Below are 72,089 nucleotides of genomic sequence, written 5' to 3' on the forward strand. Positions count from 1 at the left end.
TATCTCTGCTACATATTTCTCTTTTTTTTCCAACTAGAAAAACAAACAAACAAACAAACAAACAAACAAAAAATCTAACACAGCCATTTGGCCCGACTGAAGGGTTCAACAATACACCTTGTTAGAGTATCGTGAGCTTGTGCTCTCACATGCCGGTGAAAAACGACCACATTCACTCCACTCAGTTGCTCATTACAGCGTCAAAAAACCATGTATTACAAAAATTAAACACAGTATCACATTTTCACATCAGTGCAATTAAACCCTGACCCGTTGGCTCTACCAACAAAAGCATGCAACTCAATTAGTCTATGAATCAGTCGTGTATATACAATAGATCTGCTTGCTTTCAGTGCTGGCATATTCACATACCTCGGCCTAATGAAATGAAAAGAGTTGCTGTTAATTTCACGATATGACCAATTAGATAGTATTCACATATTGATATGGAAGCCACCGAGTTCTGCGTGTGTATTTCTGCTGGAGCGCAAGTGGATTACATTGACTGTGTGTGGCGAGGCATTTTTAATATAATAATGTGGCACATATAGTCAGTCTGGACATCCCTGTGTGTGTTTATTGCTCCTTTCTAATCCAGTGCTTCAACATCTGTCTGTTATCTTGCCGCGTCTGTCCTTTGCTTGCCTGAATGTCAACTATAAACCTGCCTCTCCCTCTCTCTCTCTCTCTCTCACACACAGGCACTGAGCACAACACATACACACACACACACAACACACACACACACACACACACACACACACACACACACAGCATCACACACACACACACGCACTCCACACACAGGTTCTTGTTTCAGGCTCCGGAGCCTCCTGCTGGTTCCCCGTTCCCTGGATTTAATGTATTCATCAGAAACAGACACTGAGTGAGGGGAGGGAGCAGATTAAAGTCCTACAGTACATGATAAGGGACTGCAGCATTTTCTGCTGCAAGACAACCTTAAAACAGCCTTTCTGTGAACAAGCAGCTTTTACTGTCGGCCAAGATTCTAATAGAGGATGGGGCAGAGAACAAAAATGCAGGCTACTTCTCAGAATCTAAAATTAAACACCACCTAACCATATCTATCTATGTACTTTTTGAGATAACTGGCGCAGAAAATGAGCGCTCTCACTTTTTATCGTTTCCATCTTTTTGCCTGTCGGTCTCATGCACAAATCCCAATAAATCCAGTGATGTTAGATGTGAGCTTCTGCTTTTGACCTTACACAGTGTGGCAAATTCAAAAGGAAGACTGGATGATATTGCTGCCTGTCCGCTTTGACTCTCACAAACACAGCTTCTGCCCTGTCAGGCCCAGCGACAGACCTTTCATATTGGGAAGCGCAGCCTGAAATGTTGACCTGTGATGTGAGAAACATATCTGTGCTATGCTTTTTGTATTGTTTGTCACCTGCTTTCTTTTTCCCATTTCCTTCCTTGTTTCTACACAGTTGACTAGGAAGTGGTTGGATGACCATGTGTGTAATTTGAGTGTCTTTTACAGCGCACGAATCTAATAAACCTCATTAAGAAAAATCAGCTCAGTAAAGCAGGAGGCCACGGGGTTATTTTTCCCAGCCATTTTGATAGAAAGTCCTTCTCTCTGCTGCCGCTCCACTCCTGAGTTGGCAGGGGTGGAGGGAGCTCTGAGGGTCACATGATGGTGCAGCGATTCCTCTGTAGCGCCCCCTGCAAACGAATGGAGGTGTGGTTCTGGCGCATCCCCCGTGCCACAGCAATCCCCAGCAGCTCCTTGAAGAGCAGGACTACGTGCCAGTTAAACTTGGCAGAGCACTCCACATAACCGCACTTCCATGTCTTCTTCACCAGAACCGACACGGCCCTGCGAGGCATGAAGCGCTGACGCTGCAGATCTCTCTTGTTACCCACCACCAGGATTGGCACCTCGCTGCTGCTACCTTCCCTGCAGGAGTATGAGAAAAGAAGGTTGTGTTATTTATTTTTATTTTTTTAAACCCAGCAAAGCCATCGTGTTGGTGTTTGTCACAGCTGTTGTCTCTGCATAGTTTTCCCTTCCTTCTGAGGTGTGTGGGGGTGGACTGGAGGATTAAAACTCACAGGCTCAAGGGGCCTCCCACCGCATGCTGCAGTGAGGGCTTTACAGCATTATTGAGTGGGAAAATGTACGGCAAGCCGGAGGGATGTGTTATAAAATTCTAACTCAGAAGCAAAATCAGAATACTTTATTAATCCCAATGGAATTTATGTGGTCACAGTTGAGCGAAGGCAGTAACGAACAAGTTAAATTCCAATAATAAATAATAAAATATATTACAAAACTAATCTAATATATAAATACCCCCAATATGTTACACTAACAACCTAGGCGCCCCTCTCGTCATACTGACAGTTTTCTTCTCTGTAGAGGACGTGCAGATTATTAAAGGTAAGACCTGCAAATATAAAGATTAGTCCTGCAGCACTAATGAAAAACATACAGCACCTCTTCAAGTCGACCACAATTAACCGTGATTAGTGATGGTTTAGAAGTGTTTAAATGAAAAGAAGTTTAGTGCAGCAGTGTGGGAAATTAAGCTGCAGGAGTTTAGAGTAAAATGAAATGTTGATGATAACAATAATATTAATTTTGCTGCTTATTTAGGAGGCAAGGTCATTGGGTTAATGATTTGTAATAATAATTTTTAAAAAAGCCTTAGAATATAAACTATTTAGGAAAAGCTGTAACAACCGATGTTGAACTCAGAACATCTAGAAAAGACAAGTGTATAAACTGTTTAAACAGCTGCCTTAACAACTTAGCTCTTTCTCTCAGAACGAATGATGGCTTATTTTGTATGACAAAGACTTTTGCATACTTTTGCATATTTGCACGTCTGCCTCGACAGATGGATAAAATGGCTCACCGAAGAGAAGGCGATGCAGCCTGAGAGAGATGAGCGGTGCAATTTTCAAGCCCCGAGGCAAAGTTCTCAAAACTTGGGAGCTGAACAACCACACGGCAGCAATCATCTCACTTTTCTCCTTTTCACAGGTTGCGCTCACATAACAGCCTTAAAAATATCTCCTTGCATATCTGCTCGGGCTTGACTACTTGTGCACAATGAGGTGTACTGAATGTGGGAGGCGGTGTGCGTGCATCCCTTCATGAGAATGGGGGGGCAGGAATGATGGAAGGACACAACACTGTCACAAGCCTCACTGAACTGAAGGTAGGCTCCTCGCTAGTGCGAACCAGAATAATAAAAGATTTCTGAGGAACATTTCAACAATAGACTTTTTTTTTTTCGACAGCTGACACACAGAGTAAAAAAACTCCTCCAAAACTCGATTATTAATGATTCCTCTTACAGTATCTGCCCCCTTCTCCTCCCCTTCCTTTCCTTTCCTTCTCCAGTCTGATGTTAGACTCTCCATGATTGCACATTTTCCCCCTATTGTCTATTCCTCTCACATTCACCATTTCTTCCATAGTTGCTGGGGATAATGGGTTTCTGTCTTAGATCATAAACATTCGTGGTTACACGTTCAGAGCTGCGAGAAAGTGGGCATCAACTGTGGAGAGGCAGTTTGGTGTTGTACAACATGGCAAACAAATGAAGCCACCCAATGCACCTTTCTATATGTAAATATATGCATGCAGCTGACGACTGGAGAGCGAGGGATTTCTGGCCCCATACGCAGCAGGTGCAAAGCAAATCCAGGAAGCATTTACTGTATGTTATCTGTGGGCCTTCTGTACACTAAATGTACGACTGTCCCAAGAATAGCCTTTAAATTACTAGTGTGGGTTAAGCATCACACAAGAATCAAATGTCATCAGACAGTGAACTGTCATCACGACGAGCGCGCACGCTAAATTGAAAGATACCACCACAAGAAGCCTAAAAATCACTGTCACCATCATGTAATTGTACAGCTTTGTGACAGGCTGTGAAATTGTGTGGTGTCTTCAGACGGGTGACGGGATGATTTCATTACAAATCATCAGTGAAGGATAACAAGCTGTGTGTCAGCGGTTTAACAAAAAAATGTAGGATTGTTGTATTACATTTAGTTAAAAATGAAATGCAAATCATTCAAACTTATATTCAAATGAAAACAGCACAAAAACAACACATGAATTGTTGAAATAATTTTTTTAATTGAATTTGATTTCAGCAACATATTTTTTAAAAGGTTGAGACAGGAGCATGTTTAATACTTTGTTGCCTCTATCTTTCTATGCAGCCATGTTGCCGTAATACAATTGAAATTGGTTTCGCACTCTTTATGAAATAAACAAGGCCTTTCCTGAGAAACACCCCCTCTGGATGGCAGCACACGTTGCTCCAAAACGTGCATACGGAGCCTTCAAAGGTGTAAGTTACTTATGGCATGTGCACTAATGATCTTCTATACGATTACAGTATGGATGTTGGCTTTTTAAGCTGTGCACTGATAACAATCTGAATAGTCCAATCCTATGCATGACTCGACTACACTAGAATTTCTGTGAAAAACTAAACATCATTACTGTTTCCACTGGAAATAAGATGGTAAGAAACAGCCAGGTGCTGCTAGTCAAATGTAGCTGTTTGTTAAGACAATGTCACAGTCTTTCCAGGAGTGTATGTCCGACCAATTTCACTCCAAGGTCAGACTGTGCAATGCTCAGGGAAACCTTGACAAATTCTAGTTAGTACAACCGTCAAGTGACACCTTGGGCTTGTTTTACCTTGCAATCAATGACTCAGTATTCAGTAGAAAAGTATTCTAAATGCCGTCTTCCAACAGCTAAAGCTTGCCTGGAATTGGGCCATGCAACAGGACAACGATCCCAAGCAAAGCAGCAAATTTACAACAGAATGTCTGAAAAAGAACAGAAACAAAGTTCTGCAATGTTCCAGGCAAAGCGTAGACCTCAACCTGATTGAACTGCTGTGGTGCACTCTTGACAGAGCTAATGCTAACAAACCTCAATGAACTGAAGCAAAGTTGTAAAGAAGAGTGGAGCTAAAGTAAAAAAAAAAAAAGTCAAAGTGAGAGCCTGCTGGGCTCTGTATAAAAATCCCACAGAAAACTATTACTTTACGTTATTGCTGCTAAAGGTGGCTCTACAAGCTAAAACTTTCTTTTACACATTTTCACATGCTGGGCCTTTATTTTTTGGTATTTTGTACTTTGATGATAAAATCCCCCAAACGTGTTGTAATTTTTATGTTCTAAACATTATTCTTATGCATTTATTTGTTTTAAAAAAAAGGGTGGTAAACCCACCGTCCTCTTAAGTCTCAGTTCTGAAAGGCTCAGCCTCTGTGGGATGCTCTTTTATGTTACTGACCTGTTGCTAATTAACCTAATTAGCTCTGAGATGTTCCAACAGCTTTTTTTTTCAGCATTACGTAATATTTCTGGTCTTTTGTTGTCCCTGTCCTAGATTTTTTTTTTTTTTTAATTAGAAAACAGTAATGCCTGTGAGTCTTGACAGCGTCATTGTGGTTCAGTTTTCAATTAAATATAGGGTTTAAAGCACGGGTGTCAAACACAAGGCCCAGGACGAAGAATTTCCAATGGAAAAAAATCCCCCCCTCCTCCCCCCCCAATAGATAAATGCTTAATTTACAGGAAAATCTCTGTTTTGTAATTTTACAAAAGCTTAATATTTTAAAATAACACAAAACTTTAACAAAACTTTAATATTTTAAAATAAAATAAAAAATCGAAGGAGTGTCTGGTAAATTAACTACCACTAAACATTTTTCTGTAATTTCATACATTTATCATGTAGTTTCACTGGTCTGGCCCACTTAAGATCAAAGCAGGCTGTATGTATGTGATGCATGATGTCCAATGAGTTTGACAGTCCTGGTTTGAAGCTTTTGGACCGTATGTTGAACATCTGCGTTTTCAGCAGAGAGTGTTTGTGACCATACCTGTTCTCTACTATCTGCTGTCGGATCATTTTGACGTATTCAAAGCTCTCCACGCAGCAGATGTCATACACCAGGATGTATGCGTTGGCATTACGAACACCTCTGCAGCGCAAATCCAGCCATTCCTGAAAGGACAGATATGTAGAGAAACACATAAATATGCAAACATATGAGTACGTCCAAGACCCGTTTTAGTCAAGCTTAAGAACTGACATGGTCTCTCGGGTATGCTGACGTATTAGATGGAAGACTTTGCAGATGTGTAAGGTTCCCAGGCAGTGTGTCCTAATGGCTTTGTCAAAGTCTGACATTTCCTCAAATGCCACGATGAGGTTATTTGTGGTTCTGAGTGAAATGGCTCATCGGCTCATGAATACGTTCTTGTGAAATTGGGTGCGGACATTAATTTCCCCTTCAGGACAAACTGATGACTTTGCCACCAGCGTCATCATCAAAGAGAAATTTCAATCCAATACTTTGATTCATGACAGATTAAAAGACTAACGATAATCCCATCAGCCTCGGTTAATTTTTTTTCACTCTTTATGTAACAGAACTTTGCTCTGTAACAGTTTGCTTCCCTTTGCAGTTACAAAGTGCAGTGTATGAATTCCTCGAGCAGACATGGTTCTGGGAATCTTACAGCTTTGAACAAAGTCATAAAACACGATGACCCCGCAGTAAAACACTGCACGCTGTTCAAGGACAAAGACGGAGGCTGGGGAAAAGAAAACGCACAACCTTCTGTCAGGAGAGGAAAAAAGGGAACGAGGTGCTCTGATGTGGCAAAAAAGCAACATTTTGTTCATGCTAATGGTTTTCAAAGCATAATTCAAAATGTAATCAAAGCACACAGTGCACATGGGTCTATTTGCACCTTACTGAGGGCCATTAGTTTTAATAGAAACGTGAGGAACCATCCTTCTATCCAAATGTGTATCACTGGGCTCACCACTGCCGACCTGCTGCCTGTAACAGCATGAAATTAATGTATAAACATTTGATCTGATAAAAGAGGGAGAGGCAAATAGAGGAAGTTCAGGGGCTGGGGGAAAAAGATATACTGAGGGAAGGAAATGAGAACACAAACGCAGGCCTGGGAGAATGTTGAAAAGATGAAAAAGGCAACAGCGGATCAAGGGATGAGCAGACATAACCTCTGGTGTTCCCACACACTGCTAATGAAGGGCCTAGACTCTGTGAGACCGCCTCAGTTCAGCTCAGTGAAACATAATTCAATCCAATTTAATATAATTTAACAGACAAACATTGGAAATTAACTTTGCAATAAACAGGGTTGTTCTTATTAGATGCAGACTGCTGTAATGCACAAACGGCATTGCACTTTAGACAACGGTGTGATGAGGATCTTTCAAATGTATAGTCTAACATCTGGGGAAATACAGTTTAGTAGCTGGGGATGAGAATGACTAATAATGACTATGAAGCTGGAACTAGAAACTGCTTAGCTTGGCTTAACATGAATGCTGGAAGCGTGGAAAGCTGGGCTCTGTATAAAAACCCAAATCTGTTTTCTGCCACATTTGGAGCTCACCGGTCAACACATTACATTCAGGTTTATTATATTCCTTTAAATGAAATGAAAAGCGGCACAGGTTGTGATCTTAAAAGGGGCTTGTGTGGCCCCAGACCTCTTTTCTTGTGATCACTTTGAAGTTTCTGGTGTTGTGCCAAAAGATGGTCACCCACATTTAAGCTGTTGTAAATGACTTGTCGGCCTATAATCTGTGAAGCACATGTCAAACCAATGTCATCAAATCATTCTGAGCCACAAATAACGTTCCTGTCACAAGGTAGAAAGTGAGTTTTATATATCCTTTATTTATCCAGATAAAAAGTGTCATTGATGTTAAAAATATATAACTTTTAAAGAGTGATATGAAGTTGGTAAAATAATGTCATAAAGATAATTTTATATATAATCCTTTAATAAATTCTGTTGACTAAAGTCTATTTACCAATATAAGCAAAGATATACATTTGGAAAAATGAATATAAACATCAGAAATCAGTTTTGGCACATTCACCAGCAAAGATTTTCAGGAAGTTGGACTTGTCTCGTGCTTGGAAAGTACCGGCATATTTCCCAAAGCTCAAAAGTGTCATCAGGTAGTGCAGTGATATCAGCTTCCGGCTATTTGGATTATTGGTGTCATCTTTGAACAACAACTGAATTTTAAAACTCTAAGCTCATCCAACCTTGTTTCCTTCACCTCAGAAATGTGGCAAAAGTCAAACCTTTACGGATGCTCTGATATCGTCGTGTTGGTGTCGTTGCAAGTGACCAATCACATTGTTGTGACGTTATTCTTTGGCGCGCCAAGCCATTCGTGCATTTATGAAATTCCAATGTTGCAAGGACAATATCAATTCTGCTTAGCGTTTATTAAAGGGTTAGGGTCAGGGTCCGTTGATCAGCGGACAGAGGCGGTTTCTCGCAGCTTAAGTACAGTTTTTTGTTTTACGCCGGTTTTCCCCGAAGTCGCAAAAGTATGACGCCACAACATTCTGATTGGTCACTTGCAATGTTGATCCTGGAACAACATTTACTATGTTGATCTGGGAACAACACCAACACGACGATAACAGATCGTGCAACCTTTACTGTCATTCAGTCCTCTGGATCTTTTACTACACAGTTTACTTTTCTAACCCACTTTTCACTCTTCCCTGCATCTGACCTGCTCTGACCTCTGGCATCGACAAGAGATTTTCACCCAGAGACCTGCAGCTTATTGGGTAGTTTCTCTTTTTTGACCATTCTCTGTAAACCCCAGAGATCCCAGTAGATCCGCATTTTCTGACATACCCAGACTACCCTGACAGCAACAACCATGCCACGTTCAAAGTCACTTCAATCAGCTTTCTTCCCCATCCGACGCTCGGTTTGAACATGTTTTCATACATAGACACACTTCCATGTGATTGGCCGATAGAGATTTGAGAGCGCTTGAAAAGGTATACCTAATGAAATGGCCAGTGAGTTTATATTATGTTGTTAAGATCACTGATTTAACCTTGGAACATTTCCACAGACTCAGTGTGGATTTACTTCACACAGTGGCTGCTGTTCCATTTGCTCCTCCTGAGCTCTTTTTTAAAACAGTTTTTTTTAAATCCCTGTGAACACATTTTTAAAAGAATTTACATACAAATCAATTTCCCCATGTGATCACTGCCTCTCCTGAAGCTGTTTATTATGTTATGCTGCAATGATTTTCAGTGAAATTCCGCTCTGATGTATTTGATGCTTTTTGACTGACGCACCTGAACCTCGGGGCTCTGGTGATGATTTGGCTGCTTTGGAGCCGTGCTTGTTGTGCCCATATTGCTTTGAAAGCTCACATATCAAAGTGCTGATTGTCAGGCCCCATTTTAATTTGCATGCTTATAATTAGCATGCAATCTAATGTGACCCCGTAGTGGAGCAGTGCAATGTTGATGGATTTGCTACAGTATTTTGTACAGCGTTAAGTCATTTTTCCCATGTGGTGTTTACTCTACACTTTTTCCAGCACTTACACAGCTTGTGTAACCTTAAATAGAAACGTGAATAGAAAAAAAAATTAATTACACTGCTGTCAAGGTTTAGGGGGGGGGGGAATTTGCATCCAAATTAAACATGCTGTACAGCTAATCTGTACAATGAAGATGAACTGATAATTTGTGACAGGTGAGGCTGAGGGAACAGGCGAGGATCAGCCTAACTTGTAATGATAAAACGCAGTGAGGGACGCTTTGCCTCTATTCATTTTGGAGGGGGTGTTTGTGTCAAGGAGCAGAAACAGCCTCACAGATCAGCAGGAAGATAATGAAGCCAATCAGGCGCAGAGATGGCAATAAGATCACTGCCATCAAAAGTAAAAAGCGTAAGTGGGACGATGTGTTGTGAAAACTGGTGTAAAGTGCAGTTTTCTCTGGTCTTTCACAGTGTTTTCAGCAAGAGTGGTTTTTTTTCCTTTATGATTTCTAATTTCTTCCATCAATTCATTTTCTTCCTGGAGTCTATCCTAAAGTGTCCAGTACAGCTCCAGTCCAAGATTTGTTGTGTTTCCCGAACAAACCAGAGATGTTCGCTGTCATCACAGCTCATGATAACTGAGGCAGCTGACGACGCAAGGCGAGCACGGTGGCTTGTGGTTGCAGCCTCACATCCCGCGGGGCTAAAAATAGCAGCTTGTGTTTTCATCTCGTATCTCTTTGTCGTCCAAGTCCTGTTTTTAAATGTGGAGGAGGAGCCGGCACAGAAGCAGCAATACTACTTCTCCAAACCCCAAACACGAGGCCCAGGCCAAAACAGAGCAGTAAAGAAAAGGCAGTGCACTGATACGCGGTAACCAAATGAATGCAAACGGCATGTGTGGGCATGTTTATTTGTGTGTGCTCGCCGGGATGTGAGAATGTGCTTGCGGGAGCGTGACTGTGAAGTGTGGTGCCACTGTCTGTGTCCTCCAGTCGGTCGCCTTACCACAGCGTGGAAAAAGAGCAGCTCGTCCTTTGCTCCTCAAGACCCAAACAGAGCGTGTTTCCCTGACAACTGCAGGGCCGTGGTCAGTTTTCAGCAGGCTATGGCAAAGCCGCCATGACTCTGATATTAGTGGAGGCAGCTTGAACGTAATGAGTGGTTGCGATGGATCAATACTCCATCCAGTGCAGGAGGGCGGCCGGTGTAACCTGGCTGGGGCCAATGCTGAGCTATTACAGATATGTCAAACACAGGTCACGCTGGTTGAGTTGGAATTAAAATCCATTACATCCCTTAGGGATGGAAGTCCCCTTTTCAAAGTAATGACCTGGACCAGCAAAACCATTTATTGCCCTTTGTTGTAAGTCTCCAGTGTTCAGGTGACAAGGAGACTCTGGCTGATGCTGGCGAGGGGTCAAAAATGGAAATTCTCAAGAATTAGACTGGATTGGGAAACTGAGAGATATGTAACGTTGCTCTATGTCTTTCTTGTCCTTACAGATATCCTTGCAGATATCCTTGCATGCTGCCAGAGAGTTAGATGAGAAGATTGCCTACTTTGTTAAATACTAATAAGATAAAGCCAGGAGCTGGAAGCTTAACATCAAGACCAATTGCTGGGTCTGACCCGAGGCACAACCTCCATGGCTGAAAAATGAAACCAGTTGAAGTGCACCTTGAAGTGCAGTTACTCGAAGGCCCACTGAGGCGGCCTCGAGAAGCAAGTTAATCTGCTTAGACTCACAATTTAAAGGCCTAACTGTACAATGGAAATATGAATACAATTTTAAATAAAATGGTTTACAGTCTCAGTAGCTGATGTTTCACATCCTTTGGGGTGACTGTGTCTCAGGAGGTGGAGCAGGTTATCTACTAATCAAGAGGTCAGTGGTTGGATTTCCTCACGCATCGGAGAGCAACTCAGCTCCAGCTACTTGCCCAATGATTCTTAGGCATGCAGCCAGGTATGGAGTCACCAACCTTTCCAAATCTTCCAGAGCTACAAACACCACCACCACCACCGCCACCACCCCTAGTGTGAATGTTTAACTAGCTCTCATTGCACTTGCATGAATGAGGCTTGTAGTAAGAAAGCGCTTTGAGCGAAAAAGTGCTACATTAGTACAGGTTCATAACAAGTGCACCAGAGGTGATTTTTAATATAACTCACCAACTGTGTTGTTATTACCACTTGAACTTTGCATTTTTAGAGGAATAGTTGAATGAGAGGGGGAAACACCAACTGGTTGTTAGCTAGCTGTCTAGTATGCTAGGCTACTTCTAATTCAAATCACTGATCTAGAACAAATAACATGGCTTGCGAGTACTTAACAATTAATTAAATCTAACTGTACTAAGAGCTCATTCAAGGAATCTTTGCTTCAGCTTTGTTGAGTGAAATGTCAGCATTTTATTCAGATTTGACTTGGCAGTAATTAGCACTGAGGATGAGGGTGTGTTTTGCTGATCACGCTTGTTAGAGTCATCTCTACAAGGCTTGTCTGGTCCATATTTTGTTGGGCACGGTTTTACACTACTGTACACAACCATAATGGATTTAATTTTATTCTTATATAAGTGCAAATACAAGGGTTGCTAACTTGTTTAATTCTTTGCAGCCTGAAGTCTGGAACCCATAGACATCAGGTAATGCTATCTTTCTTTGCTTGAGATGCAGGGCCTTTTTTACAGCTGCCTTTGGCTGCTGCTTGTGCGTGAGTATCTCTGCTCTGAGTTTTGTATTTAATACCTGAAAAGCTGGCCTGAGATCAGGTGAAGACTTGCCATTCAAGGATATCTCATTTCTTTGCTTTGACAAACTCTCGGTTGCTTTTACAGTTTGCTTTGGGTCATTTTCCGTTTGTGCTGTGAAACTCTGCCCGATGGGTTTTGTAGCATCTGTCTGAATCTGAGCAGAGAGTGTAGCCCCGTACACTTCACAGTAAATCCTGCAGCTTCACTCAGCAATTACATCACCAACAAAGTGTCCTGGTTCCCCTGCCAGGCATATGTTTCTACGTGGTATTCTTTGGATCATGACCTTTTCTCTAATGCTCAATACTTTTGTCTTCTATTAGTAAGTAAAGTTACATTTTATTTATATAGCACCTTTTCAGATTAAATCACAAAGTGCTTCACAGAGGCTCAAAATATACATCATCCAATGTCAACCAAAACCAATTTTAAAAAGATAAGTCTTTAACTGCTTCTTAAAAGAAATGACTGAGTCCACAGATCTCAAACTCAATGGCAGAGAGTTCCAGAGTCTGGGAGCCACAGATACAAACGCTCTGTCACCTTTAGTTTTTAACCTTGTATGCTGGACAGCCAGCAGGCCTTGGTCACAAGACCTCAAGACCTTTTTTCTTCTATTATGTTAGTACAGGTTAATCTTGGTTTCATCTTTTATCATCTAGATGTTTTCTGTCAAACTCTAATCCGGCCTTCCTGTTCCTCAGTGTAACTGTGTGAACCTTATTGTAAATTCTCTGTATTTCCATTCATGAAGGTGTTTCTTGATTGTAGTCCTCGATAACAATACTCCTACCTCCTTAAGAGTATCCTTAATTTTGTTAGGTGCTATAAAATTGTTTCTTTAGCCATGGAAATAATTCTGCAATCATCCTCTGTGTTTTTTCTGAGCATTTATTCTTTTTTAACGGCATAAAAGATTGCTGATTTAGCCGATCCTGAAGTTTTGCTCTCTCTCTGAGAGGATAATTTTGCTGTTTCAGTGACGATGTCTTTCACTTGCACCGACATCTATTTGAGACTCGTATTTAAAATTTCGGTGAAAAGCTACGAAATACAAATTCAACACTTCAGATATTCTATCTGCTTCATTTATTATGAAATAACAAGTGAACGTGCCTCACCCGGCCATGAAACCGCTCGTCAATCGAATGTAGAACTAACTGTGAGACACTGAAAATGAGGGACTGTGTATAAACCGTAACTGCTGAACTGTTAATGCAACATTTTTGTTAAACCCTTTGAATTAAGGCTAAAAGTCTGCACTTCTATCACCTCTGGATGTTTCATTTAAAATCAACTGTGAAGGTGTGCACAGGGAAAACTACAAAAACTGTGCCTTTGCAGATAGTATAATGATATTTGTGTATATATCAGCAAAAACAGATTAAATGCAATTCAAAATGAATGATCCACTATGATTATTATACATTTGTGCTCAGTTTCACTTCCAGATCCTGTCAGCACTTAACGCTTCACCGATATGTACACTTCACAGACGCACACATCTTTCTTGCTGCATCTGCAAGCGTGAAATACGATAGTTTCCTCGCTGTTATATATGAAAGTATTGACAGAGATAGCTGAGAAAAATGCCCAAAGAGAGCAGGAGACGGAGCATTTTGTGTGGGAGGAAGTCATGGAGATACATTATGGCAAGAACAAAAAGGGAAAAGAAGAGAAAGTGAAAAGAAAAGAAAAGAACAAGAAAAAATCATGCTGAATCTTCTGTCACGCTTAAATCCATCTGTCATCACATCGTATTGACACACCAGGACAGATGCTCTCTCAATGCAATACTCTCAGAAACAGACACACACGCCACAAAGCAAACAAATCCTTACACCGACCCAGCTTCACGGGAAAAATGATACAAATCTCGCCTCTTTCCAGCATTAAAAAAAGATTTTTTAATGTCTCTGTATGTTGTTGAAATGAGGTCACAAGTCGCCTGCTAGAACGCCACTGCTGTTCTTATAAAATAATCTGAACTGATGAGAAATTGCCGGGCTACATCAGCGCGGAGGCGTACTGACTCACTCTATTCTGCAGCTTATTCATCACAAATTTTATAGGACAATATAAAACCTCATTTGGTCACCCCGGCTTCAACGGTGTCCATTAAACTTTCTAATTGACCAAAACAAATTCCCGCTCTCTCCCTCCCCTCTCTGCTTTGTTCCTCTCTTATTCCCCGACTGTATTCTAACAGTGAAGTGTGCTTTTATTTAATTTGCTGTCTTCAGCAAGTAAAATTCAATCAGGATTCTTTGTGCTGGCTCAACGCACCCCTCATTACATCCAACTGCCCCTGATCCACGTTACATTTCTGTGGTCGCAGGGTTAAACGCAGATGAGGGCAGTGACTCGAAAATGCCCCGTGTCTCTCGCTGTGAATAGAGGATGAAGCACCAGAGGAAGCAAGAACGAGCGAGACAAAGCACAGCGGGCCTTCCAGGTGTTGTTCCTTAGCAAATGAGTAACCGTAAATCTGTCAGATGGAAATGTTGTGGCAGCACTCAGCTAATGGATTTCTCTGCTGGTATACCTTCGACAAAGAGCCTGCACCACCACTCTGACATTAGCATGAAATGTTTAACCAAAGACAATCAAATGAGGAGGAAACCCCTCAAATGTAACTCAACCTTTGAGACACTTGAACTCATCAGATGCACCTCGTCCCCTGTTCCTGCAGCTGCTCCTGCTTATTGCTTAATGGGAGTTCAAAGCACTTTAGCTGGAAAAAAGGAAACTCAGTGCCTTCCCAGCAGGAATCTGTAGCGTAAGCAGTCTGCAGAACTCTTAACACCTTCCAATAAAATGTTAAATCTAGTAGGGAAGCTTTGTATAACTCCGACAAGATGATTGCTCTGCCCTGTCAGATGTTTTCTGTGTTAACGCCGCAGCTTTGTGAGCGCACAGAAAACCAGCACTTTGGGAGGTCTCTCTTTCTCGTTGTGCTTTTGTTGTCTCCTGCTTGGCTTGATCTCATTTTCTCAGTGGCACTTTCGCCGGCGGTAGATAACCGCAGCTGTTCTTGGGAGGCCTATCTGTGACACCGACAGGGAGGGAAGGAGAGAAACAGTCAGCAGCAGCAAATCAATGGCTTTGCTGTGGTGACCTTGGAGATTTCGGTCTTTCCAATGAGGTCACAGTGGACAGGAGTCAAACACGTGCCTCGCGTCAGCAGAGACTTGCAGTGGGATGCGCCGTTTCAAGCACCGCACACATGCATACGAAGAGAGGGACGCATTATATTCAGCAACTTAATGGGCTGGGAAAAATGACAAAGAGGACTTTAACAAGGGGATCATTTGTCTCGAGGGATAGAGTCACATTTTTAAGGCGATATTAAAGCAGTTCTCACATGCTCATGTGTAGATTGGAAGGATTTCAGCTGCTGTAACAGATCCTACTCTCCACATTTGGCCACTAAGAGGGAAAGGAAAGCGGAGAGCTGATGTCTTTCCAATAAAGAGAGGATTTAATGCGATTTCACTCTAAGTGTCAAGGGCCAAAATACGCACTTCTCATTCCATGTAAAAAAATAACTAAAACAATGCTTAATACGTCTGATTCACACAAGGTAAGCGGAATAATAACACAAAGAGGATTTAAAAGATTATCCCCTAGACTGATTCAGACAGTTGAAGCCTCACAAAAATGTATTTTTTACACAAAATCAGGGCTGTAGAGTTCGTCACCCATCACTTAGTTTGGCACTGCATGATAAGCACCTCTGTGTTTTCTTGAGCTCCCCTCTACTCTCATCTCTTCTTGTTCACATGATACTACTGGACAGAGGCAGCCCTGCCCGTGTTTAGAGGAGGCTGAAGAAGCAGGTGAAGCAGCTCTCCCACATCCTTGGTTCTGGTTTTTTGTTCTTATTTTTTACTGGCTGTGTTTTTGAAAACAGAGGTTCAGAAGTCTGTGGTGTTTTGAAGCCTCTGTGGGTCTCCTCCTTGGTTGTGACTGTTTAATAAAGGATCTGTAAGGCGGGAAGGTGAAAAAAGTTAGAGGATCTAATAATGCTTTCAGTATGGCCACATGAGGACTGTTTCAAGAACCTCTGATTCTTGTCAAGAAATAAAGAAAAACAAAAATCTGCTCCAAAAAAGTGACTGCAAAGCCGCAGCATTCACAGTGCTTTTTCATCTTGCTATGATCCTGCGACCAGATGTGCCTCCATCTAATGAGGGGTGGCATCTGACCTGTGGTCAGGAATAAAAGGGCAGTCTACTCTATTTTTAAAAAGGGAGTTTTAACCAGGTGCTGTGGCCATGCCGGAAGCACAATGCTGCAGAATCAACACAAATATCAGCAGCAGCACTGCTGTTTCTTAGAAGTGTGTAGAAGACATGTTATGATTAACACATAACAATATGCAAGTTTGCATATTGCAAGTTTGCATATTGTCTTCATAAACGGGCTGAAAGACAGAGACAAAGAGAGTTTAAAAACGCCAAAGCTCTTAGGCTTTAAGTCAGCCAGGTCTCCATAGCAACTAGTAGACTAGGGACATCTGATACTGAAAGAGGAATAAATAAAATTGGTGTTTTTGCCTTTGAGGGATGTTAGCGGCTGTGAACAGACGGGCACTTGTAAGATTAAGCAGTGATTAAATAAATGAGAAGCGGGTTCAATCAGAGAATGGACCCCCTCCTCTCTAAGCTTGTCTAAATCCTCCTCTGATAAAGTTCCCGAGACAGAGACGTGATACCTGACTGGAGCTTGATGGAAAAGAAGAGATCGGCGGGACGTCCAAAATCTTCAGCTCGTACATGTTCCCGTTCAGTATGACGGAGGGTCTGTACACATATCTGGTCCTGGTCGGCGTGTACACCTCCGAGAAGTCGTTATAGATGAACTGGCGGATTATAGAAGTTTTCCCCACTCCGGGAGCACCGATCACTGCGATACTCAGCGTCTCCACCATTCCTGGAGCCCGAGTTCAGCACCATGGACAGCGGCGACAACAACGGCAGATGTGGTAGTCCAGAAACACAGCTGGCCGCCGCTTTTTAAAAAATAAATCTTTATTTTGTCTTTTTTCTTTTCTTTTTTTTCTTGCTGTTTCTCTGGTGGAATTCAACCCACCCGCCGCCGCTGCCCCTTTAACCAGCACCCACTAAATCACCTTAACTGGCTTCAGCTGCGTTCAATAGAAGAGTCGGTGGGAGAATAGAGCACCCACCCGTCGAGCAGAGCGGGGAAACTTTTATCTCCAAGACACGCAGATAGTCAAAAATACAGCTCAGCCACCAATAGATGGGCTCTTCGCCGCCTCTGTGAGCCAACGCAAGGAGAGAAACTCTTGGTTTTCAAGGGACACCCCAGGCAACCTCGTCCCCGGAGAGGAAGCATAAAAGTCCGCCCTTGCCGCCTCCACATGGACATAATCCTGCCAAGGCTGGGCTCCGATGACCTTGTCCAAACGCACAGCTCTCAGTGTCTTCGTTGATTATCTCCTCCGCACCTCTCACTCATCCCCAGCGATGCACCACCGCGCTCCCCCATCACAATGAGGACGGGCGCGCAGCCGCTCGTCTCATAAGCTTTCCACGTGTTCCCGCATAATACGCGATCCCCATAATCTTCTGGTTTTCGATAACACAACGATCGATTTAAGACAGGAGAGGCAACTCGCACAGAAAACAGCGGCGCGTATTCTGTAAAGGCATCTGGAGTCTTAAGGAGCGCTGCGTGTCTGCCGTTGGAAAGACGGGAGCTCTCCACCTCCTCCCCTCTCTCTCCCCCTCTCTCTCCATCATCATTTGCAATATCCACTGCCCCGCTCGTCCAATAGGATCACGTAGTGCACAAGGCGTGCGAAAGCTTTGAGCTCCCATACGCCGCAAACAAATAGCTGTGGAAGAGGCCACACACTATACATCATCTCCGCGCCAGGGTCACGGAGAGGCGGCGCAGGACTGAACATCATACCTGTGAGGTGACTTATGACCGGACAGGGTCCCGGGGCACGCGAGGGGCGATGTGTTCGAATCAATCACGGCTGACAGCGGAGCACCACAGACAAAGCTGAGCAATAAACGCAATTCAGTTTATGGTTCCTCAGAATAACTGAGATGAGCTCCAGAGAAGTGTGAGACTGTTCTGTGAAAGGTTTGCATGTTTTATGTCTGTGAAGGTTCTCACTCATCCAGGTCATCGTAGTCTAAGGAGCTTGGAAAGAAAAGCGTCTGGACTTCTTCGAGTTGCTTGAAGACGTTTCACCTCTGCACCTCAAGTTTGCATGTTTTAGTTCACACCTCTGCAGATTAGTTCTTATTATTAACAAGTACAGCGTTTTAGATCCAGTTTTCCAAACCTATTGTTGGTGGGGTTTTTTTTTTTACTTACACATGTCTGAATGCAAATCAGTTGGAGCAAAATTTCTAGGGTTTTACTGGTGAAATGTGTAAAGGTACTAATAAGACAGACATATGGAAAATAGGCGAAGGCTCTTGAGGAAATGGGAGTAGTTAAAAAGAAATATCAAAAGTTAAAAGAACAGAAGCTTTTACTGCATACTCACTGGTAACAATGCCCCCGATGGTGAAAGTTTTAGTGGAAATTTGGAAAGGGTATTTACATAAAGGACCTTTAAAAATAACAAAGCAAGTGTCACATGCTGAAGTTGGTTAAATATCAGCCAAGGAGATGTTTGACAACTCGGCAGCCTAAAATATGTAGAAAGCATTTGAGTTACTTTAATGAACATAAAATAAAAGCTTTATTGGTCCTGAAAGCTGGAAATTGACCGTGTTACAGCAGCTAAAATATGAAAAACAACTTGGCTGAATAAAATAAATATATCACAGAACAAATGTCTTAAAAAAGGACACTAGGGAAGAACGTTATTTAAACAGAATATTTCAAAGAAAAAGCTCAATAAATCCACATTTAAATGTGTTACAAGGAGATTAAAGCTAAATTAAATTACAGTATGTTGTTACGGTGGTAAAGATATTTTTGTCTTTCCAAACATGTTTTATCAGAAAATCGATGATCAAACATCACAAATGAGGACTATAGACGTGCTGCCACCGAGTGATAAATGCCAAATCTGGAAAATGTCAAGATAAAGAGTAAGCCGAATGTATGAGATTACTCTCAGAACACATAAGAGCCGATGATGGGTGGCTGTAGATCAGGAGGTGGAGCAGGTCGCTGGCTACTCCATACTAAATATCCTTGGAAGGATACCAACCAAAGTTGCTGTCTGCTGTATGAATGCTAGATAGAAAGGACTTATATGGATGGGTGAGAATGAGATAAGTTGTATGAAGCACTGAGTGCTCAGAGTAGAAAAGCGCTACATAAGAACCAGCTGCCACATTGTTCAGCTCAGCTACATTTTGGAAAATGTGGAAAGTTCTAAAAAGCAGGACATACATTTTACACCTTTAACTGTCTCTTCATCCGTTTCAATCTTCTTACTGACAGATGTAACCCCATATGCCAAAGTAGTAGATAAACCATTAAGTGAATGGAGGTTTATTTTAGTTGTTGGTGTTAGTGTTTAATAACAGAAATGTTCCTTTTCCACCATCTTTAACACCATTTTCTGGTGGTGACAGTTGTTTTGTTTTTTTTTAACTTTAGGATAAAGACCTCTATTTCTTACAGTGTAATCCCAGGCAGTTTGATTTTCCACAGCAAGATTTCTTTATAAGATTGAAAAAATAAATAAATAAAGACCTGCTGCTTTAATTGCACTTCTTTATCTCTTAAGAGAGCTCAGAAATTAAACATGTATTTAAACTTTTTTACAATCAAACTAAGGTGAACAGTTTAGAGCAAATAGCTTCACTGAAACTGAGTCCACGACATTAAAATGAGTGTGACACTCCTGGACCGACCATAAATAGTGGAAGTGATCTGGATACATTTAAAAGAAAAAAGAAGAAGAAAAGAACTGAGTTTAAAAGAAGGGATTTCTCCTCCCAACACTTTAGAAAATCTATTTAAGAGATAAAATACTGTGATTTTGCTAGTAACACAACTTACATTTGTGATTTGGTAGTTAATGACTGTGCTCTCATAGAGAGGAGACGTTTACTAAAAGACAGTAAAGTAACAGGATCAATATTATGGATCATTCATTACAGCAGCAGAAGAAAGTCTGACACTGTTCACAGCTTCACTTTGCTCTGGTTAGTGATTTCTGTTGACCTTATGATTCACGCAATCAGAGATTCGAGCTGAGAAGTGCTTGTGACCACAATTGGATCATGCAGAGGAAATCTTGGTTAAGCTTTCCAAAGCAGGTTGGACTTTCAGGAAAAGGAGGGTGCACTGACGGATAAACCTCAGATTTCACTGCTGGATTGAGGCTGAGCACAACTGAGTCTGTTGACTTCTGTGTGCAAAGCTGCGGACACCGTTCGGTCAACAACACCAGAGCAGAGCTGTGGCGCCCAGAGAGAAAAGCGCTGAATGCTGCAAAGGTCATCAACGATTATGGTGTGTGTGTGAAAATGGTGCACATCGATTTCCAGGTCCTCGAGGGCGGGAGGGGGGCAAATAAAACTGAGATAATGTTTCACATCCTTTAACACTGGGACTTCAGCATCAACAGGAAAGGGGAAAAAAAATCTGCATTTTTAACACTGAATCTGTGACAATATACAACTGCTTAAAAAAAACAAAACAACCACACACACACACACGTGAATTAATCAAGACTTTTAATGGTTCTTCAAATGATGTACACACAATGAAAAAAACAAACATCTGATTAAACATCTGATTTTTTTGTACATCATGTCATAAGTATCAGCTGCATCACACACAAAGACACACACTCAGAATACACAGCCTCCGTGCTGATCCTGTAGAGCCGGTACAGTCTGTAACAGCTCGCTAAAAGGAATCCAATTAATCAGCGGAGCCTGCAGCTCAAACAGAGACGCCGCATGTTGATCCAGCTTTGTTTTAGCGAACGCTGCCTGCTACCTACATGTGCGCTTGTGACTCAGAAGTGTTACAAACTATGGCATCAGCTGTTTTGCTTTATTTTCCACCTGAGCCTTCATGTCAGGTAAGGCTTGGACCTCGAGAGAGCTGCAGCGTGGATACACGGAGAGCAAAGTGGCAGAGAGCCCGGGGTGGCCAGCGCTGCTGACGCAGAGAGCGCCGACACTTATAAAACTCTCGCCACCTGAGCCTCTCTCCCAGTTTGCAGCATGTGCGCTAAACAAGACTACGAACAAAAATTTAACCATGGAATGACCGAGTAAGAGAGTAGTCCGAGGACAACTGCTGCTAGTCTATAAAATGTTGCGATGTTGATGAAAAATTAAACACGCAGTAACACACAGTTTCCATGCACACGGAAACACACATTCTGCTTTCGGGGACAGATGACGAGCCCCCTGATAACCAGATACTAAAAGAAAACTATAAAAGACAAAAACAATAGTGTAATGGGTTTTTTTAGATGTAATTATGTGGCTCTATTAAGATCCAGAGAGAAGCTAAAATACAGTCAAAGCCTCTCCTGTCTGACATCTTAATTGAAATTAACCCCTAAATAAATATGGTGAAAGTGATGATTCACCTGCTGATCACAGGTGCTAAAAATAGACTCCAATATATATATATATATGGGCGAGAGAGAGAGCGAGAGAAAAAAAGCAGGGCTTGAAAATGATAAAGGAGCCTCATGCAGAGAAACATTCACGGCCGTCTGCCCCCCACCCCTAGAAACGAATAAAGATTGTTTAAGGATGGCTCGGACAGGGGAGAACAGGGGATGTGGGATGATTTCCTGAAACCGAAGAATGTGGTGTGAACAAAGATGGGGACAGGATAAGGGCAGCCAAGAGAGTGAACCACATCTCTCTGCAGCATTGGAGGGGAAAAAAGGAAGAAAGCAAGCAAGAAAGGAAGGGCCGATAGACCCATTAACCATCCTGATGAAATGGTTGGGTAACATGAGGACCGCAGTGTCCCGACCGAACGCAGCGGGAAGCGGCTCCCGGCACTGCGTGAGGCTGTGATGTGGTTCGTGGGTCAGGCGAGAGAGAATGAGAGAGAGATGGTAGTCTGCAAGGGCTGCGGCTGGGTGGATGCACGGGCTTGTTTGTTCAGTTCTTCAGCACCGCCTCGTAGCTCTGGAACACCCACTGGGAAACCTCTGCAGCTCTGCACTTCAGAGAGACCTGAGGGAGACAAGTTAGGGTGAGCATGATTTGATTTATAAAGCAGTCTGTTGGCAGGCAGTGCTTTGACTGACGCATGAACAAAAAGCAGGTTTTTAAAGGCCTGCTGCGGGTTATATAAAGCACCTCAGGAAAGGCGATAACTTATTGTTTGATCTTAAATCTTTGCTGTTCAGCTGATATCTTCATCGGGCAACTTCACATAACATTTCTCCAGATTCCTGGATTTATGGTGAATAAATGACCTCATCTTTTATACTTATAGAAGATTAAATTCCTAATTTCCCACCTTATAAGGAAAAAGGCCTCAGATGACACCCACTCCTACCCCCACCCACATTCAGTCTTATAAAGCACAGACAGACGTACACACAGAAACATATACACTCAGGAGAAAACAGAGAAGGCTTCTTCTCTCTTTGATGTCAGTCTCAGCTGGGAGGAGGTTTAGGATTAGATGGAGCTTCACAAAGTGCCCCCCCACCCTCCACCCCATCTTACTGCAATCACTCTGCAGATGTCACTTCCTCAGATCCAGAAATACACTATTTACAGGCAGCATAAGGCAGCTGCAGGACGGACACACACACACGCACACAAAGAAAATAGTGTAATAATTGCAAAAGACAGTGATTCTGAATAATCTAAAGTGTTTTGCTAATTAATTGGTGCGCAGTGAAAACCAGCCGCGCTTTCTCCTAAGACGAGTGGAACCCTTAATAACCCCCACGTCTCTGCGAAAAGGCATAGTGAAGAGAATAACCTGCATTCTTCTTGCCCTGACGGCGCTCACAAATCATCAGAGTGCGAGCCTTTTGGCTTTAATCACTGTCATTTCTTAGAATCACATTTGTTCCGCTAGAGTGGAGCTGGAATAGTCTGAAGGTCACATGGCGAGCACGCCTACAATAAGCGCCGACCCCAGGTGACTCTAGTTTCCAGCGACAAATACAAAACGGCACTCGAAGATAAGTAATTAAATCCTGGAGTGTTGTGTCCAGATTAATCCTGCATTTTAAAATTTTGCTTTTAAATCTGTACCTGAATACGAGTAATGGATCTGTGTGCTTTATTCTAAAAGGACAGGATGACCCGAGCTTCTCTAACATTTTATCATTTCACCGTTGTTTTTTCTTCGGTGCACCAACACTACACAGCAAACACTTTGACACTTGGCACCATTATTATAATTAAAACGATCAGTAATGAATTTGATGAGTGACTGATGGGAATTTCACACCAGGCCCCTTCTATGACTCTGAATATTAATATCAAAGGCAGGTGATGGAGTGTGGAATGCTTGCTGCAGTCAGCTGAAGCAGTAACAGTGCACAGCTCCTTCAGTGCTGCACTGGTACACTCAAGGCTCTTTATTAATGCATGCTGCTGCTGGCAACATTTAGACGCTCCTATCAGGAAGATGTGAAGAAACGCAGAAGCTCCAGCCACTGTGAACAAGCCGCTGGTTAGAGAGCAACTGCGAGAAACTGCAGTGTTCGAGTCTGCAGCCAAGAGCCTGCTGCTAAAATGTTTGTTTTATCGGATGAGGAAATGGAAGAAAAATACATCTTTGTGTCTATTATTGATGGACTGAGTGAGAGGGGGAGATCACTCTTCAAGACAATCTTAGGCTTTACATAACACTGCATAAATACCAGCAGGATGTGCTTTTTTTGGAGTAATTAATGAGTCTGAAAATGATGCAGATCTGCTGTAAAACCTGCATAAAGGAGACTTGGAGCCACTACACCGTGATGAAGCACAGCAGCACTGCAATAAGGCAAAGCAAAGACAGACTGATACAGTATGATAAAAACCCTGTCTTCATAAAGCATGTGGACTGTTGAACTATTTAAAATAACCGAGACTGTTTAAATGTTAGATACATTGTTAGCAACAGTTGTTAAAAGAACAGTAACATTCAACAAAAGGTTGGAAACATTCGTCAAGAGTTTCTGATCCATATTTACATGGCAGCGTCACACAGTTGCTGCAAATCCGTGACACAAATCTCCGATCCCACGACATCCCAAAGCTGCTCTACTGCACTGAGATCTGATGACTCTGGAGGCCGTTTGAAAATAACGCTCAGTTGGTACTCGACGTGTGCCGGGAAACTATCCTCCACATCAATGCACCGGCAGCAGCCTGAACTGTGGACCCACACTTTCATGTTGTTTCTACCAAATTCTGACTCCTACCATCTGAATGTTGCAGCAGAAATTGAGACTCAAACTAGGCAACATTTTTCCCCCATCAGTTATTGTGGAATTTTTCAGGAGCCTGTGCAAACCTGCTCAGTTTCCTGTTCTTAGCGAACAGGAGTGGCACCTTCTGCTGCTATAATCCATAGTAGGTTCAGAGATGCTCTTCTGCATACCTTGGTTGTAGCGAGTGGATATTTGAGTTACTGTTGCCCTCTAATCAGCTCCGAACAGTCTGGCAATTCTCCTCCGACATCAACAAGGTATTTCTGCCCAGAGAACTGTTGCTAACTGAATATTTTTCAGCCAAGTCTCAGAGATGCTTCTGTGGGAAAATCCCAGCAGACCAGCAGTTTCTGAAATATTCAAACCAGCCTGTCTGGCACCAACAACCATACCACATTCAGATCATCTTTCTTCTTCATTCTGATGCTAAGTTTGAACCTCAGAAGGTCGTCTTCACCACATCTATACTTCTAAATGCGTCAAGTCGCTGTCATGTGATTGGCTAATTGATATTCGCATTAATGGATAATTGAACCGATGTACCTAATGAATTGGCCAGCGAGTGTAAGAAAACGATTTTTACATGGAACACTAATCAAACTGTGCCATATCCGCTTCAATCAAAGGCAAGAACATTAAAGTAAAACTGTTGTTGTGTTGCAATTAAGTTTGAAATTCGTATGAAATGCTCACGTCTAAATACTTTGATATGAAAGAGCTGAAAAACAAAACAACTGGGCTTTAAACTCCAAGTTGTTGTACAGGGGTTTTGGTCAAAGGTTCAAAAAGCTCAGCAGAAGATTATTTCAAATTGATGTGTGGAAATTCTTACGTCTGCAAATGTCATCCATCCTCCATAGATAGATTTTTTATCAAAAAGCTGTAAGAGGAGGACTGTGAGTGAGACCAGAAGGCAGACCCAGACAGAACAGCAGCAGATTGGATATTTGCATAAGTGTGAATAAAACGGAGGAGAAAAAAAGGTTCTCTTTAGATATCAACAACAATGATCAGATACAACATAGCACACAGGCCAGAATCAGCAGGTAAGGTTACAGCATGGTGGAAGCCATTCATGAGCTCAAAGAAAATAGGGGAAAAAATGCACAGAAAGACAAACACTGTCTGAGGATTTTTGTTTTCCAAGATGTACCCATTTAATCTACATCAGTGCTGGTAGCAGGTTTGTGTGGGGAAAAGGCCGGAGATGAAAAATAAAAACCCAAACCAGACTGCACTGAGGGTTCAGGAGAGATGGGAATGTCTGAGGCTGTTTTTCTAATAGTGGAGTCGGTGAGCTGAGTATTTATTGACAAATTCACAGTCTGAAACAAGTAAAACAAAAACATTCAAAGCAAAAGCAGACCAGCAACCCGTGCCCCACTGACGCTCCGATGTAGATGAACTGAACGCATGTGCAGATGTGCCCAGCAGTTCTTTGCATTGGAAAAATAAAATAATGAAACTGTAGCTCATCTTTGAAATGTACGTCTACTTAACAAAAACACAGGGTGATTACTTTATGTAAAAATGTAGTTTGTTACTATTTTGGTTTATGTGCTGAAAACGGTTTTATTTGTGTATGTTCGATGTGTTAGACTTGTACATAGTTAAACATGTATGGATCAAATAAAATTGAATTCTGGATATGGATTAGTAAGCAATGAAATTTGAAATAAGGGGGTAGGAAGAGGAAAAGTGTAAACTTCATCCTACTCCTTTTCGAGCACACACATTCTGTAGACATAAATATACACATGAAAACTTGATGATTTTTAAGTTTTTTCCTCTTGTTATTTCAGTTATTTTTGCATGTTTGAAATAAAATTCTATCTAAATAATTTGATTTTAGATGCAATATTCATGTAAAATCTCCAAAATAATTCAGCAGTCTGTTGCATTGATTTATAATGCTACCCATAATGGTATCAAAGTGACATACACAAACCCTTCTATTAGAGATTCTGCAATTCTGATTATAGATTTTTAAGAAAACTCTTCATCCACGTTTATGTTGAGAAACTGCTCACGTGTTTCGTTTTCAGCAGACTTCTCTATTTACCAAAACCCCTCAGATTTACCAGCTAAAGTGGTGGGTAGAAGAAAAAATAAATAAATAAGTCAGCCCACAACACTGGTCACATTGTTGCCATGGGGACAGGACATGGCAGATGAGAAGACCATGCGTGATGTCAAAAAGATGAGCAGCATCCCTATTCGCCACTGTAAGTACGGTAAAGTGTACACGAGCCTAACTGAGAGAGTCAAATGAGAATGTCAGCTTGGTGTCGGATGAGAAACGCAGGTACAAACCTGTTTGCGATCTCAGTTCAGTTTTGAACTTGCACTGCCAACAAACACGGACCTAAATGCAGGAAGTGGACCAATCTACAACACTGCCAAACGTATGACACGGGACTTGGCGATGGAAAAACAAACAAGATGCAGCATGCAAAGATGCTGGTCATCAAATAAAAGCCACCTCGCATTATCAAAAATGGCTATAATTAGGCCACCATTACTGGTAACAGTGAGTGGAAATCTGAGTGAACGGGTGAGGGGGCGAGACACACTGTGCCAGAGAAAATGAAGCATGAGCTCTCAGATTTGTCTGATTCCCAGGCTAATGAAATCTGGGAGCGACAGACAATTTCCTAAATCCACAGCTGCCATAATGGCAAGATGGCAAAATACACTCTGAAAACAATTTGACAACACACAATAGACTGTGATGTTGCTCATATAAAGAATTAACACCTTAATGTGCTACCCTCAGCTCAAATGCTACATTTACAATGCTGCCAATTTGCAGGTAGATTTGCTTTAGTGCGCATAATCATTCCTAGGCTTGTGTAGGACACTTCAGCACTTCTTAGCACTGTTCCACTATGTAAAAAACACTGTTCCACACACACGGCTTCCAGTATGTACTCACTTTTCCATTGTTAGTGAAGCGTAGAATAAAACCGAGCAGGAAGCAGCATGGGATGTGGAATTGGGACACAGAGTCATAGAAGAGCTGAAGCTAATCAACTTTTAAGATAGGAGGAAAATAGGGCAGCTATGTTCAACCCTTAAAAACTGCATGTGTAAGCAGCAGCAAAACTCAAGCATGTCACCATACGTGTCTACTAATGTCAGTGAATTAGAACAGTTTCATGTCTCATCTTCAGACGTGCAATAGAACCCAGAAAACAGTGTTACGGCTTTGCTTCTTCGGGTCTAAAAATAGCTGCCGACAAAAGGCTTTGGCAGCTTGGCTTTAATGTTCTGTGCCAAGAGAGCGCGGGGCCTGTGCAGCAGGCAGTCGCTCCGAGGGACGAACGTCAGGATACATACTGTGCGTGTGGTTTACTTTAAAGTCTGGTCCTATCGTTGCTGAATATACGTTTGTTAAAAGCACTTACAGTCACACCGAGAAACCATGTGGAGATCAGAGGGTACAAGGTAGAAAACAAACCCGTTCTGCTTTCCCCGTTTCAGTCACATTTTGTCCTGTATCACATCAGGATGTGATCTGACCAAAGAGGCTTAACCGTGGTAGGTGTAAAACCACCTCAAAATTCTGAGACTTTAACGCAACTAACAAATTGCCTAGTCTAGACAGAAGAAAACAAAAAGACAGTTAATGCCACCTTATACATAAAACATGACCTGAAAGCAGACTGAGTGATGAGCAGGGAGGAGAGTCACACCAAGGTCATCGTTCTAGGCGAGTTATACAGAATTTCTAAGCCAAAAACAATCCATCAAGAGTGGCGACTGCAGCGTGCTGACAAAGCAAGACACATGCAACAACACAGCACACAAACAATTAACCCTACAACTGCACAACAACACATGTATGCGCACACAGATGAGTCACCACGGGTAAGTCATAGCCAGTGTTTTTCCACAGCCCTCCACGCACATCAGAGAAGTTTGCTTCCCTCAGACCAGTTCGTGTCGGTCAGACGTAGTTTTAAACGGTGTATTTTGCCCCAAACCAATCTTTTCCTGAACCCGCCCGAGCGGTTTTGTTACCTAACCTAAATCAAACTACAAGTGAAAAAAAAAGAAAAGCAAAAAAGAAAAAAAAGCTGTCTGACAGGAAGCCCGAAGGCAAACTTCTCCCACTACCACACATCGCCATCCAATCCCTGTCCCTAGTGCACATCGACTGCTCAGTACTTCACATTAATCCCCGTCACATCTCTGCTTGGTCAGATCTGATATTAATGTCATTTGTCTCCATCTGTAATATGCAGTGCCCACTATTATTTAACTCCATTGTACTGATTTAATTTTCTAACCGGGCTTTAATTTCTGCTAAAAGTGCAAATCGGAGGATTCACTCTTTACGGCGTTATTTATGACTGTGAGAATTCAGGATGTGGCTGATAGACAAGTCTGTCTGATTCATCAGTTATGAATATTTCAAAACATAACAAAATGGGAATTTTCAGTTATTATGGAGGGCATCAATTACAGCTGCCCAATAACATTAATGTGAATAAATGTAATAATAGAGCTTCTTTAGAAAATGGGACATTTACAGCACCATCAAATTTCCAACAAAGCTTAGAATATCTGGGGAATAGGACTATTTTTTAGTCAAATTAGCTTGCATAATACTGCCTTACTGTATATGAAACAAGCAGTTCTTTAAAATCTGGTTCATTTAAAAGAAGCATTTACAAAGTAAATTTGAAAAACATTATGTGACAACAAGTATGAATAAAATAAATAAATAAAAAAAAAGTAAAATAGGTCATTTACCATACAATTTACATGTTTTTATTTTTTAATTGGTGCAACTCGAACTGTTTCTTTCTCTCACTCTGCGCCATTGTACTCATCTGAACTTCGCCAACTTAAAGCTACTGGACGCCACCTAGAACGTCTCTCCAGGAAAACAGGACTTACTATTCACAAGGACATGTATCTCAGTCATATACAACACTATAAAGAAGCTATTCATCATGCTAAACCTGCTTACTACACCTCTGTTATTGAATCTGCTGAAGGAAACACTCGCACTTTGTTTTCTATATTGCATAATATTGTTAAACCCCCAGATACCTTTGCGATACATACATGCTCTGCCACAGTTTGCAACAAATTTATGGATTTTTTTCTTTTCTTTTCTTTTCTTTTGTTTGTTTTTTTACACCAAGATTGAGAATCTTCATCAACAATTGCCCTCGTCCTGTGAAATGGTCAATTGTTCTATCTGCATTTTTTGTCCTTCTCAACTGTCATCCTCTCTATCCAATTTTGAACTTCCCACAATAACTCAGCTATCTTCCATAATTACTAACTTAAAATCATCATCATGTAAACTTGATCCACTGCCAACAAATCTTGTTAAACTCTCATTCCCGTCTCTTGCCCCACTGATTGCTAATATCGTACACTCCTCTCTTATATCTGGTTCTGTTCCTTCTTCTCTTAAAACTGCAATAATAACTCCAATAATGAAAAAGAATGGTTCAGATCCCTCCAATCTAAATAATTTCAGGCCAATTTCAAATCTCCCTTTCCTAGAAAAAAAATTCTTGAAAAGATAGTGGCTGCACAGGTTCATCATCATCTCATTGGAAATAACTTGTACGAACAGTTTCAGTCCGGCTTCCGTTCATGTCACAGTACAGAAACAGCCCTAGTAAAAATCACCAATGATCTTTTGCTTGCAGCTGATTCTGGACTTATATCCATCCTCATTCTCCTTGACCTTACAGCAGCTTTCGATACCATCTCCCACTGCATCCTCCTTCACAGATTAGCATCTATTGGCATCAATGGTACAGTACTCGCCTGGTTTACTTCTTATCCCTCTGGCCGCTCACAGTTTGTTCAATTACTCCCTCACAGATCAGTATCTACTCCAGTTAATTCCGGTGTACCCCAAGGCTCTGTCCTGGGTCCTTTACTTTTTATCATCTATCTCCTACCCCTAGGTAATATTTTTAGGAAGCATAACATCCAGTTTCACTGCTTGCAGATGACACCCAGCTCTACCTATCCTCCAAACCCACAGCTACTCTCCCACCCACATCCATTTCTGACTGTTTAAGTGAAATCAAGGTCTGGTTTTCTCACAACTTTCTTAAACTTAATGGCAATAAAACAGAATTCATTTTAATAGGCACCAGATCAAAATTGACTACAGTTCCAACCAGTCTTTCGTTATCCACTGATAACTCTGTTGTCACACCCTCCCCTCAGGTTAAGAGTCTTGGTGTCATTCTCGATAGCACTCTGTCCTTCACAGCACATATAAATAATATCACTCAGTCTTCCTACTTTCTTCTCCGTAATATTAACCGCCTTCGTCCCTCACTCACACCACACAGTACCGCCATATTTGTCAATGCTCGTCACATCTCGTCTGGATTACTGTAATTCTCTTCTCTATGGTTTACCTCATAAATCCCTCCATAAACTGCAGTTGGTTCAAAATACAGCTGCTCGTATTATTCCCAGAACTAGATCCACTGAACATATAATGCCTGTTCTTAAACAGCTCCATTGGCTCCCAGTTCACCTCCATGTCAATTTGTCTCTGAGGAGCTTCATGACTTTACTCCTCCATATCTATCCGATCTTCTCCATACATACTCACCCCTTCGTACACTCCGCTCTTCTTCAGCTTCCCTTCTGTCTGTTCCACCTGTTCGCCTGACTACCATGGGACTCAGAGCCTTTAGTTGTTCTGCCCCGAGACTTTGGAATGCACTTCCACTTGCTCTACGGACCACACACACCGTCTCACCACTTTTAAATCACTACTCAAAACCCATCTGTTTAGAATTGCATACACCTGATCTGTCTTAGATCTGTCTTAGGCCATTTTTACCTTGCTCAGTTTTTATATTTGCTTTTAGACTTTTATGACTGTTTATGTCTAGATTCTATCTACCATGTTTGCTATATATACACATTTTTCTTATGTTTTTTATGGTATTGTTTACGTGCTACTGTAAGGTGACCTTGAGGGTCTGAAAGGCGCCTATAAATAAAATGTATTATTATTATTATTATTATTATTATTATCATTATTATCATCATCATTATCATCATCATCATCATCATCCCAGAACAGGTTACAAGGACCATCTTTAGCAGAAAAAATGCCCATGAATATGCTGTAGTTGTGATAATTTACTGTCAACATCAAAATATTGAAAGGAGCCATATTCCTGGTCATGAGTAAGCACCACAGCACAGGCAGCAGGGCAGCAGTACTCACTGTGTAGACTGGGTTTCCTGCCTGCACCCTCATCTCAGTCAGCACCCAGATGCCATTGGTGAGCTTCATGGACTGATACAGCATGTCCTGACCGTCCACTGTGCGCTTGGCTATGGTGAAGATGTTGCTACCCTGCAGTTTGTTAGAGGCTGCATCTGTAGAGGAAGCATAATGAAACACTCTTAAATTGCAGGTTTAATCTAGTTTAGCAATTACTTAATATGGAGTTACTCACCGACTTCTGCCACGATCAGCGACTAAAACCATTATTAAAATGCACCAAATCATTACGGATTTCTTTTATTTCCATTTCTTAAAATTTCACTCCAGGCTGTCAGTGCAACAGAGACGCAGCCACTCATTTAGAATTTTCCCCTCAGCCATCGTCTCACTCTTGTGCCCAAGCAGGACATGAAATGCTCTCTCTATGTTCATCAGGATGAAATTTAATCTTTGGGGGGGAAAATCTCCATTAGGCCATCATTAGGAATTCTTCTCCAGTTCAGCTGCTCTCACACTTGTGTAAAACTAAATTATCACACATAAATAGGGACTGCAGCTGATGAGTTCCCATCAAATACAATTTGCTTCATTACCGAGGATCTGATTCTGAGCTGTGGACTGTGCTGGCTACAGAAGCTACTGAATATGTCTGGATAGGATTTTTTTTAAGCAAGTGCACTCTCCATTCTCCAACCATCCTTCTTACCTGAGCTGAGATGACAGTCTTTGATCTGAAACTGGGCCTCACTGTCATTAGGAATGTCTTTCCATGTAGCAAGAAAAACTTGCCGCTCTGTGGAGGAAGAGATATAATTAGTGATGAGTGCATTGTCAGAGCACACAATCAAATGCACATCTGAAAGCATAGTCGATTTTTTTCGTAAAGGAAAATGTACATACTGCATTAAAGAGGGGAAAAAAACAAAAAGTCCAAGTAATGAGTGAGCAGCTTAGCACAAGACTTCCTGTTGTTGTTCAGGCTCTGGAGCATTAAATCTCAGCCTCTGGCTGCAGTCCTGCTGCTAGCCCCATCAGAAAGCTCCACAGGGAGAAATGCCAACACGTTTTCACAGAATAAATCAAATGACATCAAGAAACAAAACGTGAAAAAAAAGAGGCAGAAAATATCACTGGTGTGCAATCGAGGAGTAGTAGCTGTGAAGCCCCGAGATGTGAGTGAGTTCAAGCAGCTGGACACTTGCATACATCTACGTCACTGACTGCTTCACATGCGCCGAACAGTCACCTTCACTCAAACACTAACGTACGTGTCTATCACTGACGTCAGATGGGCTTCGGCCTTTTTAAGTGAAGAGATTTTGCCAAGGAACACTCACCCATCTTCCCGTCCTCTACAAACAGCATGCTGATGGGGTACTGGCAGCTGAAGTAGAAGACGTCAATGTTGTTCTTAACAGCCACCTGCAAGAGTGATTACATCGAAAGAGGGGGAAGGGAGGACAAGCATGAAGCATTACATGAGTAATTACATTCCAAGTGCCCTCCAAGGATGGCCATTACTGCTTATGTGCACTGTTTACTAAATAACCAGCTAAAGTTGTTACGATAACTTGTGCATTCAAAAACACAAATACGGCGGTATTAACACGGTGGAGCCCAACAGTCTGAGGCCACTGCTCCTATTAAGAATTTGATTCAAATTTAATCCTTAATGTTTCATTACAAAATGTTAATACCAGCTTAACAATTTTACTGAAAAGCTCCATCTCCAATTTTCAGAATAACCACGTATTGGTTTGCCTCCTTTTACTTTAATGACAGCAGCCCTGGAGCCACTTGGAAATGGACACATTTGCTCAAAGCGGATAAACCATTTTATCCCAGCGTGATCTGACAATGATACAAAGAGTCGTTTTTGATAGCACACTGAGGCTTCGCTTCCTCAGTGTTCAAGTACCCGCAAATGTTCAGGAGTTTACATAACATGACAAAGGAGGAAGGTCCAGGACAGGGACCGTTGCTTGGTCTTCAGATCACTGTGGAAAACATCTAAGGTGGGTTATGGCTGCAGCAGTACAAATCCTTAACTACACAGATGCAGCCCACAGGGTTTCTCTCTTTACATACACTCCTCTGTCACAGCCACAAATGTGGAAATGGTAAATAGCAAATAGTATTTTTTTCCTTCCACTGCTATTTCTAAGCTAACCGAGTGTTTTGATTTTGTTTTTCTTCCTGACAAACGTTTTAAAGCTGCAAAACATCTGAGTACTAGACAGCCTTGTTTTGACACAAGTTTTCAAGCCTTTTATTCTTTATTCAGGAAATTCTGCATCAGTGCTGAAGTTGCTTTTCTACCTCTCAGTGAAAAAAACAAAAAAAAAAAACTTGATTTGTTGATCTTGTGATGGTGTGCTCACTTACGCTGCGTCTCACCATGCTTTGGATGAAACTGATCCAGTTTCCGCACTGTTTTAGAGTAGTGTAATGCACGACCCCCTCAGAAACTTTCAGACATGACTTGACACAGAGAAATCCTCTCATCTCTCAGAATAACAAATTGACTTCTGACACTTTCACTTAGTTCTGAAGGCACATTTCTCACTATCACAATGCTACAAGCCTGGAAACTTGAAAAGGAGCTATTTTTATAGCAACCAAGGAATATTTGCTAGTTTATGTACTTGATTCAACTTTTAATGAGCACATCACATCCACCTGAACATTTCCTAAAGCACCAAACTCCCACTACTGGCAGGTGGACATAGAAATACAGGGAAAAAAAAAACAACTTTTGGACTCCACTTTATAACATCATTACTAAAAGTCGTGTTCATAACTGGCCCCTCACCTTATCACCAAAGATCTAAATATAATCAAATTAACAGTCTACAAACCGCCTTGAAATATGATTTACAACAAGATATAAATAAACATGAAAATGAGAAAGATCACAACAGAAGACAGTGTTAAAAATAAAATCTGAAAACTGTCCAAAGCAACAACCACATATAAAATTATAAAAAAAAAATGTGTTGGCCACAGGCTTTAAACAGACAATTCATAGTCTATGCAAGGAAAAACTACAGGACACAGAAACACTCTAGCGACTTGTGGTTGAAAGCGAGCACACGAAGTAACAAGCGTCAGCCAGTGATACTGATCGGGCTGTTGAACAAAGAGGTGCTGAAAGAAGAACAGCGAGTTCAAACAGAGCATGGCAGAAGAATGGCTCATGAATTATTCATTACAGGGCATCTTATTCCTGAGTGCAACACAGGACAGCACACAAAAAAAAAAAAAAAAAAAAAGACCACAAAGCTCCATTCTGAACATTTGTGATCTAGCGGTCTATTAAAAAGGGTTAGATGCCCAAGATGAGGGGGTCTGACATCTACTGTAGAGAAATGAAATAAAGAAAAAACAAACTTCCAGTCTAATAGTATCTGACACATTATTACATTACACGGCCTTCAAGTTAATCTACTGGCAGCACAATAGTTTCCAGCTCTGTAAAGTCCCCTTTTATGGACAAAAAGACGCAGGAGTAGCTTGCCATTTTTCAGGTAAAGTCTCCACTGCAGCATTATTATTATTTGGATGAGACTCAGTTAACTGCTGTGTCCAGATGTTGCCAGCGTACGAGTGTAAGAAACAAACTGCTTCGACACGTAAATAGTTAAAAGAGCACTCAGAATATTATGTGACACCTTCATCACAACAAAATACAACACATATCTCAGGAGATGTCAAACCCACAACAGTAACCATCAAAGCGGGGCCGTGAGGCAGCACCGCAGAAAGGTTAGCGAGGCTACTGAGGCCAGGAGAAACAAAAGAGCCATGTGCTGTGAGACCGCTAATGACCAATCCCACCTCCATCGCCCCCTAAGGCGCTCTTATCTTCCCTCTCCAGCTGCACACAGCACCCATCCACCATGCTGGCCAGTTAAAAGAGCCGCCCTAATCAAGAAACAGACAGGCTCTGCCGTTTTTTGGTTTTTTTTAACATTTTCAACAAATCATTATGGCTCTGAAGTCTGTTTTTGTGCTTTAATCACATTACAGTTTACAGTGTGGGAATTCAGCAGTATAGCTTGACTAATCAGTTAGAACATATGGTCATATCTTCGGGTCAGTGCCTCAAAAGACAATGTGAAGTCCACTGGATATATCAGGTTAAATGATTCATAAGTTAAAATTTTGTGAACTTTAATTTAGAATTTGACAGATTAAGCAGAGTAATGTTTCTGTTTAATTATGAAAAACCTTAAATAACCATGCCAAATCCATTTAAACTTACTGAATCTATGCAATGGGTGTCATAATAGAAAGTCAAATTTCAGGACGATAAAGTGTTGAAAATTCAAAAACAGTGGAAATATGTAACCACTTATTCCGATTTGTTCTCGACACCAGTCATGTGTTTGATAGCTTATGTTACTGCCACACTGTGACGCTGAAAAGTTCAGCCAAGTTTGGATTCATGGAAAACGAATACAGAAGCAAGGACAGAATAACACTGTCATTTCAAGCAAAACAAAAAGTAGCAATGCCATAAATAATTCAGGGGAAATGAACACAAGTGAAGGTTATACCTGCAAGTTGTTAAGAGGCTCCATCTTCATGACAGGTCCCACAGTATTGAGGGGAAGAGTCACTTCAATACTCTGGTTTGGGCTGAGAGGAGTTAGAACCTGCAGTGGACCAGCTGGAGCGAGACCAAAGCTTAAGCGAGACAAAGAAGAGAAAAAGGCAAACATGAGCATCCATTGCAGGGTTTGCTCAAGGTCTATAGTATCAAGCTTCAATCTTGTGAAAACCCTGTACGGATTATTAGCTGGTCTTACCTGTTTCTGTTAAACTGTATAGCAAAATCAGTCATGACACTCATAGCTTTATTGGTGAGGGTCATCTCCATTTGGATGACCCCAGAACGGCGGGCGAAAGTGCCTGATATCTCCAAGCCCTTGGCCTTCAAAGCTGGAAGCCAAACCTTAACAGAGACAAGATCATTTATTTTCTGAAGGATCTCTTCTGTTTTTTGTTTTTTTTTTTATCTTTCCCCAGCTTATATAAACTTACAGTTTTGGGGGCGCTGTAGGCTCCCATAGGCATACCAACTCCCCCTCCGAGATCAAACAGGTCATCCAGACCGCCGCTGACAGGGGCACTGAAAGAGGCTGGCATTGCAGCTGGGGGAGCACCAAAACCAGCCCCAATCTGTGGGTTACAAAGCAACATGTTCACATTCAATGTCACTTTGTACTAAGCAATCAAAGGCCAACAACAATTCGGAAAAATGACTTACAGCAGGACTTCCACCAAGGTCTCCTCCAAGCTGAGCAGAATGAAAAAGCACAGAAGTAATTGAAGTTATTTAGTGCAGTATTAAATTATTTTCTGACAAGTTTAAAGAGGTGGATTGAGGGGTGGGGGGTGGAAGTCTAAAATGTCTTTCAGTGAATGATGACAGCTATGGGGTTTATATCATTATATCAAGTAACAGCAAAAAGGAGATAAAAGAACAGTAAGACTCCTTTTATGTACTTCACTTTTTACCATCCACAAGTTCTGCCTACTGGTTGTTGAAATCCAAGAGCTTTTTGTTAAACTGCTGCTCAATAAATAGGTGTACTGTCATTGCGACTTCACACTGTGACAAAGCTAAACTACTGTGCACAGAAAGAAATTTGACCAAAAACACAGGTGTGAGTCATTAAAATCTCACCTACAGGGAGTGTGGGTGGGGGGTGGGGGGGGACTGACAGTGCAAAGTGCAAACAGACTAATATCACTGTGGGATGACTATTCAGAGGGGACACGGTGGCACAACAGGGGACAAGAGAAGGGTTCAAGACTGGTGCTGGCCTTTAGTGGTCCAGCACGGTCCCCTGGACCAACCTCAGTGGGGCTGTAATCTGGGGGCGATGGGGATTGATGTGGGAGCTGAGGTGACTGAGGAGTGTCCATCCGCAGGGGAATGGGCGGCTGATTGAAAGATGAGACACCACAGAGCCCAGAGATAAGAGATGGACTTAAGGATTTGACATCATGTTTACGACATATATCAGGACAATAAAGATGATAATGATGAATGAAGAGATTTAGGTACATTCTCAAAACAAAACAAAAAAACAACAACAACAACATAATAAAACTGTTTTTATATTCTATAATGGCCTGATATGGTTTATAAATGTTAAGCCCTCCCCTTCCACGTAGTTACCGGCTCAGACTCATCCCCCATCTGCAGGTGCAGCATTGAACAAAGGGAATAAATACAAGAGTCAAAAGAAAAAAGAAAAAAAAGGCACCAAAAGGTAGAAAAGGACACAATACAAGGATACAATAGCTGCAAGCAGTGATGAGGGGGAGGCCAAGCAGTCGCCATGGCAACTTGAGCTCATCATGTCAATTTTCCCCCCCTGTTATTAATGTGTTGTTCTATCAGTGGTCAGACAACTTTCAGATGACATGGAGAGTCCATACATCAAGTCTGGTGGCAATATATCAAACACTGAGATTTTGAAAAATCAGAATGTGCCTGAATCTGTCCCAATTGGAAAAAAATGGCCTGTAAAAATGTTGTGAAACTTCTTAAAATCCAGTATGTCAAAAGTAGCCATGAGCATCGATAAACTTGGCTTTATCAAAGTGATTCACTGTTTTTCGCATAAATGGATCTTCAGCTGCAACCCACTGGTTACAGTTGAGGCACAGCCATAAAACTTTGTGGAAAGAATCAGTCAACACTTCTCCATTTAGTGCACCAACATTCACTCCAATTGTTTACCAGAAGCGGCTTGTATGTATGTTACATGGCTGCTTGGCCCCCTGTTATCGTTACTGGGCATCTTTAATGTTAAACCTCTGGGTGAAATAAACAGCCTTTCAATTTCACTTAAATAATCATGTTCAGAAGACATACCAGGCTGTCAAGTCCTCCTCCAAGAAGGTCCATAGCACCCATTTGCATGCCACTAGAGGCTGGTGGTGGTGGTCCAGTGGTGGTGGGAGGTGTCAGGTCGAGATTGAGAAGATCTCCCAGCAGGTCTCCCTGGGATGGGATGACAGCTGGAGGGGCATCAGAAACTGCAGCAGCAGAAGCTGTGTCAGGGCTCTCACTCTCCCCACTGGTAAAAGCAAGGGGGGGGGGGAGAGAGAATGATGTTTAAGCCATATGCATTATGACAACTTTGGTTATTATGAAGCCCCTAATTTGTCATTAATTTCCTGATAAAACTCATTCGAGTTCATATGAATAATGGTAGATGGATGTAATGAATTACATCCGAAAAAAGGAACAAACAAAGAAATGCTCCACAGCTTGGCACTATATGCAAGTTATACTCAGCAGATTTTCTTGAAAGCAAAACACCATAGTTAAAAGGGCAGTTCCACTCAAGTAAACTAAGCCCTCTGCCTGCAGTGTCAAAATAATTAAAATCTATGACTCACGATTCAGTACTGCCAGGGAGTCTCTTGTGCTGAACTCCACGGCTGCCCTCAACAAAGGCACTGGGAGGCTTGTGGTAGACAGAGGCCAGAGTACCAATGTGGCAGATAAGTTCCTCCAGCAGTGTAGGCTCAATCAGATCTGTCTCCTCAGAGATCAGCGGCTTCTCAGCCAGAACCACCTCTTTGGCAGCCACAGGGTCTGTGGAGAGCAGACGCCAGTAGATGTAGCCTCGGTCTCTTAGATCTGGGTTATCAGAGTCCTGTGAAAAAGGGATGAGTCATAAGGAATGTCTTTATGTTGTATGTTTAATAAATACTTAATGTTCGACTCTGTCTTGGCCCAGAAGTTATACAAAGATATCAAAAACGGAGTTTGCCTTAGGGTAGTGGTAAGATTTGGATAATGTATGAGGCAATCTGACACTGTACTTTTTTCTCAGCATAGAAAAGCACAAAGTTCCCAGGGTTCTAAGAAAATCAAGTAAGCTTAAAAGTTACTTCAGTGAATAGCCAATATATTCATTCTTTGAAGTTGCAGGGCACATTGTCTCTACATTGCTGCTTTCTGCTAGCCTTTTACAAGAAAAAAAATGTTTGTGTGCATAAAAATTGGACTTAGGGGTGAAATTACCATTTTCTTTTTTGCATGTTTGCCAATAGTATACACAAGTACTGGAAAAATAAAAATAAATGAATAAATGTAAATCTGTGAGAGGATTATAAAAGGTCTGGATTTTGGAACAGAAATAGGAAGCCCCTTTTAATAACGTTTAAATGACACAACTAAAAGAAAAAAAGAAATAAGCAACAAAGTTCAAAAAGCAGACAATAAAGGATGCGCTGACAGGAAAAATAGCATGTATGACGTAGACTGCTTATTCCCCCGCCCCCCCTCACCTGTGTGGCTAGGCTTAGCACCTGCTGCACCAGCTCTTGGGTCTCCGTTGGCTTTTTCAGGAACAATTTGACGATTGCAGTCAGGAGCTGCAACTGCACCTAGAGGCCAGTGAGAACACCAAATGTGTTACAAATGCTCACGCACTGCTTTTAAAAGCAAGTGAATAAATGATCATTAAGATGTACCTTAACACTGTGCGACAGTTTAAGACACGCAGTGAGGTTTTAATATGTTTTACATAAATGACACACCTTTCTAGCAGTAAATAGTTTAAGACTATTTTACACATGCACTGCAGCCCCAAAATTTCTGTCACAGCACAAAAAACAAATTGTTTAATATCTGACTGGTTAGCTCAGACAATACAGTCCCTTGTGTTAGGTCTGCGTAATGTTCACAGAATACACAATGAGTAAGTGTGCTTAACGTGTCCTTTTTCCTTCATCAGTCAATAATAAAAATGGAATATATTTCCAAGGCAATAATATGGGAATCAATCAATTACTTAGGGAGAGTCTAACACCAAGCAAAGCTGTGTAATCCGACAGTGAGCTGTGGCAGAAAGATCTTCAGAGTAAAGGCTGGCGTTTCAACAAATACGCCCCTGAGCCACATATAAGAAGTGACACACTGAAATATTGTAAAGCCTTCTCATTAATCACGGTTAGTCACAAGAAATTTTGTTCCACTGTTTCTTTATTTTTTCTTATTTTAATCATTGAGCAAGCTCACTAAAAAGAAAAAAAAAGGTCTCTGGTACTTTCAAAATGGTTTATGCTTTCTCATCCTTTGCTACAGCTAACCAGTGGTTTTAATGATTTCCTGCTTGAAAGGACGCATCTGTTACTCCCAGCACTGATGGCAAATTATTACTGCAGCTTCCATTAAATATTGACTTTTTCAAATAACAACCTCCCCACACCCCCCTAAATATACCTGAGTGCTTTCATCGTGGAAACCCTCCAAAAAGCTCTCCAGCAGCTCATCAGCATTGTCGATGCGCTCAGCGTACTCTCCTACAATCCAGATCATGGCGGCACGCGCCTCCGGCTCATCCAGAGAGTCCAGATTTTCACACAGAGTGGCAATCACACTCTCATACCTGCAAACAGTGACACAAAGCATCAGTGCATCAGATTCAGAGACACTTAAACGCAAGACTGACAAAATGCAAATTGCAGTTATTTTCTTAGAACAGCATTCATCTGTTTGTTGCCGAGATTGACCAAAATAACTATAATAAAATCTGATCAAACAACCACATGTCTGGCTTGTAATACGTGGTAGCAAATAACTGCCTACTTTCATATCCAGCAGACATCGAACAACATTAACACTGCTTTGGAGTCGTGTTTTCTGGCACCCTGACAAATGTAAATGTATTATTCACTCTCCTTTTAGCTCTGGTTTGGTTTTCTTGTCTTTCGCAGGCAACATGCCAAACTATGAAGTTTTCTGCAGTGGTTGGTGAATTTCTGATCTGCATAAAATGCTTGATAATAATTTAGCCCATTTACATATTGCTTTCATTAAAAAAAAAATGCTACAGCACAAATGCCTAATTAATAGAAAATCCAAAGATTGTCCTGGGCAGTGACTCGTGTCGCTCAACGCACAAGGCATGCTGATCTGGAAACATTGCAAAGCTGCTCCCTTAGAGGCTCACAGCCTTGCAGCTGTGTAGGCACTCCCCTGAATCCACAGCCAAAGTTGGACTCCAGACAAACCAACATACCCTTTGAGCCAGGTACAATCAAGTACAATCAAGTACCGTCAACTACAAGCAGGTTTTTAGAGGGAAACACTTTGTCTTTATGATCAAAAGGTTTTCATTGCTTATTTAAAGATCAAGAGGAAATGAATGATGAGGTGACTACATGTGCATAACAGCATATGTAAATAAGGGTTATAAGTCTTTGTCATACATTTGATAAATGTGAGGATTATTCATATAAACACAGAGAGAGTTTTAAGCAAAGTGGAAAATATGAAAACAAACATGTCCAAGAAGAAACCTACTTGTTAGGGTACTTGCGGAAGATGTCCTTGATGACCACAATGGCCTCTTGCACCACATAGTTGACCTTAGTCTGGATGAGGTCTAGCAGTGTGCTGACACAGCGCTCGGCTGATTGCTAACAAACAGAGAGAGGGAAAGAAAAAAATGACTGGTGTGCAGATTAAGTAGTTCAGTAAGTGTTCTTGTTAAAAAAAATAAAATAAAAAAATAAAAAATTGTACTTGATTTTAATGTGGATGAGATTCTCTTGAAGGACATCTCCTTGAGCCTTGACACATCGCTTTCTACAGTCCTGCTACTTTTGTATTACTCCCTGAAAGTCTCACTCTAAACTTTTAGCATGCTGGATCTCATCCACTGTGTCTAAACAGTACATTTTTTAAAAGAAGATTTTATTTCGGGTTAGGGTTAGTGGGTGGTCACTGTGTTGGTGGGTGCACAATTGCATGAGTAATGCTATGTACCACAGCTCAGCTCGGGTCTGCTGAAAATTGTCCCTCAGACACCTCAGGTCATTTTAGCAGAACTTTGCATTGACAGTTGGATCCCAGGAGACAAATTCATGGTGTACAACTCTATGAATGTTAATATGCTGGCATGCTACTCTGGACTTGATGCACTGCCTTCAGGCTGTGACAGCGTGGGGCTCTTCTACTGAAAACTGCTCTTCGGTCTCTGGGTCACAGCCAGATTCCCAGCTCTCATCACCAGTGATGATCCTTGACATGAAGGTTGAGTCAGTTTGACACAGGATTTGATGTTTGCTCTCTGTGCGAGGTGCTAACAGAACCGAGTTGACAGCCGTGGAATCAGCAATGGAGTAGAAAGGGTTAGAATAGAGGAAAGAGGAGAGCAGGAGAATACAGAGTGTGGGGTCTATGGTGAAATTGCAGCCTGCAAGTGGTTAAAGCAGGACTTCCTCCAAGTCATACTAGCACAGCATGAAGCAGCAGAGCGGTTCATCAACACTTGCTTTTTGTTTGTTTTGGGTTTCTTTTTTTTTAACCGTCATGAATATTTCCTGATGCACCGTGCTAGATAACATCTGTGTAGTGCGCAGAAAATGATTTCATTGGTTTTACTGAAGATTAATTTCACTTCACTATGAAACCACATTTTAAATGTCAACGGTAACAGGTTCTATTGAATCCTGTGCTGGATACTCATACTTCCCCAAAATGGAAATATTAATAAGCTGTAGTTCAACTTGTCTGAGGAACTAACACATAACAATGCCATGATGACAGCACCACCTTGTGTTTGAAACTCCATCTTACTGGTTGGTGGCAAGTAGATTAACTATTTACAGCACTGTGATCTTCAACTACCAGCGAAGTGAACACACAAACCTCGGCATTCACTATGTAGCTAACACAAATATTTAACCAATGAAGCGTCTGATGACATCACCTTCGCTTACCTCAACTTTGATGGCACAGCGGCCAATGGCTCTGACCGCTTTACGCACAAAGTCCACATCCACCTCAGTGGCATATTCCTTCAACTCTGCCAGCACCTACAGCAGGACAGATGTGTGTCACTCACTGGATTCTATTAAATAGATTTATTCTTGGGAGCATCCTTAGATAATGTTGCATTATAGATGTGGGTTTCTTACCTGAGCAATATTGGCTTGAGATGCTAGACGAATCATAATGTCCAGCTTCTCCAGTTTGACGTAGATGGGGTCATTGTACTTGACAAAGAAAACCTTCATTTCGTGCTTCAGGATCTCTGGGCTGCAATGACACATTAAACATTGCTTGTTTACAAAGTAAAAAAAAGGAGTCTAACTGAAATATCACAGTTTATTAAAGACGTGGCAAAGAGACCCTCTCCTCAGGCTTACCGTCTCTGGACAATGAGATTGATGTTTCTCAGCGCCACATACTGCAACTCAGGCTCAGCAGAGAGGAGTGTAACCAGTGGAGGAGCGAGCTTCTTCAGTAAAGTGCCATAATAGTCCAAGTCTTTGGGCAGCATCTCCATGAACTTCATTAAAACTTTAACCGCTGACAACACCACTGCAGAGTTGGCATGCGAGAGCCGTGGGGTCACACGCTCACAGATGCTAGCAGGTGTTATTAATGTTGGAAAAGGAAGAGCAGAAAATTAAAACTAATCCACAGTGAATAGAACTTAATGACAAGCACAAGGACTAAGCCGTCTCCTTACCTTTGGGACTCCCGGTCATCACGAGGTGTGTAATTGGCCAGACAGTCAAGAATGAATATCTGTCCCCACTCTGTGCACTCATTAAGAGCTGTCAGCAACTTGTTTATGGTCTGAGGGTTCAGGTCCATTAGATTACTATTGGGATGAGACTCAGCAATCTCAGACAGCGCTGCTACTGCATTTGCGACAACCTACAAATGAAGACAAAAGCCACAGATAAATGCTAACAGGAAGAAAACCATGCCCACTTACAAAAGAGATCACTGACATCATGTTCAACATCTGCACGCCAACAATGGGCTTATCAGTGAACGATAGAGCTATGGCTTGTAGGCAGCTCTGTCACATGCAAGAAACATGGCTGGCTCAACAGCCAGCTAAAAAGGCTTCGTTAAAAAGTCGTACCATAGGGTTGGAGTCAGAGATGAGATCTTTAAGGGTGTCCAGGAAGCCCTGATCCTCCACCAACTGGGCATTGATATCATGAAGCTTTGCTACACAAACAGCAGCCGTCTTCCTCACATATGGGTCTTCATCCTTCAGACATTTTCTCAAAGGCTCACAGAGGTACTCTGTGATCTTGTCCACACGGATGCAGCCCATGGTACGAACAGCAAGAGCCCGGATGAGAGGGTTGGGGTCTTCACAGTCCTAATGGGTGATTTAATGAGGTCAGAAGTTCTGTTGCAAATATTTTATTAATTTCTAAAGAATCCTGCAATACACAAGCATTTTTTTAATTTGATTCAACTCTTGTTTGTATCAAAATCCTTGACCATGTAAAATGGTCCACAATATTTCTGTCCCAAAATTCAATTAATTAATTTAAAAAACAAAAAAACAAAAAACAGGAGTCGAAGATCACCTAAAAAGCTGATCATTTCTTACAGCATCTACATATTTATGACAAACTGAGCTTTAGTCCTTCACAAAGGTGTTAACAGCCATGATCGCCATGTCTGGCTGGCTTTTTGCGTAGTTCATCAAGTAGAGGTAGACCAGCTTCTTCAGTTCCAGGTTATCTGTCTGCATGCAGTTCACAACATCTGGGAACAGAGCACTGAAGGAGAGACGAGCTGTTATACAACTTATGACTCACAGTGAGAGCTCATGTATGCAGTTCTACTCTACATTTGTAGACATGATTTTCACTGATATTTTCCCCTCTAACTCACCTGACATCCTTGCCCACCGTCATGGATGCAATGACCTTCTTTACAGCCTCCTTCTTCTTCTCTTTCTTATCACTATTGAGCTCTGCTTTGAGCTCAAAGATCTCCCCTGTACACAAGAGACAGAGATAGGATTAAAAACATGAAATGGTATAAATGTCCATGGCTAGAAAAAAAATGCTGGGCGAGTTGATTGGTCAACACCAGTCCTGTTTGGGTCAGTGACCTATGAAGCAAACTGGCTGAAAAGCACTTCCATTTTACTCCACTAAATTTATTTTAAAGCTTCAAGCACACCCTTCTTCTGATATGTGTAGATGTATAATAGAAAATATAAACTATTATTAAATGAACTACAGTATTTAGCAATAATTAAATTGTTCTTTTTGCGAATGTGTGATTGATAGGCCTGGGAGCCCAGTGGGGGGAGGGGCATCTTTTAGAAACATCTTAATTAGAAACATCTTATTGCGTAATCCAACTGGTACACAAATAGGATGAAAGTGCTTTGCCAACATTAAAATGTGCAAACTAGACAGTGGACACACTGGCTGACATTTTACAATTCTCTGTCAGAAAGCTGACTGGCTGTCAGCTGTAAGCATAATGAACGCGGTGCAAGAGCTTTTTCTCCCACAGACAGAACAATGGAGTGGGTTGTAGAATAAACACCTAGACCTGTAGTTTTCATCTAAATACTTCTGGGAGGTTGCTATTTCCTTAACAATTATTTCCTTGAATTATCTAAAACCATAATTAGTTTAAAATGTAATCTTTTCATTGGAGAGTGAATGAGTTCATCAGCAAATGTTTACAGAAGCACTTATGTTGCTGCTGTAAACCTTTCAGCAGTTTAGCGAAACCAATTCATACAGTTGCCCTACAATTAGCATTGCACTGTAATCACATTACTATACTAAACTCAACAGCCACATTACAGTTACAATAATGTCATTATCTGCACAATGGGCGCACAAAGATATCAAACATGTCTTTTTCATCCTGCACATCTGTGCTACATTGAGCTTATTTCAGACATGTGCAGAGATGAGGAAACGCAGGACTTTGTGTAAACACAAAGCTAGTAAAGAACAGTGTTATTAAAGCAGAGTGTATACAGTGTCTGTCAAATATAAACACAAAAGGAGTGTGTTTGCCTATTTGTGGTGAATTGTACACAGAATTTTTTATTTTTTTTAATTTGAGAATCACGTTTAATTTAGTTTTTATTGCAGTCTAACTCAGCTGCCTAATTAGGGTACAAACTACACACTGCAAGCAAACTGCAAATTATAAGCTTAAATTTGAATCGGCAGACTTCAGTGTTTCCCAGGCAAATTAATACTCAAAGTCTCTTTTGCATGTGAGCTCCACACTGCACAACACAGCATCAGGCAGCTCCAACGGGGGGAAGATTTTGAAGGAAACTTGTTCTTATGTCTCAGGTAATCCTTAAAAACCAAGGAGTCTGGTACACTATCATTTACTAGCATCTGTTTATATTTCTTAAGCCCTGTGTGAGAGAACAAAGAGGGCTTCTAGGCTTTCCCAGAGCAACATTGTGTGAGGGGAGCTGCTGAAATACAAGGAGGCCTAGCAGTTATCTCACTGAGAGCTAATTCTCACTACGTCTTATCTGATATACAAAAGCCAAAGCTCTTGTTCTTGGGAACAACTTTGATACAAAGCCGTGAGATGACATCTTTAGGTACATTTTCTGTTTTGTTTTGTTTGTTTTTTCCTTACTTAAATCTACCTTATAGTTCGGTAACATTCCTAGTTATACCACAGTATGCTTGCTCTTGAAACAAGTAAATGTGCTTGGTTTCATAGACTTGAAGTTAGTAAATACATGCCAAATCGTTTTACTGGGAATCTACAGAACTTTTTTTTTTTTATCAGCGAGAAAAAAAACATCTATTAAGTACTTTAACAACCTGGGAAAAGGTTAGGTCCCCTTTGGTAAAAATAATAATTTGGCACAACCCAGCTCACAATGACAATAAATCCCAAAGCACTCGCGTAAATATAATGTGTAGGTACCAACAACAATAATTATAATCTTGCACTAAGGAGTTTACCATGTTAAATCTTCTAAAGAACAAAGTTTCAAACCTTTCTTGGTAGTGGTGAAGTACTTGGAGTCCGTCATCTTGGATCCAAATTGTCGATTCTCCTGCAAACGAATGACAGGATGAGAAAGATGATAGCGAAATCTTTTCCTGACTGGAAACTTGGAGCATCACGAGAACAACAGGAAATACTAGAAATGCAAGCACAGGGAAATAAAAGGAATTCCTGTCTTCTCCTGAATAAATGGTAGGGATCTATCGGAAATCAAAACAATGGATTCTGTTAAGAAATCAGACACTAATATCTTCTCTTTACAAAAAAAAATAAAAAAATCATCTTGGTCAGCATGTATGGGGCCAACAATAACTCTTGTCAGCCAACATTAAATGTTTTCTTCTGGGTATCATTAGCTATACTTCCTCATCCCGTTGCCCTCGAGGCACCATTTCATTTTATTTTTACTTTTCTTTTAAGTTTAAGGTACAAAGATGCCTGCTTGACACATTTCAGAAAAAAATTGTAAAATATTAAAATACTATTGGAAAAATAAAGCCTGTGTTTTTACATGAAATTTTAACATTTTTGGCTTATGGACAGCTGGTCGTTTTTAGGAGGTCTCCACAACAGATCATCTGCCTCCATCTCACCCAATCCCTAGTATCCTCCTGTCACACACTCCATCCATAAATCTCGTCTATAGTCTCCGTCTGTTCATCCTGCCTGGAAGCTTCATATTCAACATCCTTTTCCCAATGCATCCACAACACCTCAGCCTTCTTTCTAACTTTGACTCCAAGCTGCTCGACCTGAGCTGTCCATCTGATGTACTCTTTACTAATCTTATCCATCCTGGTCAATCTAAATGAAAAGACACGTTTAATTCTGCCACCTTTAGCTTGGCCTCCTGTCTGTTTGTCAATCCCACCATACATTCTTTCTGTTGTATTCTGTCACTAATCAGCCCTGACATCTCAACTACACCCATTCCACCCTGCCTGCACCATCCCCTTCACCTTTCTTAAGCACTGGCCAATGTTTAGGTTGGCATCAGGTATTTAAACTCAACCACCTACAACTAGTAGCTTAACTGGACAGCAGTTTATGTTTAACATATATATGGCTTGTTCATACTAACATGTGGAATTTGTCTCTTTAAAGTCTTTCTGATATGGAAATAAGTTAGTGTTTCCTTGACTATGCACTGAATATCTATTATTACTGTGTTACAAATATGTAAAAACACTGCTGCAGTGAATAAACAAACCCATAATGATTTCATTAATCCCACTTATATTCAGTTCAGTCAAATGGTAGAACACAGAAAGAGAAAATTCCTTCACAATATTCCGCAAAATAACCCTTTAGGCTCTTCAACACACGTCTACATTTATGAATGAATCCTGTTAGACTGACATGTTAACTTGTTATTAATGGTACTGAAAAACACATTAACTAGAGCACCGGGTTTCAGGTACCAGTCGACATCCGACAAGTCGCTAACTAGCCATAAGTTAACCAAAACCGAGCCCAACTGTCGACGTAGTTAGCAATACGTTAGCCGATTACGATCCGTTTGTACGATAAAGCACACTGCTACCGCCCTAAATTGACACCGAAACTCTCGTGTACTCTTACGTAGCTTCTGATCTTACAACATAAGTATTTAACAAAAGCTGTCCTTACACCGCTAGATAAAACACAAAGTTGAGAAAATGTTCTCTACTTGGCTAGCATTAGGCTAGAACAGCATTAGCATAGCTGGCTCGAGTCTGTACGAAAGAAGGCACACGTAGTTGAGTAGTTAACCCAAAATGAGCTACATTGAAGCCGATATTTGCGCATTTGAAAGTGCATTTCAATCCACTACTCACGCATAACTGATTTGCCCACTCCTGCATGTTTGCAGCAGTTAGAGTGGATGAATGAAGCTAATGCTAAAGGATAGCAGCCTGGTGCAGTGTGCCTGTCAGTGTCAGCTAGCGCCTGACCACTTCTCTGGCTAGCAAAGCTGAGACATGACCTTCTAAGTAGGGACTTAAGGAAGCCTTTGCCGGGATAGTTAAGCTCTTAATCTGTCGGGGTAATTAAGACCTTACTCAACGAATTAGCGTACCTTCTGGCGTTAAAATTAAACTCGCCATACAGTGAATTCAGCAAGCACAAATATCTTACCGTGACAAGCGTAGCAGTTACTGTGATGGCCTTCGTCCCCTCCTACTTGATTTACTTCCGTCTTTTAACAAAATAACAACAGGCAGGCAACGTCAGCTCTCATTCATACAGGGCTGGTCATAATGAGACAAAGAAATTCAGGAACTCTGTCAACGCTGTGCGCTTTTCTTTTTAGCTCCAATCCGGCTACTTAAATCTACATACAGAGTAGTTTTTTGGGAAGTTGAGAAAAACACTACCTAAATACAATAAATAAAATCTATGGCCTAAACCTTTCGACTGATAATATTATGCCAGTGTTTTGTGTATCAGTTTATACTGTATTGAGATAGCAAGTGTTTATGTGCATAAATAAGGCGTTAAATGAGGATCACCAAATACTAATTTCTACAAAAAGATAGCACTTTGGTCCACCGTTGCATGACAGCAAAAAGGTCCTGCTGTCCAGTCATCTCTGAATGGTCTACATTCTCTCCCTGGGTACCATATTCTAAAGACATGTCAAGTTAACTGGTGATTTTAAATTCTTGGTGTGAATGGTTATCTGTGCCTCTTGCCCTATGACAGCTGGGATGGGCTCTAGCTCCTAAGGCTCTAGTTTCCAGACTGACTAAACACTGGAAGGTTTAAAACAAAAGTTTAAAACAAAAATGTCAACAGTTTACAATATTTTTGAACTTATAATTATAAAAGACTATGTAGGGATTAGCTGAATTATTTTATCCAAATAAATAGTAATAAAAATTGAACATTTCAAGCACATTGTGAGGAGAAACAACTGCAGCATTTTAACTCCATTTTGAACGTCACGAAGCAAAATCTGCAGGACGCATTGCCATATTTAGTCGTGTCTTACTTATGCAACAAATTATTTATTATGTATAAAAATATAGTGAGTAACACTGTGCATGAAGAATAACAGAAGCACTTCTTTGCTTTTCTCTGACATGCACTGTAGCACAGAGAATCCAGTTACTGCTGTGCCAAAAGCTACACATGAAAAAATGGCCAGAGCATCATCATAAACTTCAGAGCAAAAGATTTATTACAAGAACAACTTGACAGCATTTTCAAATTCAGAAAAAAAAACGTGAAACATTGTAGTATTGCTATTTCATACACACAAATTCCACAATGTCAAGCAATCTGTACATTTAACCAAAGTTTTAGTGAAAATGGCATCTGATCACAAACATTCGGATTTTACTGATTGGGGCAAAATCCAAATGTTTATGAGCATTTCATAAAATCCTCTGTAGGCAGAAAGAGCGGATTAGGACAATCAATCGTTTTAAGATCGTAGAAGTCATGGCTCAGTTAGCCTGTACATTTAAAACACCAAATCGGTGTTCGAACAAGCCAAAACAAATGTAAAATAAAAAGAATTAAGAGTACATGTGTAATGTGTTTATACACGCTAAACTGCCCACCGGCTACATATTGCAATCAATGTCGCTCTAACAATACTGATACATCATGAATCATTTGTAGCAGTGAGGAGTCAACACATGATAAAATTACTGTATCTTTAAGAGATGGGACACCATATAAATAAGTTCACTTTGCCTTCAAATCACTCTCATTTTTAACTAACAACATTTCCACTGATTCTGTCTGTTGTCTCGAACTTGAGAAACAGATGTCATGTGAGCCCATGAAAGCTGATTTCATAAATAAATAAATTAGACCAGCACTACTTCCCTCTTTACTTCAAATCTGTACATATTCCCATACAGTATGTACATAAAGATATACACACTCTCCATTCCCAGGCCATGCTCTGTTAGTGTCCAGCAAAAACAATTTTATCAACATTTTCTTTTCTTTGCCTCCACATTGTGTGGAAAACAATCATCAAATATTAATATCAGTTTTTCCTTCACTCAAATTCAGAAGCTCTTGAGATTCTATGGTTTCTGCAGCCCACTAAACAGTACAACCGCTTTCCAACTTTACACCCTTCAACACATGCAAAATACCAAAAAAGCTAGTAATGCAGGCTCTGTAGCTGGAGTCTGGCTTGTCATATTGATGACGATTGTGTGAGAGCTTCACAAAGTAGGCTCAGTTTCCAGTTACAGTATCCATTATTCATGCACCCCTGCACACATGCAGACACTCGAGTTAAAGCCAGTCAGTCTTCATCTATCAAACCTTACCATGTCATACCAGACCATTATTGGCTCTAATCAGCACCAGGACATTTCAGTATCATATCAAGACAACATTTTCTACCACTGAATAAAACATTTCTCTCTTTTTTTTGCCACTAGATGTCACCATAAATTGCGGCATATTATTGAAATCCATCTGTTAAATAGGCGATAAACAACCGAGGGTATTCAGAAGAAATACATCATATATATGGTTTTCATTATTTGCACATCCACCTCAGGTATAACTTATAAATGAAACTGGCTGGTAATGTTTTTTTTCTCCTTCACATTCACACCCAAACTGTCCAATTATTATAAACAGTTAAAGATGGCAATGTAGTGTTACCTAACAGATTTTAGTGATGTTTAGCTAAAAACATTCAAAAAAAATTAACCTGTGAAAAATTGTTTAAGGCAAAGGGAATTTTCAAGGCATTTTCAACACCAGTATTGCATAGCTAAGGCTGCACAGCACTGAATACAGTGAATATGTACATTAGACTGTATATTCCAAGCCTTGTCTTTACAAAATACCCACTCTCAGCATGTATTTACACATTCATTCTCTTTAGCATTTAATTCCAGAGTACAGTTTGGTCAGAGGAGGAACTCAACATTTCAAATGTCAGTGACAACTATATAAAGTATAACCTTCCCCCATGCTCCTCATATTTTTGTTGTACACTCAATGCATTTAAATTAAACTTTTTAAATTTTTACTGCATTAAACATAATCTTAAAAACCGGTGAGACATTAAGCATTCAAACAAAAAGCATCTATCTTGTCTAGAACAGCTTATTATTATGAAAAGCTGACATTGTTAAATAATAACATGAAACAACTGTACAGAAACTGGTAGTGCGCATAATGTTCATAGAGCCAGAGATGAGTGTACCTTAGTCTATGTTACTGATTATTGTAATGTGAGTATAGTGAGTCATATATGAATGTGGACAGACTGAAAACATCACAGTCATCATGCCAGTATTTTCACTATAAGGCAAGCAGAAGTGCTATGGCAAACCACAAGAGGGAGCCAGTCTGCATGACTCAAGGACTAGTGTTTACATCAACCCCTGGCACTTTACCATGCCCCCTTGGTGAGGCACATGGCAGCACATATGCTCTCGGTTTCTATTTCTGTGTATCAACCGTGAGAATTTCACTAGTGACTTATATAAAAAAAAAAAAAAAGATTGGCAAAAGCATCCCCATGCACACATTAAAATTAAAAATTACAGTAACTTAAAGACCATTCCTTTGGTAATAAATAATTTGGCTTGAGTGCAAAAAAGCAATGTGAAGCCCTGCAGTTATTCAGGGGAGAACCTAAATGGAGAAAAAAAGGAGCATTTGACATGCAGTGAAAACAGTCTGTCCGTAGCCCATTTTTATCTTGTTGGGTTTTTTTGTTTTTCTCTTTTTTAAACACAGTAGTTAAAGTTCATGACAACAACCCCCCTCCCGTGTACTACCCACAGTTTCGTTTTGTGCTACATCCAAGCTTCAGTGTCCACGCTGCCTGACTGTGTAGGGTAGGCGCAGTCTTTGTTGCCCATGGCTGAGGAACGAGGATGAGGATGGATCATATCAGCGAAGGCCTGGTGCAGGCCCTTGCATGTGGCTTGGCAACTGGTAGGATGGGAGCTCTGAGGAGACAGCGGTGGGGTGTGGCAGGGGGAAAGAGTGTTGTTCGCCTGCAGGTCTCTGTAGCTGACGGGGGTGGGTATGCGCGAGGGGCCGTTTTCGGGCCTGTTGTCAGTGCGGGGCCTGAATCGGGTCCCCAGTTTGTGCTTAGGGATTGGGTCAAGCCTGTTTGCTCTCTTTGGCCCTTTCTTAGCCTCCATCATTTCTCCATCAGCGTCCCCGTTAGTCAAGGGCAAATTTGGTGGAGGTGACTCGGAGCGGGATTCGCTCAAGCTGAAGCACATGGAAGAGTTTTCACTTGAGGAATCCTGGAAGGAGCAGTCCTCAGAGAGGGGAAGGGGAAGAGATGATGGACAATCCTCAGAGGCTGGGAGGTCAACACTCCCGTCACCATTTTCCATGTCATAAGGTAAGTCTGGCTGGTGATTTTCCAGTGGAACATCTCCTTCAGGCTGTGTGCTCCAGCCAAGAGGACCCTGTTGATCTATCATCCCCCCTTCAGGAGGAGAACATCCATGTTCTCCATTCATATTCCCACATTGAAAAGCAGGTTGCGAGGAAATGTCATTCATCAAACTATCTGACTCTGTGTCTTGAAGTCCAGTCAAGGAAGAAGTGATTTCTCTCTCTTCCATGGAGCTGGAGATAGCTGGGAGCTTCTTGTGACCCCCTCCACACTCCCCCCAGTGTTCAGGCTCTCCTTGACTAAAGTTGTGTGGTCCCCCAAAATTGTGTCCAGAAAGTAAATTTAAGGAGCCCTCCAGTGGGAAGTGACGAGGGTTAGTTCTCTTGGATTCCCTGAGGTCAGGAAGAGTTCCCATCTTGGCCCCCACATTCAAGGAGGAGGTGGATGAGTTGGAAGAGGAATAGGCAGAGTCATTGACATTAAGATCAGTGAGTACTGCTGCCGGATGCATCCCAGCTCGCTGCAAGGTGATTCCACCAGGAGCTTTATTAGACACTGCTCTAGCCTGCTGTGTATTGGCAAGATACTCGGCCTCAAAGCTGCGATAAAGATCATGCTCCCTCTGGGGGTCTAGCGCTGGCAGCAACGGGAAGCCAAAGCCCAGCCCTTCCTCCTCGGGTTCCTGGCATTCCAGACCGGATGCGTTCTTATGGTGGCCTCTCCCAGCAGAGCGGGAGCCCTGTGAGGTCCGAGAGGAGCGGGCGGCATGATGATGAGAGTTGCGAGGAGATGAGTGTGGTGAACGTCGCCCCCCTGATGTCACAGGTGGTAACAATCTGCCTTTTCCTACGGAGGGTGAGCGAGGGGCAGGAGGCCTAGGAGTAGTTATGGTCTTCTTGCTGGGACTACTGCTATTGTTACTCTGGACCCCTTTAATAGGTGAGTTAGAGCATGAGGACGATTGCCTTTTGGAAAACCCAGCAGCCATTCTCGGAGAGGATGGGGGCAGTTGTTTGGCCCGAAGATCTTCTCGTCTCTCTGAAGGTGGAGGCTGAGGATCTCTGTAGGAGAGAGCGGGTCCTGGGCTGGCATCACTGGACCGAGTACGGCTGGTCAACTTACTCTGGCTGTGGGACCGTGGACCAAGAAGCCTCCTTGGGCCCTCGTTTCCAAGAGAGCGGCCCCTTTCTGTTCGAGGCAGCCGTACTCCTTCAGAGGAATCTTGAGGTGGGTTGGGTTTGAGTATCGGTGTGAGTGCAGAGCGTTCCCGTGACTGGCTGCGTGCACGAGGGAGTGAGGGACGCAGGGATGGGCTCCGACTTCCGGCTACAGGCCTCTCGATCATATGTTTCCCCTCTTTACGATTGACAAGCAGTACTACTTCTTCACCCGAGCGCCGTGAAGCACCCCCAAGAGACTGGCGCCCCCCGCCTCCTCCTCCTCCTCCCTTAGAGGAGGCCGTAGAGGAGTCACTGTCACCAGACAGACGTCTTGTTAGTGGTGTAATCGTCTCCTTGTTCCTGGAACATAAGCAAGAAACAGATTCATTTATATTTATAATACCTACCACATCTATAAAAGTAATATTTTCTTATTGAGTTTGTGTTCATATCCACAGGCGGTACAGTCTACACGCCTGTGGTAGTATACAACCCCCAAGACACCCCCAGATTTTCGGAGTCACCATATTCCTTTGTACCAGCATGTGACCTATAATGTGTAATATGCAGGGATTTTTGAGTATTTCCAACCTGCCGCTGGTGCACACAGACAACGTGTCCGACCTCAGGCTCATGTGTTTCTTGGAACAGTGGGCAGTGACAGCCAGAGGGATTACAGCAAAGATGAGAACAAGTGGGGGCAGGATTAGAGGTCTCATAGTTTTTCTAGCCCAACACACATCACTGCGCTTTCCTGACCAGAACACACTCCACTGTCACGCACCAGCAGGACCATCGGGTTTAACTGTTTAATCAGCTCAAAGTTCACATTACGGGAAGGAGAAACTTAAATAGATCCCATGAGTATTGATCAACAGCATACTGCTGGTTATTTAAAGACCTAGCAAAGGCTTTGATATTTGTTTGATGGAAGATTTCAGGCATTCTTACATTTTCTATACAGCACTCAGTCTGTTTCTTAAATAATATTAATAAAGTGTATTTGCATGTTTTACTGAGCATAACTTGAATTTTCACTTAAAAAATAAAAGCAGCATGAAAAGAAAGCAGACACATTATTTATTACAACTTAAAAAGCCTATAAGACCATTTCAGCACAACAGCCCACTGTGTTCCTTTGTGATGACTTTTAATTACTGATTTAGAGAGACTTTTGGGCGTCATGCTTGACTTTTGTGGCTATCCTTCAGAAACTATATTTGTATTTATTCAGGCTTACTAATTTATCTGCATGGAGCCCACCTGTTGACCTACTTCTCCACTTAGCTGACCAGTTGTCGAGGGATAGTTGTTATATTAGTCTTTATCTTTGAAAGTGGACTCTCCACACACACAGAGTTAATTGAAATGAGCTGCTGCCTTGACGTCTGGTCTGAGCTATCGCTCATAACAGAAATGAGCTGGATATTGGCTTAGAGCCAAAGTAAACCACCATTCAGATCGTAATTATGTTAAACAAAGGCACCCACACACTCTGACATATTCAGAGGTATGTGGAACATTTTTCCAGCTTCATGGATTTTAGACTTAGAAGACTTAGAAGACTTTATTTTATCTATTGTCTCTATATCCATATAATAAACGCCATTGATAAAGATCTCAGTATTACCACCCTTTCTCTGATAGGGCGCTTCAGAAGTTTGTGGTTATATTTGACACTGACTTTACGGATCATCTGTTTGCCTTTATATGTAAAAAAAAAAAAAAAGGCTAAAGCAACAGTTCCCTCAGAATCGAATCCATGATAGATGATTAGAAATCGAATTAGTAAAATGAAAGGGAATTGACAAGTCCTTAAGAGAGCTGATTAAACATCATAATCTCTACCTTGCAGCCACAAGGAGGTGCTGTAGGGTGGCTGTGTGTTACAGATTTATCAGGGCAATGTCACCTGAGATTAGAGAAATCTGCTCTGCTCTAATCTGGGGCTTTCTGGTGTATTTGTTGTGTGTATGCCACTCTTTGTGTGTGCATGTGTGTGTGTCTGTGTGTGTGTGTGCCTGTCAACAGACACAAAATCACAGGTCACAAAAATGAGTATTTCTCCCAGGCTACCCATAGCAGATTCATTTCTTATCATCGTATCACACTTGCCCACACACTTGCCTGTACACTTGGGTAGACACACACACGCACTCACCTGAGAGGATTAAAGTGGCGGGGCTCTGAGCGATCTCTTGGCGGCTTTGGGAGAAGACTACGTGCTGCGCCAGAGTCGAGCTCTAAAGAGTTCTGAGGTCGGCCTGGTCGTGCAGAGGAAGATGACGAGGCACACTGAGCAGAGTGGGGCTCCAGGGACCGCCTGTCAGAAGGTTTATAGGGTGCGATGCCATCATTTCGCCAGTGTGGACCTGGGCTGGTGGAGCGGGAGGAGTGGGCGCTCGAGGACTTGCTCTGGGCTCCCTGACCTTGGCCACTAGCTTTAGCCTGATGGTAGCGGTGGGCTGTGGAGACAGATTGTCAACAAGTGGTTTGGAAAGACTTCTAACCAACATTGGCAGACAGCCTGTACAAGGATAAAAGACATCAAGTGGTCAGGAAATACACTACTGTGGCATCTAGCTCTTTATTAGCAGATAAATTACAGCAGCTGCTGCCCACAAAGATGGACTCACTAGTTGAACTAGCCAATCAGACAATGATTTGTCATGTAAAACACTTAGAACAGCTTATAACTCTATTATCTTCAGCACGGCCTCTTACTTTAGATCAGGATGTATACTCACTCAGAGTTTTAGGCATGAACGTGTCCTAATTAAAGTAGCAAAAAAGTTCAAAGTTGCTGTACAGATGTGTTGTTGGATCATGTAGCAGACGAGTTATTAAAAAGTCAGAGCCTCGAGGTTCGGTATGACACAGACTGACTGTTGATGGGTGACATAACTATTCAAAAAATAAGTCAAACAGTAAAAATCTGATAGATGCAAAGACGAAATTTAGAATTTCTTATATCATGGTTTTATATCCGCAGGGCTTGAATGACAAATACAGTTTTTCAATGATCCACAATGTCTGCCGTAGTCGGAACACAGCAAATCAGATGTGAATCATAATCTGTAATGTATCATGATTTATGTAACCCGAGCCATGACAATAAATGTGTTTTCTAAGGGGCTAGTGGAGAATAGGAAATGACCTCACCGAAAGCAGCACAACGGCACGGGTCATGCTTGTCCAAATAGTGCTCTAATGTGTCCCAGCCCCCTCCGACACGCACCATCACATGGGTACGAAGGACCTGTAGCGGAAAAATAGGAAAAAAAAGAGACGTCAATAGAGAAAAAACATGCACATGCATATTCATACATTAAAAAATTGCTAAACCTTTGAGTAAACTGCGCCAACACACACGAGTAAACATATTCCACAAACAGGGCAGCTTGCTGAAGGCTGCCTGGCTGGCCCTTAGTATTACATAACCTCTAGATGTGCCCCTGCATGTGTCCCCATCTCTCCTTTCCCCACAACTCCTCTTTCTCCAGCATCACCCCCAGCTGCTGCCATTATGAGGGGTATTCATTACTATGCCAACCCACAATTAAACAGAGTACGGTAGCATAACAAAGAGCTCGAAGTGTGCTCTGGCCGCTTCTCGCTCATGCCTCTCAGCTGTCTTCCCCATGTTTTCAGGGGGTAGCAGGGTGAATTTGCATGGAAATAACTCACCCCTGCTGTCCCCCTCTGCTGAGACTTCAGTTATCAGGGAGAGGGGCAATGAGAAGAGGGGGCCAGGAGAGCCATAACACAGAGGGGGTTGGTGGATATGTCCCTTCCTCCCCTCTATGAGGTGCACACTTCCATAGGATCAGTCTCACTCCCTTCAGGCAGAAGCTGCCTTCACCGAAGCAACACTGCTAGCTTGATGTGACAGCCCTGTGGATGCATCCCCCTACCTTGTGTTGTGTAACACAGTCTGCCAGCCACATGTTTTGAAGGCTGTAACCCTGTCTTTGAGGCCACAGAGGGCAAAGTCATAATGGCGAATCTGTGCAAGCCGGCACAGAGTTTATTTCCACCAAATCACACGTTGCACAGCATCGCATCTCCGTGTCCCTGGTCAGAGAGAGGGCACAGACATGTGCGACGAAGTCTGACGCCACCTTCTCCCCAGCACAATCCCCGCCAATCCACTACAAGTCATTTCATTGGCCTTGCTCCGCTACTACATCAAATCCGTAAAAACAGCTGATCTGCTTATCTCTATCAGACGTGGAAGCATAAACTGCTTATTCTCCAATGCTTTGGCCTTATGTCAGTAACAGGTTTATGCTTTCTGTGATGCTGCGAGGCCATCGCGAGCCAGCAGTGAAAAGCAGGGTTGCGCAATGTTCTTAATATATCATCATATTCATCACTGCAGTACTAACAGTTACAAAAAAAAGATCAAAACGGTAGAAGGTTGAAAAAAGCGAGGGACAGACTGTTCTTGGAAATTCTGCAGAAGAAAATTTTGACTTGGTTTTAATTTACAATAATATCTCTGCTGTATATTCTCTCCCTTTTTCTCTTTCTCGTTCCTTTCTTTATATACATTTTTTGAACAGTGAAACTTTTATCCCCCCCTTTTTTTTTTTTTACCAACTTTTAAAACTGGGTGTCATTTTCTTAAGCATAATACATTCTTGTTTGTTAAACTGATACAGTCATGTGAACAAAGTTTTTATGGGACTCCACGCAATCCTGTGTAAAACTAACTACTTCCCATGGTTCAACAGCTTGTAGAGCGACCTTTAGCAGCAATAACTCAAAGTAATAATTTTCTTTACTGTACATTACCTCCTATTCTGAGATGAGAAACTTTCTGTCTTTTATAAAAAACATCCCAATAAAAGCATCTTGCTGATTTTACTTTGAAAACTGCACAAGCTCTCATGATGGCACCAGATATTCAAAGCCTCATACGATAAATTTCAATTTGTACTGCAGTATAATGACTACAAAGAAAATTACTAGGGGTCTAAAAATGCTATTTGTGCTGTATTAATTTACAGGCTCTGCACAAAGCAACTTCACTGTCGTCTCCTAACAAGAGAAAGGTACTGTGTGTTTAGGATAATCCCCATTTTATCATGTGAGATGCTGAAACCTGATTACAGAGATTACACATTTTACGCAAATGCACAAACTACAGCATCACATAGTTCTTTTCATTTCACTTCTCTTTGTCTCGTTTCCATATTCAGTAAGGTTATTACGCATTTCCCCTTTAAAAAGGAATGCCGCAGAACTGCTGAGGAGTCAACTGAGGCTGAATAGATGTTTAGGGACCATGTTCCACTTTAAAAGAGCGCTCAGCTGCCAGATTTCCCAACCAACGGAGGGGTATCACCAGTACAGAGACCCAATCCCTGTTTCTATGGCAACAGTGAACAGAGACTTCTTGTCATCATTGCGGGGGCGTGATAAACCAGCGTCTTCTTAAATCATGCTGGTGACTTAAAAAATTGAGCTCATGCTTCATTTCATCTGTTGTGAATGTATCGCCTCCCACTAGGGAGCAACCTCCCTCAAGGACAAAGATGCTTTATTGAGCCCCCCGTGTTCATACGGCTGGCTTGCTCACTCGCTTTTAGGACTTCATTCCCTGTTTTCAGCCCGAGATTCTTCTTACAGCCTCGCCAGCTGAATAGGGGTCTGTTGGCTTTCAAGGCGACTGCCCGTTTCCTCCCATCAGAAGAATAAGGGAAGCGTGTTGGGTGCACTTGTAGCTGCTTGAGCATATGTGTAATCTCTGTCATCCCCAGATAGGCGTCAGGGGGAAGGCGGAGCAGCATGCACACAGCCAATCTGACAAGTAAAAGGCTCAAAGCACACTCATGAACACACAAAGCCCATTCTCAAATTTAAATGTTACTTTAAATGGCTGCTGCAACAGGCGAACACATGCTTATGCTGATTAAACTGCTTATAAAACACGTCACACACCATCTCAAGGACTGCATTCGAATTATGCGGAGTCAATAAAGGGGAAGGTTACTGTGTGTATTGTTATCTATTTTGAGGAGGGGGAGGTCTAATATTTTGAGACGACAGTGACTTTTTTAAACTGTTCTCAGTGGTTAATAAAAGCATGTCGAGCAAGGATGTCAAACTCATTTCACATCAAATTTGCTACATTTACTACACTCCACTTTGATCTCCCCTTTCTGTCAGTCTACAGAAATGAAACTGGCAAGACTCTTCAGCCATAAATTGTAAGACCTAAATGTTTAAAGTTACAGAAATCTATAAGTTAAGTTTGTCCTGCTTTGCATTTTACAAAGCCATCCAGTGGGCCAGATTGGACTCTTTACCGGGTTGATTCTGGCCCCCAGGCCTTAAGTTTGACATCCCTGATTTTGAGGATAAAATTTCAGTTTTCATCCCATGAATTATTAATTATTTCAAACAAGCTAAAATCAATAAAGCTTTTCAGAAGCATGAATTTAATAACTTCAACATGGTGATTCAATTTTATATCCCACTATAAGTTTTTTGAAAGAGCTGAATAAAAAGGTTAGACTACATCAATGACTTAACCCAGGGATACTCCAGGGAATACTCATGCAGTAGACATCGGGTGCTATTACAGATTAGCTCAACTAATCTGAAAAAACCCTCAAATTATATTTGAAAATTACAATTTTAGCAATCTGACAACATTTTTTTAAAAAAGCGACTTAAATAACGGATGAGCAGAAGGCAGAAATCAAAAAAGTGCACCGATGATATTATTAGATAAAAGCACAGATAAATATTTGAATTATTTTTAAATAACATAAAGGATAAACCGTACTCAGACATAATAAACGTCAGCAGTTACTGAAAGTGCTCATGTCACGCTCCCTGTCATTCATTAGTCAGTCAGACCTCTCAGGTGATCAGGGGCAGATCTTTTAACTCTTCCTAGAATTAAACGTAAGTGTAGCGACGGTGCTTCTGTTTACCGAGGTTATGGTTTTCGGAACAAGCTGACTGCTGACCTGAGATCAGATACATCTGTGTATACAGTTAAAAACAGACTAAAAATCTTGTTAACTACACAGGCCTACACTTGGGTTCTTTTGTGTTAAGCATATTTAATTTGCTTGTAATGAAATGCACAATATAAATAAAACTGCCATTCTTTAGTTTTTACTTGTTTCTTCCCGAGCCTTCTGCATGTGTCTGCCATCACGTTTAGTGCTACTCATCGTATTTCATTGTTACTTCTATCTTTTGCTTATTTCCTTTTTTAATCTGAATGTTAGTTTTCTCATTTGTCTCGTTCAGCTCTCACTTCATGTTTTTGCCTCGATCTCATTACTGTCACCTGTGTCTGCTTGTTTTGCATCCGTGTCTTATCACCAGTCAAATAATGTCTATAGATTACTGTGTTAAAATGCCATTAAACTCACATTTACAATCTGACAGTGTATTAGTAATAGCCTCTAATGGCAGTTTCCTCCTTTATAACCACTAATTAATTGCATATATGTGTATACTGACCCACGCAACTAATGACAAAATGTTAATGTTGGAGATTCAGAAGCAGAGGGTAAAACCGTGGCTGATTAATCTGTAACACTGCATTTGTATGTACTCCATGACTTCTCCATAGCATTCCTTCTGGTGCACCTGTTTTGGATTACCTTTTTGGACCTCACAGATTTTCAGATTCTTTGTCAGTGAATAAATGCTTTTTGCTTCCATGTCCTGGACTTGGGTCCTTTTCCCAGTGACACGTGGATGAATGGTTTCAATACTAGGCCAACAGCTATGCAGAAATGGTAGAAAGGAGAGAGTCCTACCCACAACTGATGGTTATGGTTAGCTGAATGTAATCACAAAGTGTTTTTTGTGTCTTCACATGAAGACTAAAGAACCCATTTATCCTTCATATCTACCAGAGCTGCAGGGATTGAAAAAGGTTGGAAATGACCAGCCTTTACTACAACTTGGGTAAGGTGTTTTTGAAAAATGCTATATAAAAATTTAAATCTTCAAACAAAAATGCTGGAAAATTGATTATTGATGCTGAGTCCACATATCTGGAAATGGAAGCTTGCTTGTTGTAGCAGCCAGGGAGCTCTGATTGCTGCAGACATGTAAATAAACCCAGAAACACCCCCATGGTACAACCACGCCTCATTCCCCCTTGTTCCAGGAATGGACTGGTGCCGTCTTGTCTTCCATAAAACTGACCTCCGTTTGTCTTCTCCGTAACTGTCCTGTCAAACTGAGAGCTGGAGCCGTTTTATGGATGTTGTTGAATGTTGAATGTGTAAACCGGATGAGTGAGGTGTAGCTGTATGTGGGTGTTTCTGAGTGTGCGATCGGTGCGTTACTCCTGGCTGTCACAATGACTAACGTACATCACACAATTTGTTTTTCAAACATGTGTCACATTTCATTATATAAGTTGACGGTGTTGGCTTTTTTTCTAGGCCAAGGAGAATGCCCACAGAGCACAATTACAACACTGAGAAGAGCTTTGTAAAACACTGAAGAGTCAACCCATTTTTAAACACAACAGCTCAGTTTTGTAGTCCCGGATCTGCATTGATTTTTCCTTTTGGTGTAGGACTGGCCTAACCTGTATGTGGGAAAGCAACTACAAACCTCACAGTCTCTAAATTCAGAACACATTTGAAAGCTGTTTTTTTTTATCTATAACTCAATATGTATAAAAAAAATTCTCAGTTTCTTAAACAAAGATAATTTTACCAAAAATGTAATCATGTATTTTACATTACATCTCCTAGTGTGGGCCAAGTGGTGGTTCTAAAAGTGAAAATAAATAAATACTGGCATTAGAGCAGTCAGGCACGCCTACAGCAAACCCGGAAAGCCGTTCAAAGAGTCCATTATCAGGCTGTGGTACATGTTAGGTAAGTGACACCAAATCAATCTTTGGTATCAGACGACCTTCCTGCACTGTCCTCTGAGGCCTGGTGTGGGTTTAGTGGCAGCTTTTGAACTGAAAACGAGACCAACAGTCCAAGAGAAACAGGCTACAGCCAAGATAAGGAAAACTCAGGAAGTGACCTAAACCTCTATTTGTGTCTGGATGGAAAAAGTACAATCCTGGGAGTGGGCCAGATGAAGGCAGTTCATAAACACTCAAGAGAGAGAGAGAGAGAGAAATCATAGTACTGTTCCAGTTTAATTCAGCCAAACAGCTGAGGGATTTCTGCTGGGATATTATCTTGCTCTTCATGAACCAACAAATGATCCCATAAGGTACTACCATATGGCTCCATGTAATTGCTGTATGCCCGCTGTGCTATGTGCCAAATATACACGCACATGTGACAAAATAAAGGAAAAGCCAACAGGTGACTTAGTAAGATGTTGGACCATCACATGCTACATGAACAGCTTCAATGCATCACTTGCATTATTTCTCCAAATCTATAGCACAGGAGAAACAGGAGCAGCGCCATTCTTCCAAAAGTTTGCGCCCTCGTTATGTCTTTTGATGACGTTGCTGTCTTGCCCTCCCCAGCAGAACAGAGCTATTAGATCTCCCAATATTAGAGGTCCAGGGTTCAGGTTTTTCTTTTAATTTGTCCCACATCTCTATAGTATGTGGTCGTATTGTCAGCTGAAACAAATATGAATATATACTATTCTTCCCTGCAGCTTACCCCTATGTTATAAGCTCCTCCCACCAGCAGGGGCACAGACATGTAGGCGCTGACATTTCGTTTCACAGAGAAATCCAAACATCCCAGGAGAAACTCCAACCCTTAACCCATTTAACTGCTGCATATTATTCCCTTCACAGAGTTTTTCATTCTTTACACCACAAACCTGAATCAGACCATTTCTATAACAAAATGCTGAAATTTCAATGCAGGTTTTTGTCGAACTACACATGCCACATACCTGGCTCTGAAAACCTTAAAAGAAATCGTCCTAATCCAGGTGCATAACTGCTCATGCTTTATTTTTATTTATTTATTTTTAGTAATTTGGTAATAAAACTTAAATCAGTCATCTGATTTCTGAAACTGATTTCTGAAGTTTTCACATCTGACAACGTGACAACAAAGTGATGGTTCCAGAAATATTAGGAGACAGATATTAAATCAGATTCACTTGTATGCCGATGGAGGCATTTACTTAGCTTTTGCTAAACACCAACATACCTGTGTACACCTTTCTGAATGTTTTCAAACATTACTAAATCAGCCAGTGGCCTACATGTCCAAATGACCATTAGACTGCAATATATGATATCTCCAGCTATTATATGTCATGTCACTGCACATATCATAAACCTAATTTAATCTAATGGATTCTTACATACTTCTGTTAGGCCTACTTAGCTAAGCTACTGTAATTATAGTGTTATAGTTGGCTGCTGAATGTGAGCACAAATAAAGTTTGGATGCTCATTGAAATTTTCATCATTATTTTTAATAATAATAATTAAGGTATTAATCCTTAATAATAATTAAGGATTATTAAGGTAATAATCCTTAATAATCTGCTACCTGGCTGTAGCTCAGGTGGCAGAGCAGGTCAGCCACTAATCAGAAGGTCGGTGGTTCAATCCCAGGCTGCCTCCTTGCTGCATGCCAAATATCCTTGGGCAAGATACTAACCCCATGTTTGCCTACTGGTGGTGGTCAGAGGGCCCGGTGGCGCCTGTGTCCGGCAGCCTCGCCTCTGTCAGTGCACCCCAGGGCAGCTGTGGCTACAATGTAGCTTGCCATCGCCAGAGTGTGAATGTGTGTGTGAATGGGTGAATGACTGAATGTAGTGTAAAGCGCTTTGGGGTCCTTAGGGACTAGAAAAGCGCTATACAAATGCAGGCCATTTACCATTTACCATTATACTATTTACAGTTTTTCTGGTGTGATGTGGTGATCTGGTCTGATCTCTAAGGTTCAAAACAGGACTGTGCTGTAAGCAGGTTAAGTAGTTAATATCAGTCCTATAAACTCCATTCTTATATCTATGCATCAGTGAGCAAGAAGATGAATACAGCATGCTAAGAAACGACAGGTGGCGAGCGTTTTTTTATTAAATGTTATATACTAAAGGATCAATGGGTACCCAAACTGTTGTGGACAGTCGTCGGCTTATTTATGTGTTTAAAAAAGGCAAAACAAAGAGATAGGAAAGGATGGATGGGGACAGGAAGGGGGCCCACAGAGGCTGCTTATGTACAGACCCCAGAATTCTGAGATAAGCTCCTGGGAAGAGCAGAAATGTTGAGGGCAATCCTTTGTAGGACAGGATCTGTGCACAATTATGTAAAACCTGGTTGATCACAGTAGTTTTTGTTTGCCTAAGTGTGTTTTTAATAAAATTGCATTCAAATGAAAAACAACAACATAACAAACATTAAATTAACATAAAGGTAAAAGGAGTAGTAAGTCATTAGGTTTGAGTACTTGTGATGTTTTTGACTTTCAAAAGTGCCCTCTCAACATTTTTTACATTCTCATGACAAAACTAGTAATGTGGGTATTCTTACACAACAATAAGTAAAATGAAAGCATACAAAGATGTGTATCACAGTGACAAATATCTGATGATGCTAGGGTTTATCTTGGCGATGGCTTACTCTGATAAAGATCAGTGCGCTGGAGTCCCCCACTTTGTACTTCCCCTCTGACACCTTGATCATAGGAAACTGAGCTGGACAGGAACACTGCCCCAAAATCTCCCGAACCTGTAAAGGACAAAAACAAAGGATTTTTTTAGATTTAGATTATTTATTCTTTGGGCACTTTAACATTTATTCAACAGGACACCAGGGAGCGACTGCGGGGGCACGATCAAACCCAGGCCAGGTGAGCTACAGCAGCAAAAACAAAGCATTTTTAACATTCAGATGAGCCACACATGATGTTGGATACCTAAGAGGAAGCTGATAATGATCCTTTCCTGTTTTTACCAACATGACATCATGATTAGTCACAAACTTGCAACAATGACCAACGCGCTGCTGAATGTGAGTGTTGTGTGTCAAAAGCACAAAGCCTCTGTTTTATGTTATGAGAAATGAGCAGTCTTCCTAAGTATACGAGTGTGTTGGAGTGTGTGTGTGTGTCATCTTCCTGCCAAAATATTCTCTCCAACCCCCCCACTGGGTGATCAAGCACCGCGCCCCGCTGTCTCACCACAATAAAAGCCTTTTCTCACCTCGTCTTTTCAGAACATTTGGTCATTAAGTTCACCGCTAAATGTCACAAAAAAACCAAGAAAAACACAAACACAAAATACACACTGGATGTGCAAATTAATACTCTCCCTTTCTGGCTCTCTTGGCTTTTTACATGACCGTGTTTGTCTCTGTGACATCATCAACTAGAGGGAAGAAAAGAGCACGGAAACCAGACTAGTGGCAATGATGTCAGCAGGCCGGTGCTGCCAGATGGGGTTTGAATCGAGAGAGTCAGAGCCGGTGCCCTTGCTGTGGTTACGGGCGCTTATTAGGCAAGCAGAGTCAGACACAACTGCAGGGTGGAGTGAGATCGCTCGCTTTGTTGCGCAGGCCTGCCGCTCTTGCTGGATTGGACAACTTTGATGTTTTTCTTGGCGTCTCCATCAGACAAAGGCGTGTGCGCACTTGTCGCGCAGCAGGGAGAGAAAGTAAAGCTGCAAAGTGGACCGAGGAGAGCACAGAAGCAGGATGAAGGATGAATAACTGCTTCATAGGTGTAAAATCAAGGGGAGGGGTGCGTGTAGATATTAATCTGATCAAATACCTGATTGTAGCTTCTCTGCTTTAGCTGTTTACTGCACCTTTCATGCTATCCGCAGGGCTCAAGGGATATTGCTTGTTTGTGTATGTGTGTGTGTGCTCGCTCTACCTACCGCATAACCGGTATAGTGTATTCAGAGGATTAAGGTGTCACCTTGTTATTTTCTTGAAATAGCACCCTTCTTCTATCCCGTGCTAATTAAAGAGGGAGGCCTCAGAGCTAAGCCTCACATCTCACCTGCGCCTCTGTTCTGCCTCTCACCTGTTTGTATCGAGGCTCCTTTACTTCTTCTTACCTCTCTCGTCTGCTTTGTTGTAGATCAGCCTCTATTTTTAGCCCGTGCACTGCCTGACCAGACCTATATTTATCTTCTTTTTTTTTTTTGGTTTTGCTTACATTTCTACAGCTGCTTGCTGCTTCTCTTTTTGTCCGCCCAGTCACCCACTCTTTCATTCTGTCAGTAGGTGGACTAGGCCTATCTGGAAAAACCCTAGTCTGTGTGTTAATGGAAAGACTGCTATGGCAACAGACGCACACATAGCATTACCCTTCCCTTTCTGACCATACAGTTTCCCTTCTTTTTTTTTCACTGCAGCCATAGTAAAGTCTCTCTCCCTTGGTCCTGTTCAGATTAGGTTTTCCTCTTAACGTGTCACATTAGAAACACTGAGCAGGATGTACATGAAGTGTTTTTTTAATAGTAACCCATTCAAAGAGCAGCCCTTGCATTTAAAGTATTTAGTCAGTGGATTCTTTGCTGTGAAATACTTGCACTTCCCATGTCCTCGCTGTGTCAACAATGACAGATAAACTGAAACTAAAACACGCACGGACACAGGCATGCACTGCATATGGTGGGGGGTGGGGGTGAGATGAAAGGGGAGGCGAGAGATGGGGTCACGCGGGAAACATGCGGAAGTGGAGCTGGAACACTGGGGAAGAATTGGGGGAGAAATTATGGATGCCTGCTGGTCTCACGAGAGACGCTTCCAGCGAGAGCTGCAGATGTTTGAGAAGGAAGCGAGAGAAAAAAAAGGAAGATGAGGGAACAATTCACAGCATGCCCCAATACTGGAAATCTCCTGCATCTATCTTAAGATAGGAATGCAGAGATGGTTTTGCAAGAAGACAAAAAAAGAATATTTTCAAGAGAGTTTTGTGATACTTCCTTTGAACTGAAAAGCTGTATTTGTTTCTCTGAGGAATTTAACATTAAGATCACGTGTTCTTTTTAACAATCCCACAGCACAGATCTTGTCCTATCTGCGCAGTATGAGTCAACAGTGTCCTCAGTCCTTTCCTTCCTGACCTGCAAACACTGCAAGGCCAACTCATAGAAAAGGGTGAACAGAGGAAATGGGAGCGGAGGAGTTAAAGATGTCTCGGTTTTGTTTTCTGTGCATATTCTGTGCTGATTTCAAATAAAGACAAGTGTGCAACGCTGAGACTTGACTTTGCATCTGAACAAAATGTCATCATCACAAAGGAATGTCCAGGGTTTCCAGTTTTTTTCTACTATTTGTTGCTGCATGGTTTGAAGTCAGTGGTTGTTATGCAAACACACAAACACCAGGTTTGATTTTTTTTCTTTCTGGTTTTGTGGCTCAGGGTTTTATTCAGATGTACTCTCAGATCCATTTGAATAATGGTCTGCTCCCTTCATGAGTCAACACCCACGTATGGCCACACATTTCACCAAACATAGGTGTGCTGGCTCCTGTAAGTGGCCCCTTTTATGAGTATAAAGGGACGGATACTCATTGCTAAATTCCAACAATAAAAAGTGAACATTACAACTCACTTCCCAGGAATTTCTTTCTACAGGGCGTTTCTAGATTTCGACTTTTGAGCCCTCGGTGATACAAAAGCATTAATAAAAGAGCATGTGGCTCCGAGGTGATGTTTCCAAATGACAGAACAAGACTCTTCTCTTAGCTTATCTGCATGCCCCGAAGCCTGGAAGCTTCCCGGGATGAAACAAGCATGCCGTCAGATAAGAGACAAGAAAACTAGGCCACAAGAGGCTCCTGCTGTGTAAGGGAGATTTTTTGGAACTTGAAGGGTTATTGCTTCACCACCAATAAGCAAGCGCTTCAAACCCTATCCACCTATTAAACCGCTGCCCCGACAGCCTGTATAAATGACTTGTCCGTGGACAACCACGCTTTCTCATAAACTGGGAACAGCTTTCGCACAAACGATCTCGTTAAACAACACGGGGGTGGAGGGAGGTGATGAATGGCTAAATGAATGATAATTATGTTTTCTAATTATGTTGGACCTGTAGCCCAGGGGAATGAACTAAAAGAGTGTTCAGACACAGTTAGTCTCCTGGAGTAAGAGCCTAGCCTAACCAGCAGAGAGAAGAAATGGAAAAACAGTTGGATGAGTGCCCTGGGGTCAGATAGGTCACCTAATGCCCTTACATGGGGAGGAGAAAAGGAATAAACACATTTACAATCATTCTGAAGGCAGCAGTCTGCTGTGCTGTTGACGAAAAGTGCATATACACACACAGGCTTTAATACCGTTTTGCCGTGAGGGTAAATAAATGCAACACATTCTAGCAAAACCTTTAAACCCACTCAGAAACATTTGTATTTTCTACTGCTCCTCCGTTATTATATCTGTTACCATTAGAAGCACTATTATGTTGGAAAATATCATAAATCTACATGTAATTTTCGTTCCATCTCAGGCTCACAAAAACAGTCTTGCTCTTCTACTAATTTCTTTGTTTATTGTCTAGTATTTACTATGTTTTTAACTTACTCGTTTACTGATGTGTTTGTTTATTTATTTCTCAGTCTTGAGTTGTATATCACTTATCTTCCTTGTGGAAAATAACTGATAATGACGCAGGGCGGTACCGCAGAGTGGACACTTGCATCCGGGGAGGAACTAGGGGATGGGACTGGAAGTGCGGCACCACTGAGGAGGTCTGATTGCTGATAAGCTCGCCTACAATTAGGAGTGTTTTTTATCTCTGACCCGCAGTGCCACGATTTCTTATTTCCTTGCGTATTTGTCACATTTATGTGTTTCATTTTACAATTAGACAAAGATAAATGATATTTTTAGAACAATTTCATTCATTGAGGGGAAAAGGTTATCATAACCTGTCAGGCCCTGTGTGAAAAAGTAATCCCCACAAAAAATATTCTGTAGACTGACAAGACCAAAGGTTTTTTTAGAAGGTTTGTGTTTCCTTAAATTTGGTTTAAAACATCTGTTTAAAAAGAACTTCATACTAACAGTCAAACACGGTCGTGGCAGTGTGGTGGTGCATCGTAGTCAAAGTCCGGACTTAAATCAGATTGGCATACGGTACTTTAGCGTGCCAGTATCAACGTGTCTAAAGATACCATTTCAAAGTTCTTAGTTCTTTGCTAAGTTGTCTGTTATGTGTAGACACAACACTGGTTCATCATTTAAGTTTTTATGCTTTAACTATTTATAGGTCAGTGTTAGAAGTTTGGCTTCCTGGTAGCACAACATTAAAGTTTCATACAGTACTGTATTCTGTCAAAAGCAGCATTAAAACAACAACTCTGGAACAAAGTGGGAAAGTAAGCATGCAAAACTATAGGCAGCAGCTAGTTGGCTTAGCTTAGTGCCCTGGTTAAAAGCATTTCCACCTCATAAACAGAACTGGAAATATGTGCTTAACATATAATGTTTTAATTGGTGAGCTCCTAAGATCTCAGCAGATGTTTTTTGCTGTTTTATACTGTACTGTATGTTTGCCCAGAGGTGAAAGTGTAATCATACCTGCTACAGGATAGCTATCATTTACTGCTTTAAGGAAATCGTGCTCTGTAAATCAATGCCTTTTTTTTGGCCACATGACAAGCACCCACTTAGGCTGAAGCAATATAAGAGTCTGATGGGCATCATGTGATCTAAGACCAATAACACCATTATTCAGCTGCTCCAGTCAAAGAGCAATATCATCATTCAGTGCATGAAAATGAATTATCCGGCCAAGGTTGGGCTGATTTGCTGGTTTGTCTCGATGAGGATCAACAACACTCAGCGCTCTCCTTGTGGCAGGCAAGGTTAGAGGAATTTATGTTTAATCCCCACCTGAGACCAGCTTGTAGAGGCTGCAGGCGGGTGCAGAAAATAACCAGCAAATCACTGTTCATACAGACAGAAAGAGGCAGATCAGACCGACAACCAGTTAAGCGATAAACATGCAAACGATCAGCTGATAGCATCAAGTACAACAATAAAGACATAAAGTGGGCATTATGCAAAACTGAGGACTCAGCTGTTCCATGTGCACCGGGCTGTCTGGAAAATAGCGATGAGAAACGAGATGGCGACAAGTATTAC

The 72,089-nt window shown here is 41.5% G+C and overlaps 3 protein-coding genes across 7 annotated transcripts in view; all 3 read right to left on the bottom strand.

Moving 5' to 3' along the window:
- Positions 1 to 1,158: 1,158 nt before the first annotated feature.
- On the bottom strand, positions 1,159 to 18,283 carry rasl10a (RAS-like, family 10, member A). The gene is made up of 3 exons (XM_005916323.3): positions 16,856 to 18,283; positions 5,898 to 6,022; positions 1,159 to 1,927 (listed from the first exon to the last, which is right to left on the bottom strand). The coding sequence occupies exons 1-3, from the start codon at positions 17,069 to 17,071 to the stop codon at positions 1,657 to 1,659; spliced, it is 612 nt and encodes a 203-aa protein (XP_005916385.1). The 5' UTR covers positions 17,072 to 18,283; the 3' UTR covers positions 1,159 to 1,656.
- A 2,525-nt stretch (positions 18,284 to 20,808) lies between these two features.
- On the bottom strand, positions 20,809 to 49,814 carry ap1b1 (adaptor related protein complex 1 subunit beta 1). 5 transcript variants are annotated; one of them, XM_042218416.1, is made up of 24 exons: positions 49,678 to 49,814; positions 47,548 to 47,608; positions 45,436 to 45,541; positions 45,185 to 45,320; positions 44,666 to 44,911; positions 44,261 to 44,451; positions 43,935 to 44,156; positions 43,704 to 43,824; positions 43,506 to 43,601; positions 42,085 to 42,200; positions 41,002 to 41,167; positions 40,065 to 40,163; positions 39,168 to 39,427; positions 38,638 to 38,842; positions 37,936 to 37,956; positions 37,611 to 37,697; positions 37,018 to 37,047; positions 36,792 to 36,929; positions 36,557 to 36,702; positions 36,305 to 36,434; positions 33,083 to 33,167; positions 32,452 to 32,538; positions 31,743 to 31,897; positions 20,809 to 22,301 (listed from the first exon to the last, which is right to left on the bottom strand). In XM_042218416.1, the coding sequence occupies exons 2-24, from the start codon at positions 47,582 to 47,584 to the stop codon at positions 22,227 to 22,229; spliced, it is 2,955 nt and encodes a 984-aa protein (XP_042074350.1). In that variant the 5' UTR covers positions 47,585 to 47,608; positions 49,678 to 49,814; the 3' UTR covers positions 20,809 to 22,226. The 5 variants fall into 5 exon arrangements, with proteins under 5 accessions (XP_042074350.1, XP_042074348.1, XP_042074349.1 ...); XM_042218414.1 differs by lacking the exon at positions 49,678 to 49,814 and adding an exon at positions 49,377 to 49,595; XM_042218415.1 differs by lacking the exons at positions 37,936 to 37,956; positions 49,678 to 49,814 and adding an exon at positions 49,377 to 49,595.
- An 890-nt stretch (positions 49,815 to 50,704) lies between these two features.
- Positions 50,705 to 72,089, bottom strand: part of gas2l1 (growth arrest-specific 2 like 1) — a 27,162-nt gene continuing 5,777 nt past the window's right edge. Inside the window, exons 2-5 of the mRNA XM_005916327.3 lie at positions 66,608 to 66,715; positions 58,210 to 58,306; positions 57,209 to 57,512; positions 50,705 to 55,407 (exon numbers count right to left, since the gene is read on the bottom strand). Coding sequence (XP_005916389.1) covers positions 53,328 to 55,407; positions 57,209 to 57,512; positions 58,210 to 58,306; positions 66,608 to 66,715 — 2,589 coding nt within the window. The 3' untranslated portion in view covers positions 50,705 to 53,327. The remainder of the gene's footprint in view (positions 55,408 to 57,208; positions 57,513 to 58,209; positions 58,307 to 66,607; positions 66,716 to 72,089) is intronic.

The sequence above is a fragment of the Haplochromis burtoni genome, unplaced genomic scaffold (assembly GCF_018398535.1).
Source record: "Haplochromis burtoni strain Fernald_Lab_line unplaced genomic scaffold, NCSU_Asbu1 Contig_18, whole genome shotgun sequence".
NCBI lineage: Eukaryota > Metazoa > Chordata > Actinopteri > Cichliformes > Cichlidae > Haplochromis > Haplochromis burtoni.

Bases quoted from the DNA above. Each gene is read 5' to 3' on its own strand.
- rasl10a (XM_005916323.3), bottom strand. From the start codon at position 17,071: ATGGTGGAGACGCTGAGTATCGCAGTGATCGGTGCTCCCGGAGTGGGG. The intron at 6,023-16,855 runs GTATCACGTCTC...CTGTCCTTTCAG, and splicing joins TTCCATCAAGCTCCAGTCAG to GAATGGCTGGATTTGCGCTG. The intron at 1,928-5,897 runs GTATGGTCACAA...ATACTCCTGCAG, and splicing joins CAGCAGATAGTAGAGAACAG to GGAAGGTAGCAGCAGCGAGG.
- ap1b1 (XM_042218414.1), bottom strand. From the start codon at position 49,403: ATGCAGGAGTGGGCAAATCAGTTATGC. The intron at 39,428-40,064 runs GTGAGGGGGGGC...CCTTTTTCACAG, and splicing joins TGCTAAGCCTAGCCACACAG to GACTCTGATAACCCAGATCT. The intron at 37,048-37,610 runs GTTGGTCCAGGG...CATTCTGCTCAG, and splicing joins CAGATTACAGCCCCACTGAG to CTTGGAGGAGACCTTGGTGG.